Raw genomic sequence first — 72,089 nt, 5'->3', positions numbered from 1 at the left:
CTTGATGCGATAACATCCGAGAAGGCCACCACAAACACTATGAACCTTTTTTTCCTATGAGTGTGCATCTTGTTATCTCCATATTCATGTTTTCAAATGGATGGGCTAATTTCACGCCTGGGCTTCCAAGCAGGTGAATGGAGAATTCTTTGTCACAAACATGTCTTAGCAGGGTGTGGTTCTAGATAGCTTATGGTTTGAATTTCTCAAGGCCGAGCAAGAAAGGGACCCTACAAAGATTCAAAACTTTTTTGGGGAATTGGATGCTACGAATTATTCATTTGTGTTTTTGCCCATTGTTGACAGGTACATAGGTGGCATTTCTAGTGGGCATGAGTAAAAGACTATACATTCTCATTAGTATGTCTTTCTTGTATCCTTTTTCTTTCTCTAGGGATGATTGGGTGTTGTTTGCCCTATTCAACAAATCTCTCAAACAATTGGTACGACTACCGTGGGAGAATCATGGCATCATCTATCTCAATTCAATGGGGATAACCATGCCTAAGCAATATCTTTCCAAAGTGTACAAGTAAGTGGATTTTGATAACAATTTTTTGCTTTCCATTGTGTTTCAAAACTCATTTTAATACTTTACATTATAGGGCTTTGGAAATTTTGGCACCACATTGCTCCAATGCCTCTTTGAGAGCATTCATGGAGAGCCCTAGAAGGAACTTGGATGCACTAGAGACCCCAAAGGTGAATTCACCACATTGTCACTTGCAAAATATCGCACGCATGTGCTATGTTGAAAGTTTTATTCTTTGTTGATAGGTACCACTTCAACCGAATCCGGTCGATTGTGGCTTCTATGCTATGGTTTATATGCGACGTCTCATTGAAGGGGCCTATGGAAAAAGGTCCAAGAGTTGGGTATGTTTCAAAGCACACTATTAATATACACAATTTTTAAAATGCTCTCATTTTAATGCTTGTTTAATTTCTTATTGATTTGTTTCAGTTGACAAAGACATGGTTCAGGCATGTATATGTGGAGAAGTTGAACCATGAGCTTGCAGCATGGACCAAGGATGCTCTCTACCTTTGAGCCATTATTAGCCTTTCATGAGTTTTTTTCTTGTGCCACATTTGAACATTGGTATTCTTGTATCACATCATGTTTTATGATGTAAACATTACTTGGATGGAAATTTATTGGAGTGCTATCTTTAATCCTTCTTTCTCATTGTGATCCGATTTTTTAAACATAGTGTGATTCCATGTCGATGGTGTACTTGTGTGGTGTGATGTGTCTTAACATGTGTCTTGGAATAATGGAGTTTGTGCTTACCATTGTGAAAGTGTAGTAAAGCAAATGTCAATACATAAAGAAAATGTTATTAAGCATGGAACTGTCCTAACAATGTTGAAAAAATGGATCCACATAGAGCAAAATGAATTTGTAATGCAAGCATCATTAATAACGCAAACCTCTTTAGACCTCATTTGTTGATCGCTCTAAGTGCTTACCAATAATCACCCAATCACACATGGGTACACCAATGAGCTATCGTATAATAATCTATAACTGCAATGTTAGAAGACCCCATGATCACTTAGAGGAAGATCAAACCCAAGTGAACAATGATTCACAGTTACAGATCCCCATGTGAAATACTATTATTTCAAAGTAATGTTCAAAAGAATCAAGAGTGAACCGCTTGTGAACCCCATGTGATCCCAAGAAATGAGGCCTAAGGGAAAACCAACTTGATCAATGATTCAAAGTTATGTGATCCCCATGTGATCTACTAGTGATTTGCAAGTAATATTCAAAAGATCCATAAGTGGTTTTCTTGTGAACCCCATGTGATCCCAAGAATTGAGGCCCAATAGCAAACCAAAATACTCAATGATTCATAGTCATGTGAACTACATGTGATTCTCAAGTAATATACAAGAGTTCAAGAGTGATCTTTTTGTGAACCCAATGTGATCCCAAGAATTGAGGCCCAATAACAAGCCCAAGTGATCAATGATTCACAGTGAACTACTGGTTATTGCCAAGTAATATTGAAGAGATCCATGGGTGAGCTACATGTGAACCCCATGTGATCCCAAGAAATTAGACCTAAGGGCACACCCAAGAGATCAATGATTCAAAGTTATGTGATCCCTATGTGATATACTAGTGATTTAAAAGTAATATTCCAGAGGTCAAAAAGTGGTCTTCCTGTGAACCCTGAGTGATCCCAAGAATTGAGGCCCAAGAGCAAACCCCAAGTACTGAGTGATTGACATTCATGTGATCCCCATGTGATCTACTAGTGATTATCAAGTAAAATGCAAGCGATCCATAAGTGATCTTTTTGTGAACCCCATGTGATCCCAAGAATTGGGTACCAAGAGCAAACCCTAGTGATCAATGATTCACAAATATATAATCCCCAAGTGAACTACTAGTTATTAGCAAGGAACATGTAAGAGATCCCAAAGTGAACTCCTTATGACCCCTAGCAATGAGGCCCAAGAGCAAATCAAAGTGATCAATGATTCACATCAATGTGATCCACAAGTGAACTTCAGGTGATAGCCAAGAGATTCAAAAGTGATGTAGATGGTATATGCAAGAGAACTAATTTTGAACTCGTAGTGATTTCTAAAAATAAAAGCAGAGAGGGCACCCAAGTTGCCAAGAATTCACAGTGATGTGGTGCCAAGTAATCAAATGTGTGAACTGCTAGTAATCCAAATGCAATTCCAAGTGAACTCAAAAAGAACCAAAAGTGAAATTAAAGAGATTACAAGGAATGAAACCCGAGAAGGGACCTTGCTATCATTGATACACAGTGTTGTGATCCTCAAGTAATTTGTGAGTGAACCTTGAGTGTTGAAAAAGTGATCCTATATGTGATTATCAAGTGAACACTCGACATGTAAAGGCCCAAAAGATACAAATTTAGAGCATCATGATTGTCTCAAGCATGTAAGTGACTAGAATTACACAATCACAAGCCTCCATTGAGAAGGCATGACATTAAAAAGAACACCCACTTGCTCTTGAGCCAAATCAAAGTGTCTTTCACCGTTCTTCAAATCACCATGGCTGCAAGCCACAATCCTTGCCATAATGTGGGTTGGTATATCACATATCTTTATCATTTTTCTGAGTAAATGTTGCTCGCTTCCTATGGGGGCATGCCTTGATGTTAGGGGCAACAAAGCATGGCATGCAGAGAAAGTGTAATTGATTTGTGGATCCACCATGTAAGTTTTAGTGTAGCAATGTAGACACCATATGTGAGGAGCATTGTCGAACCTTACTCTATGACGGCCATGTTGGTGCTTTCTCCTCAAGATGCCAGTCATTCTTGTCGGCTTGGTGGGTTGAGGTTGGAGGCCTTGTGTCCCCTGAATGAGCTCTTGGCACACACCATGACCAAGGCAAGTTTGGGTGACATGTGCCTGTATTTGTTGAATGCTTCCTCTTGTTGGCATCTCAATATGCTTGGGTGAAAGAGTATTTGCAAGGATCTGGTTGCAAGCTTCGAGTTGTTGTTTGAAGGCCTCATTCCGAGAAGAGCTATTCTCATATAGGCATCCTTCAATTTGTTGAAGAATATGTCAAACATGAAGGAGTACCAGCGGAATTGCGACGCGAGAGAGAGTGCGAGAAGAAGAGCACGACGATATGGTGAACTCGCTCTACTGTGATGTGTAGAGCATAGTGAGTTCTTATTAGGTTTTTACAAAAGAATATGTGTACATACCTGGCGGCCCACCCACTTACCTGGGCGACCACATTGGGCTTTATACCCCAACAACCTCCCACTTAAAGTCCAATGTGGTACTTTAAGTGTGAGAGAAGCTACTATACAAGCTAATATACAAGAGATGTAGAGAAGTGATGTACTACCCTACACCTAACTGCTTGCGAAAATGCGCAAACCTCTCTGAGGGAAGTCCTTTTGTAAGTAGATCAGCAGGATTTTCTGTGGTGTGAACTTTGACAAGCTGAAGTTGCTTATCCTCGAGCATTTCCCTGATGAAATGATACTTCACATCCACATGCTTTGTCTTTGAGTGATAAACTGGATTGCAAGCCAATTGTATAGCACTTTGACTATCACAATATAACACAGGCATCTCTTCTTTGATTCCCAAATCTGTTACTAGTCGATTAAGCCAAATTGATTCTTTGCATGCCTCTGATGCTGCAACATATTCAGCCTCTATAGTAGACTGAGTAACACAATCTTGTAATCTAGAACGCCATGATACTGCTCCACCAGCCAATGTAAATACATACCTTGACGTAGACCTTCGGTTGTCTAAGTCACCTGCATAATCTGAGTCTGTAAAACCCTTTACACTTAGCTCGTGACTCCCATAGCATATACGCATACTCTTTGTAGCTTTCAGGTATCTCAATATTCCTTTCACTGCCTCCCAATGTTTCTTGCCTGGGTTTGACATGTATCGACTTACTACTCCCACTGCAAATGCAATGTCTGGGCGAGTAGCAATCATTGCATACATCAAACTACCCACTGCAGACGCATATGGAATCTTATCCATTTTAGCCTGTTCTTCCTCAGACACAGGACAATCTTGTTTGCTAAGTTTCAGGTATCTCAATATTCCTTTCACTGCCTCCCAATGTTTCTTGCCTGGGTTTGACATGTATCGACTTACTACTCCCACTGCAAATGCAATGTTTGGGCGAGTAGCAATCATTGCATACATCAGTTGAAGGAGTACGAGCGGAGTACGAGCGGACATAGTTCATAGATGGAACAAACCTATCAGGAAGTCGTGTGACATGTCCAGATCTATGCACAATAGGTGGCTCATGCTCAGCCACAACCTGTGGTTCCACTCTATCCTGTCCTTGCTCCTCTTGAGGCCTGACATTTTGTCTTGCACATGCAGGTCCATCTTCTTGGAAGACAAATCTTCTAATCTCCTCAACCCTCTCTGGTTTAGAATGATATTTGTATTCATTAAAGTGAACATCATTGCTGCGGAAAACCTTTCTGGATTCGGGATCCCAAAGTCTGTACCCCATCTCACCAGAATTGCCATAGCCTAGAAAGATGCACTTTCTACTCTTTGGCTCAAGTTTGTTCCTAAATTCCTTTGGAACGTGAATATATGCCTCACAGCCAAAGACTCTGAGATGCTTGTATGAGGGAATTTTGCCTGACCATACCATCTCTAGCACTGAATCCTTCTGCAAAACCTTGCTAGGAGATCTATTTACAAGATGAACAGCTGTTGATAGAGCTTCAGCCCAAAACCCATTTGGCAGTTGTGCATTAGACAACATACTTCTGACCTTCTCTTGTATGGTCCTATTCATCCTCTCAGCAACACCATTTTGAGGAGGATTGTAAGGAGCAGTAAGTTCACGTTTTATACCTTTTGACTCACAAAAGTCCTGAAAGGCCTTTGAAACATACTCTCCACCATTGTCAGTTCGTAAGCATTTAAGCTTCTTGCCACTATGATTCTCCACAAGTGTCACAAACGTTTTGAAAACACTAAACGCTTCATCCTTGTGCTCTTGAGAAAGTAAACCCATACTTTCCTCGTGTAATCATCTATAAATGTCATAAAGTAAGAAGCTCCCCCTAGAGATAGGTTAGGCATAGGTCCACACAAATCACTATGAACAAGTGCCAACTGTGTATCTCTTCTACTTCTTCTATGCTTATGTGGTTGCTGTGTTTGCTTACCATACAGACAATGTTCACAGAATTCAAAATCATTAAATGAAAAGCCAGGAAAATAACCAGAACGAGACAAGATTTCCATTCCCTTCTTGGACATATGTCCTAACCGGCTATACCATAAAGAAACATTCGGTTGCTCGGTTACATTGATTACATTTTTAGAGACATTTGATACATAAATCATGTAAAGTCCTCCAGACTTTACTCCATGTTCTACTGTCATAGAACCCTTGGATATCTTCCACATGTTCTGTCCAAAAGTGGTGACATAGCCAGCATCATCAAGTAAACCTGTGTTGATCAAGCTCTTTGTAATTGCGGGAACATGTCTCACATTCTTCAGCGTGAAAGAAGAGCCATTCTGAAACTTCAATTGAACATCTCCAACACCTAAGATCTCACATGTCTGCCCATTGCCTAGCCGAACATGATCTTTAGTGGTCACATAAGAGATAAACCACTCCTTGTTTGGAGACACATGAAGTGATGCCCCTGAGTCTATAATCCAGTCACTCAGTGCATTTGCATCAGATGCTGTAAGAAGAGCTGAGTCCATTGTATTCTTCAAGAAGTAGATGTCTCCTGACACTAGACTGTCATCCTCTGCAACAGTGTTTGTCACATTTATTTCTTGAATCTTCACTGAGGACTTGTTCTTCTCACCATGGTCTTCATCTTTCTCTTTGCCTTTTTCTGCTTTCCATTCTCTGCAGTCTCTTTTCATGTGACCCTTCTTGCCACAATGGTAGCATTCTATGTCACTCTTGCCTTTAGCACTGCGGGACTTGCTACGAGACTGATTCCTCTTTCCACCTTTGTACTTTTCTTTGGTCCTTCCCCTGACAACTAAGGTTGTTCCTTTGCCTTTGTCCATTGTCTTTCTATTGGTTTCTTCAGTAAGCAGACTTCCTTCTACACCTGCTATGTTCAAACCATCTGGAGGTGCAGAATTACTCAAAGCTGTGCGAAAAGTGTCCCAACTTTCCGGCAATGTGATCAACAGGAACATAGCTCTAACAGGTTCATCAAACTTGACACCTTGAGCTGACTACTGACTATAGATTGTGTTGAATTCATTCAGATGATTGGACATAGGTGTCCCTTCTTTCATCTTCAAGTCAACAAGCTTCTTAAGCCAGTATACCTATGAAGCTGCACTCTGCTTCTCATAAAGATCACTCAGCTTTAACCATGCTTGATAAGCCGACATCTGGTCTGCTACATTGAAGTAAACGCTTTCTGCCAAAGTCAGCATAATGGTAGAAAGTGCCAATTCATCCATTTCGCTCCATTCATCTTCATCCATATCTTCTGGTTTTATCCCCTTGAGCTTTATAGGTTTTATCTGCTTCTTTTGTACCAACACGTGCCAAATCTGCTGCTTCCACAATGGGAAATTGGTTCCATCCAGCTTCTTGATATTGTAAAGAACAGTGTCCTGTGATCCAGCCATAGCTACGCTTCACAGTAGTTTACTTTCCTGGGAAAAATTCGGCAGTGTTTCCCCTGTAAACTGACTTCTGAACCAATATCAACCTGATGAACTAGTGGATGTCGCCTAAAGTCTGTGTGTAGATGCGCCCGTTGTTGGGGTATAGGCGTCTGTGCCTTGCCCGGGTGCCCAGAGTCTGGGCGCCCACTGACTTGTATACCTTATACATAGCATAAGTGTATAGGGGGCTTCTCACTCTTTAGAGTCTCCCCACCCATATCTTTGTCGTGTGTCTCCTTCTCTCTCTCTCTCTCTCTCACTCTCCGTCTATGGTGCTCCCCGATCCCCTTCAATTAGTATCAGAGCTATGGTGACCGCGGAGAGCACGACGGCTTTGAGAGCTTCGAGGCGATAGCTCGCTCGCTCTCGACGGTGGGGTTCGATCGCGGAGTTTCACGGAGAGCGATTTTAGCTTGAGGAGCATTGTCTTTGGAGCTTAGGAGCTTGGTGTGGTCAAGCTTGGTCGAGGAGGCGGTTGCGGCTTCCTTGGTGAGAGGAGCTTTTGAGCTCAGTGGAGCTCGTTAGAGAAGTGCTCGGCGGAGGAGAGCTTGACATTCGAGTGCTTGGATGCTGTTGTGGCAGATCTCTTGCGTTGGAGCTTGCATTGAGAGGACATTGCATCATGCAGAGTGGAGCAGGAGCAGGTTCAAGACTGTGTGCAGATCGTTTTTGCCATTTTCGGGCTCTAAAACGCAGTTTTTTGCATAGCTCCGTCATACAGAGTCAGATCTACATGATCCAGAAGTCTAGGTCAGGTTTTGGCATGCTCCGGACGCGATGGTGATGTCTATTTGCTGAAATTATGCTTTGAATTACAGCAGGTATAGCAGCAGGTTTATTTGTGCACTTTCGGGTCCCAAAAACACTGTTTTTGGTATATCTCACACACACGGAGTATTTTCTGCAGCAACCAGCAAATTCATAGGTGTACACAGGTTTTTGGATAAGCATTTGTGCAGAGAGCCACTCATGCGAGAGTGAGCTATGTTGCCATGGTCTTGGCGGTTTATGTATGCCATATATGGATTTGTGTATTTGTTTATGCCTGAGATTATTTGAGATTTGGCTCAATTTATAGAAGAAACTCTGTTGAATTTTATCCAGGTTCTCGCCATAGCTTCTACGTATCCGTAGGTTGCTCTTTGACAGTTTAGTGGTTGAGTTTACTCCCACTTTGACAGGTGATTTTCAGTCATCATTTGGTTGGAGTTTGGAGTCACTTGTGTAGCAGCAATCATCACTCACATGTATGTCATTTGAGGTGCCGTTGAGTGGTACTCCGGCAAGAGCGGGTATGCTCATATGTATGACTTTGTGAGGTGATTCCGGTCGAGTTTATTCTCGGATTGGCCATTGTGGCATATATTATTGTCTCTTTGAGGTTTACTGTTGAGATTTTGCTCCAGTTACAAAGGAGACTCTGCCAAAATTTTGTCAGATATTTATGTGCGATTGAGTCATATTGACTTGTGATTTTGTGCAAGGTTTTGCATGGTTATTGGTGCAATTTTGCATCAGGTTTTGAGCCATATTTGCAGACTTTTGTTGATGCGATTCGAGCCAGTTTAGGGCTGATTTGGTTGACATTGCGGGAGCTCTATTTTGGAGTGTGTCTCACAGGTTTTACATTGTGTTTCTGGCCATATTTGTAGACAGTTTCCAGGTGTTGTTGGTGAGGTGGTTTTGCTTTCTAGTTTGCTACATTGTGCTCATGGCAGAGACAGGTGATCGATCAGATTGTGACCTCTCACAGATGCGCGTGTTTGATGGGTCAGACTCTGCGGCATGGAGAGAGTGTATGCTTGATGCATTGACACAGCGAGGGTTGCATCGACCATTGAGTGGTGATGCAGGTAGACCTTCAAACATGTCTGACGATCAGTGGCAGGAGCTAGAGGAGATGGCACTATCTACGCTCTCTTTGCACCTTGCGAAATCTGTATATGCTCTTGTTATGTATGAGACTACTTCGAGAGCACTTTGGCGCAGATTACATGATATGTATGATAGATCTGAGTCATCACGAACTCATGTGAGACATTTACATTCACGAGCACGCCGACAGGTGACATATTGGTATTGTGGTCATTCTGGACACGTTAGACGGCGCTATTTTTGTCGTATGCGACATCATAGGAGACATGGAAGTCTCAGAGATGTATGTAGTGATGCCATGGACTCAGTTGCTTTGACAGTTGATGCAGATGTAGTGTCGGAGTATACTAGTGACAGGGATGTCACTTTTACCTCGAGCTATGCACGAGATTCTATACATGTGGATAGTGCACTCCCTTCGCAGTGGTTGCTAGACGCAGATGCTATGTTTCATGTCACGCCGCATCGTGAATGGTTTTGTAGCTATTCTAGCGGGATGCTTGGCAGTGTACGTTTGACCGATGGATCGGTGCATGCGATAGCAGGTGCAGGAGATGTGAGACTGTCATTACCGAGTGGTGCATCTTACTTCTTACGACATGTGCGCTATGTACCAGATTTGACAGTGAGTTTGATCTCGATTGGTCAGCTTAGAGATTGTGGATGTCAGATTTTGCTACGAGAGCGAGATTTTGTGATGCATTTGGGTTCGCTAGTGATTGCGAGAGGTGCCAGGAGTGGTACAGGTTACCCATTGCATGTGGATCACGCGAGAGACGGTGTTGTATCTGTGATCACGCAGCCAGGTAGAGAGCGAGAGAGCAAGTGAGTCTCTTTTGCTTGTGGGTTGTAGGATGCTTTGCATGGAGTGCAGAGTAGTGAGCTCGTTGTGCACACAGTTGGGGCACGACTTGAGCAGTCACACAGAGAGGTGACAGAGTCATACATGCATGCTTTGCTAGTGATTGAGCAAAGCAAAGAGTCATTTGTGTGAGATACTTCTATGCAGGATAGACAGGTAGAGCGGTCTTGCTCTAGTGAGTCACGACAGGAGGACGTTGTGCAAGAGTCTATGCATATGGAGTTAGAGCATGAGAGCTCTAGTGAGTCACAGCAGATTGAGTGGTCATGTTTGCAGTGGATGATTGCAGAGGAGGGTGAGATGTCAGCGATTATGCAGTCATTCCTTTCTATGCTCGACAGTGAGCATGGGGATATAGTTGTGCAGGATATGTCTTCCAGCAGACACCTAGAGCAGCTGGTTTGCTCTGAGGTTGCACGACAGGTTGATGCGTCTTTTGCGGACAATCAGGAGATGCATGTGGCTGACACACCTCGCCAGTCAGAGATGCCTATTGCCAGGGATATATATGTTGATGCATGCTCCGTAGAGCTAGCAGGGCCCGCTAGCATTGCATCGGCATTCGGTGGTCTCATGTATGAGATGTTGATCTTGAGACCAAATATCGCAGCTACAGTGGGAGCATTTGCAGTTGGGGTTGTCAGTCGTTTGTTGACTGATGATGGCATAGTGCACGAGGGAGATATGCAGGTATTGCGTACATACTTGCAGTATGTGTGCGGTACGTCTGGTGGTGTATGGACTTACACGGGAGCAGGACAGTCGGATGCACACGATCACAGCCAGCCAATGGGCATCGGTTGAGAGCGGTTTTCTCTCACCTTTTGTAGTCTTTAGACTAGGTTCCCTTGCTTAAAGGCACAATCGCCTTTAAGTGGGAGGTTGTTGGGGTATAGGCGTCTGTGCCTTGCCCGGCCGCCCAAAGTCTGGGCACCCACTGACTTGTATACCTTATACATAGCATAAGTGTATAGGGGGCTGCTCACTCTTTAGAGTCTCCCCACCCATATCTCTGCCGTATGTCTCCTTCTCTCTCTGTCTCTCACTCTCCGTCTGTGGTGCTCCCCGATCCCCTTCACCCGTGTCGTATGTGACACGCCTCCAAGAACTATGAGCCGTCCTTCGATGTGTAGACAACCACAAATCAACACTCTGGGAGTGTCGATATCCTCAGCACCTACAGTCGTAGGCCGAAAAACCCCAAATTTGAAGAGTCGGATCTGCACCCGCTGAGACCACGTAGTCGAAAATGACCTGCGCAGATCTTTGTCGGAGCCGAACGGTGGCCGAGATGACCTCAGAATGAAATTCTGACAACACCGAGGCCTTCGGGCACCCCCACGAGATTTGGGGCCGTGTCTTCGCTGTCGAATTTCACTCCAATCTGAGCTGGTGACTCTAGCCTCTTGCAGTGCTGCCCCGAGACTCGATCTGAGCTCTGATACCAGTTGAAGGAGTACGAGTGGAAGTGCGACGCGAGAGAGAGTGCGAGAAGAAGAGCACGACGATATGGTGAACTCGCTCTACTGTGATGTGTAGAGCATAGTGAGTTCTTACAAAAGAATATGTGTACATACCTGGCGGCCCGCCCACTTACCTGGGCGACCACATTGGGCTTTATACCCCAACAAAACATCATTGAAGCATATCAACACCTCATGTTGATTGGTAGTGCCACTAGAAAGAACCTCCTCATTAGGATCATTCACAAACATTTGATCCTCATTACTCTTCCACTATCTAATCATTCACAAACATTTGATCCTCAACACTCTCTTGGATCCCTTGGCCATAATCTCTATCCAATCTTGAAAGTATGGCACACAAATGTTTAAAGTGCTTTTCTATGATAAGTCGTGTGGCATAGATGTGTTTACAAAGGCTTGCAAAATCAGGACAATCACAATAGTTGCTTTTCAAGCTTACATGATACCATACTCCTGGAGTGGAACCACTTCGTATTTTAAAATTTAACGTTATCTCATTGATGGTGCACAAAGAGGAAGGATCTTCATCATATAGTTGTAGGATTTTCTCACCCTCCCGTAACCTTGTGGTTTGATGCTTTGACGATCCATATTTGTTAAAGTGTCCCGAGTCCGCTGCAACACACCTTGTACTTATTAGCCACCTATGTGGTGCAAGATCTTATTAAAAAAAGGGCATAGTTACCTATTTCTTGTTTTTGTTTAAAGAACTCCAATAAAGTCCCCCCCCATGCAGGTTCCACTACTTGAGTCACCAACAAGGGCATGGATAAAATCCAAGATCGACCTGTTGATTTGGGAATTCAACAAAGTATATTTTATGTATTGCCACAATATCTTGACCAAGTTTGTTGTATCCACATTCCCATGATTAAACATGCGACCAAACTTTGGCCACTTTTTGCGCCAAGGGCAATTGCTCCCACACCAACCATTCGTCACATATCTTTGCACGCTCGTGAACTCTGAGTAGTTTGAAGGAGCCCTTGAAAAGATTGCTCAAAATCAGTCTCTGTGGCACTATGCCTAAGTGCACACATGGAAGAGTAGAGATGTTCGCGCATTTGATTTGGTACCTAAAGCAAAGCTTCTTTGTTGCATGAGCCCACAAATAGGAATACCAAATGTTAGAGTTCTTACATACCTTTGGAAGAAGGTTCTCCACCCAAGCTTTCTTAGCATGAAACCAACATAGAATGATATGACCAAGAACTTGTTGACGAGAGCCATGGACGTCATAAACCCAACAGTAAGGGTCCTCCTCCACCACCTTATGAATAGCCTCAAGATCCACTGGTGATTTATCAATCACTATTGATGTGGGGCGCACATTACTCATTCTTGCGAAAATTGTCTTTAGGGTTATCTCGATTGTGATTCGTTCTTGGTCAGTTCCTGTGTCGTTGGTGCATAGCATGAGCCATATTGGTAAACCTATACCATTTTGATAAGGCAAAATTGTAGCATACAATGGAAGGCCAAACACGTTTTCCTTGAATGTGCTATCTATTGCCCAAGAGCTGTGTGTAAAAAATCTCATGGCCATGTCTAGCATCCATTCATCTTGAATAACAACAATAAAGGGCCTTTGATTAGGATCTTGTGCAGAGGGAATATACGGCTGGCAATAACACACCTTTCCTCGACTTTGTAAGTTGCAAACCTTGAGCCACATAGCACTCCAATCATCTCTAGAAATCTTTCCTGTGAAGACAAAAGAAACAATGTTATTATGATATCACAATTGCAATAATGCTTAATCTGTAACATAATTTGAGTCACCTTGATTGTGTATTTGATGAGACATCATTGAAGTTTCCCTTTGTATCATAACAAAGCGATAAATTGCTTGGTCAATAGCCGAAGTTTGCTCATACTGCAACTTCTCTTTAGATAAAGACAAATTTGCAACAATTCTTGCTGTACCCACATCAAATAAATCTTCCATGCAACACTCAATAACATTAGGATGTACGGGTAAATGGTACAAATCCTCTCTTGATCCAGGTATATGCCCCTCATGAATAGGGTAAGTGGATATGTGTGCAATCTTTGAGGCATGTCGATATTGAACTCTCACTTGGAAAGGACAACCACATCTCTTAGACCTTCTAAGCCGCTTCACAGTCCCACTTCTACAGACCGTTCTTCCTCTATGACATGCATAGTTAACTGTAGTTGTGCTTCCATTCTGGCTCTAGATGAGCGAACCTTAACTAGCTTCACCTTGTGTTGAACCATAGTCTCAATTAGAGCTTGCTTCACACATAAAATGTCAACACTTTGAGGTTCATGCTTCATGGAATCCTTAATATCTTTGGTGACGCGCATTGATTTGTGCCATTCATCGCCACCATTGGTCTCTTTTTCACACCCACAACTTTCCACAAGGGCTTTCACATATGCTACGGGTATCCCTTGTTGCTTGATGTCCAAATACCATGAGGCCTTCAAGTTTCTAATTGTGTCTTCATAAGTGTGGTGAGAATTATTGCCTTGACAAAAATGACACCGAATGATAATACTCTCCCATTCCTCAATGGGTGAGATTTTCAAATTTGGGGGAGTCACCGTGCACAAACACCAAAAGCCTTCTACATCTGTCCTCAAACATAATCTTTCTTTCATTCTTCTCCACCTTTTTAGGTCAAGCATGCCACTTGGGTCACATGCCGGCAATTCCTTTAGGCTTGGTGAATGTTCTCCTTGAAGTGCAAGCTTCATCAAATTATAACTCAATTGGCAAAAGGAGTAAAAAAACTGAGACACATACTTGTACGGATCAAGCGTGGAGATTCCATGTAGCCCATCTTGTTTCTCCAAGCCAAAAAAAAAGAGGTGTCAAGCGAATCCGTGCATGGACTACAATACACTCTTTCTTCACTATCACTACAATTCTCATCATCTTCGTCACTAGTGGAGAAAGAACTCGAACCACCGTTTGAAAGGGCATCATTCCATTGGAGGTTTCCCCCATCTTGCACTTGAGTCTCAAAATCCATAAAATCCTTATGTGCTTGAGCCAAATTTGGGATAATGGTACAACCCCACCGAAGGTGCTTGGCACTCCAAGTTCACAAAATGTTCACTTGAAGCTTACATAGTTGTTCACAAAGGGATCACATGTGGTTCACTTGTGATTCGCACAGTTTTTCACAATGGGATCACATGTGGTTCACTTGAAGAAGACAATTATGGCTTTAAGTAGTTCACGTGGAGTTCATTGTGGATAGTTCATGGAGAAGCGTGAGAGAAGGGTGGGCTGAGAAAGTGAAGGGGCTAAGTGAATGGGCATAAAGAGACTAGGAGCATTTGAAACCAAATTTTAGGTACCTATTCAAATTAGTAAGTATCCCATGCTTTAAATGCCAATGATGAGGAAATGATGGACCTGCCACTTTTTGCAGGCATGTGATCCCTTGGTGTTCACTTGGTTAAATATCACTTTGAGTTCACTTTTTAGTTCACTCTTGGTTTACTTTGGGTTCACAAAGTGATGAACGTTTGAGATCTTGCCCGCCTCCCAACTCCTCCCTCAACCATCGATCCCACCTCCAAAAGGTGGTGTCAAATAGTCCAGAGGGTAAGGGAGCCAATAAAAAGACTGCTCCCAATATATAGCTTTTGTAGCTTGCGAGGATCACATGATCGGGGAGCTCCGGGTGTCCTATGGTAGCCTCGGGACTATTTGACACCACCTTTTGGAGGTGGGATCGATGGTTGAGGGAGGAGTTGGGAGACGGGCAGGAGGCGGGCAAGATCTGAGCCGTTCATCACTTTGTGAACCCAAAGTAAACCAAAAGTGAACTAAAAAGTGAACTCAAATGAAAGCAAAGCATGTAAACTCAAAATGCAAAGCTAATTCAAAAGTGAACCCCAAGTACATGATGTGACAGCTGAAAATGAAAGATTCTGTCTCATCTCAGGGCCTTCACTTCATGTAATGCATTAGTAGCATTACCATTTTTTACTTTTAGCAAGAGAAGGGGAGTCGTTCTTCAAGCCTGCGACATGATAGAGAGAGAGAGAGAGAGAGAGAGAGAGATTACATTGAAGCCCTTCTTGCACCATCTCCATCATTTGTGAACCGGAAGTAATCCTAGGACTCTAGCGTTCGTCACGCTTGTGTGTGTGTGTGTGAGAGAGAGAGAGAGAGTGTGAGAGAGAGAGAGGCCAAAACGCGGTCCCCACGCACCACAGCCCATTCACTCACTGAGCGCGCTGTCACAAGGCCTACAAGTGGACGGCCCCTCCTCAGCCGATTCCCTCTGGATTCCCTTTTCATTCCTAAACCCCATCGACGGCCCTCAATCGCCTTGAAAGGTTGGCCGTAGATCCCACCTCCAAAAGGTCGTGTCAAATAGTCACGAGGTTCCCTTACCCTAAAAGAATGAGCTTTTAAGTTCACTTGTAGAGGAGAACCTTACCTAAGGTGGTGATCATGCTTAGTTATCAATTATTTGAACTAATAACTAAGCCTCATTCTTGGTAGCATTAAATGAATAGTTATGCCTACCCTTTTTAACAGGCATAGTTGTGAAGTTAAAGGTACAGTCGTTATTCATTTAATGCTCTAACTGCGGGTTGTACTTAGGATTGAAGTAGGAGTAAGGAAGGAAACGTTGGGGTGAAGTTGAGACGATAGTTTTTGATATGTGATGTGTTGGCAAGATCTAACATCATGGGAAGATGTTCGCTTAGGTGGTGGTCACGCAAGGCTTAGTTATCAATTATAGATAACTATGCCAACTATGCACTAGATTCAACATTTTAAACTTTCATAAGTGATATAACTTTGTTTCCCACTCACATGCATGGCATCATCTCCTTCTTTCTCCGTTGAGTCGCCTACCATGAGCTTGTTCGCATGAGAGTTTCCTTCCAATTAATAAAACAGTTAAACATTCAAAAATGATGTCAACTAATGCAGCACGGCAAGATGATAAATGCTACATGGAAACTTAGAAGCCCCTTAAACCTGAGGACAAAATTGGGTCTTTTTTAACCCAACACCGAGGCTACTAAAACTAGTAGATTTCTTTTTCTTACAGCTCAAATCTACATGCTTCAACTGCTTCAATTTCACCATGAGCTTGGCACCTATGACGATGAGGTGCTTCAGAGGAATACGTATGCAAAGTGCGGTACATTGGTTATACAAATGAGCCTAAACAAATTTGGCCCTTTTCTCTAAAACACTATATCTTGCCATCCCCACCTCATAGGGCTTCCCGTGCACCTCTAGTTTGTTTAGCCTAGTCCCCCAAAGAGCATGCTCTGAACGCAAGCTTAAACCCTCCATTTCTATTGGTCTCAATAATGGATTTACTTATCCATTTGCTCTTCGGATTTACTTACCCATCCTTGCCTTGTTATGCTTTAATATAAAAGTGGCCAACACGCTACATCTTTGCCTGAAACTATTGCAGGAGTGCTTGTAGATACTCACTTCTTTCCCATGGTGCTATTGCTTTGCTCATACCGTTCCACCATATGTTCTTGCAAAGGAAGTCCCTCCCAAAAAGACCCTAAACACAAGCCTTAAGACTTAGATCTCACTCTGATTGCCTTGTACTTACCGCCCTCCCCGCTGGGGCTCATGGTTGTATATTTCTTTCTGCTTTCGATATGTGCTCATATTAAAACCATATATTCCATAGCAGGCCATCATGATCCTTCACACAATGATATATTCATAAATGTCATTGCTTCACGTTCATCGCAGAGACAATAAAATCAAATGATGTTTGCCCCATCAAATTGGAGCTATGCAACCGTCCAGATGAAAGAAATGAGAGAATCTTGCAGTTACCACATACAAAGTCAATTATAAAAAGTCAATGAATACAAAAAGTGTGTGGATACATTGCTCAAAGTGTGTGAGGGTGATAACAAAGACAAAAATCACCATCAATATCATCTGCTTAATTGAGAATACATATTTACAAGCATTCACATACCCAGGGCTCATAATAGCATGCAGCCGAAAGTCACAAGAAAGTCACTCTAAATCCTCTGGATATTCGAATCTCACATCTAGAGTTCTTGTCTCTCCATACTTCATATTTCTCAGATTGTGACTATAAGCTTGATACTCGGGCTTTACACGACGCACTGGCACGATCACTGAATAGACAGTCCCGAGATCTGGATCGGCCGACACATTCAGCTGGACTTTCTCCTCCGACTCTATTTCTACAAAATCTGAGAGTGCTCCCACAACATTATCCACAATTCTTCGCTTTGCCTCGTCACTGATTGCACACCTATCAGAAATTAAAATCATTTTGAGCCTCTGCTTGGCTATCTCTGCATTTGAAACACTCTTCGGTTTTGGAGGACAAAGAACTCGCCACGCCTGAACCAGTCGCTCAAAAAAATTGGAGCCTTTGTTGCTTTGTGGATACTGATAAAAATTAACACTCGATACATTGCTGCTGCTTCGACCGGCATGACACTCGATCACTGCTAATTGTCGAGAATAACTATGACAGTGCGATGGTAATGGCACACCACACGCAGTTCTTGAAACCTGCATGAAGCAGAAAAGTGGATCAATCTTATGAACACTCACATGAGTTCGTTCTCTCTCTCTCTCTCTCTCTCTCTCTCTCTCTCTCTCTCTCTCTCTCTCTAACGGGGGCTTGATACCCTTTTGTATTAAGTAATCAAATAACACATTACATTGTCCCGTTACGCACACAAAATATAACCGATCTAATAGTGAGAAAACCCGTCAAATTTCCAACAATCACAAACCTAAGGGGAAAAACTACTAGTGATACACACTTACAAAAGATGGGTGATACTGCAAAAGCTAGGAGCATGGGAGTAAAAGAAGAAAGTAGCAAAGAGCTGAAGCAAAAATAGGCCACCTGTACTTCGTCGAGAAGGCCAAAAACTCCACCAAAGAATCTTTGATATCTAACTCCACGTCTCCAAGGCTATATACAACAACATATCCTAGCAGAAAAATCATCACCACTACAAAAAGACCTTGCACCAAAAATCCGGGAGAGAGAAGGCCTCAAGGCCATCCTTGGCATTCTTCAACGCCCTCTTCCACCTATAAAAAGTAAAGACTAAAGATATGGCAAGTCAAAGAAGAGGCATAGAACTCCAAACCCAAAACCAACTCCATCCTCCAAACCAAGAGAAACCCGTCGCAAGGCACAGAATAGCAAGGACGGACTAAGTGCCGAGGGGGAGAAGAGCCCCATAGGCGCTGGCAACAGAGCCGTAAAACAGTGGAAACAAGTCGAGTGGGCAGACTGCAGGAACCAGTGTAAGAGCTATTGTGGATAAACCATTGTGGCATTCATCATCGTGCAGACATCATAGCAATAGAGAATAGCTAAACTAGATAGAGTGTACTCAATACAATGGTATGGAAACTTGCTTGATTGGTTAGAAGAAGCAGAAGCAGAAGAGAATTTTTAACGTCGTGGGAAACTATCCAGAGAGAGAGAGTGTAACCGGCCTGGACACTCCGAGTCAGAAATCCATTGCAACACATGAACAGAAACTTCATAATCACTGAACTTTGAGAGAGAGAGAGAGAGAGTCGACACAGCCCGGCGGAGTTCCGTGCCCAGAGGTATTGGCCCCAAAGACTAGCGCCCCTTTCGGTATTTCTTTTTATATTAATCTTTGAGCAAAGTACAACTCCCATGGGTGCTTGCTCTAAAACTCTGCGTCCAAATGCTCTACAGAGTGAGCCCCCTTGGTCACTTATGATCAAAATCTGCCAGTAAAATCAGCCAACACAAAAAGCGGAATTCCGTACAACCTGCCACGTCAACAGTTGTCAACGCCAAACGCGGAAATCCGTACTATCTGCTACGTCAGCATGTCAGCGCAGATTCCGCAAATCCGTACAGTCAGCCACGTCAACAGTCCTTGTGAATGTGTGTCCGGGTTGCACTACCACGTCATCAATTTGTGACATACCCCCCTCTTGAAAGAATTGTAATCGCCCTAGATTACGCCTGCAAAACAAACAGAGGCCATAAACTGTCTTCGTAGACATTGACTGTTAGTACCGACGCACTAGACCCGACACATCTAGCACTTGTACAAAGACAAAACAGTCACATCACAGGACATCACATGACAAATCACAGAAAAATTCATTCCAAGTCTTAGACCATGACTACCAGCAACGTATTTAGTAATCGCATGTAGATCCATTCCGGACCTCACTGATGCCCGATTAACTAATCCTTATTGTGATCATGTCTATAGAGATTTATGAGACCGAAATGCTGCAGTCATTTCGTCTTTCGGCTCCTGCACTCAAACAAGTCAAGTGAGAGAGTACAAATCAATTATCTTCAATGTCGAGAATTCCGTTTCATAAAGTCATTCAGCACAATACTGTCAGCACATTAGTATCCCTGAAACCCAAAGGGGACATCAATGACCTTATTCAAAATCGAGGTAATCAAAGGAGCAGAGTGACTCCCCTCTTGTGCAAACCCGTTGCACCAGATTCACCCTTGCTGAGTTCGGGGTTTTATCAGAGTAGACTATGCTAAACCGAATGCTTCAAGGTAAAGTTCCAAAATATGAGGAGTATCTGCTAGGTCCTCCTCCTCCATCCATTTCGCATCTAATGCCGGATAGTTCTTGAATTTAACCAAGAACCGCCGAATCACTTTACCTTTCATCTTTCTTTCCTTGTGTGCCAAAATCTGTTCAAGAACGAGTATCTCCTCGCTTTCTTCCACTTCGGGTTGCTCATTAGGCTCCCCATCAACTGGCACATCACCTTTAAAAGGTTTCAAGAGTCTCACATGGAATGCATTGTGAATCTTCCAAGTATCGAGCAGCTTGAGTCTAAAGTAGACATCATTTATCTTTTCTTTAATCTGGAAAGGGCCATAATACCTCATACTCAGCTTTGGAAAAAGCCGCTCCTTTCCCTTTCGTTTTGTCAGGCGTGCCCTCTCAAAACGTAAGAGCACCCAATCGTCTTCCTTTAATTTCAAATCTCATCAATCTGCTGCCTTCTTATGTCGTTCTTGAGATTTCTCTAAAGCCTCCTGGACCTTGGCAAAAGCAGTGTCCAAGTCCCTTGTGTACTGGTCGGCTTCAAAAATCTTATCCTAGGTCTAAGGAATGTTTTGATCTATCAATTGATTCTCTTTTTCCTTTGTTTCCTTGTGCCTTGGGACCCGCAGGTAGCGTCTTTCGCTTCCCCTATCCATTGGCACGTCGGAGTCCATCATCGAAACCTTAAGACGCACTATGATCTCATTCCTCTTCCTCTAAAATCCTTTGATGAACTTGCATCTGGTTTCCTTAGTGCGTGGGAACCCTCTGATTCTCCAGAATCCTGTGATGAGCTATCACCTGGTTCCCCTGATTCATTCTCTTCATTGGCGGACTCTTGCCTCTTTTTGAGGTGGATACTATCCTGCCCGTCACCTAAGTCAATGAGCCGGCATGCATTCCAAATCGTTGCTTAGTCATGTCCCATAAGTCTATGAACGGAGTCAGACTTCTGGTTTAAAGCATAGTCTTAAATCTCTTTAGCAAACCACAGCAAAACCGCTCAATCTGGTCTTTCAAAGTAACCTTCCGAAACGAAGACACTGGCAAACAAGTATATCCCAAAATCTCTGGTAGTAGTCGTCCAATGTATCTTTCTCAGTCATTTTCAAGTGATGCCAAGTCGTGATGACATATTCATCTACACCGTTCCTTTCAAATAAGGTGCTGCCTGTCGCTTCGTGGAATGTTTTGAGAACCGCTCTCCAAAAAAGGCGACGTCAAACTGACGGCTTGACTCCCTTCCTTGAACTCCTTGGTTTTCGTGTTGATCTGGTGATTATCAAAAGAGGACGAGCTCTCCTCCTTTGAATTACTAGGTGGCCTTCCCTGCTTTCTAGATGTTTTTCAAAAATCTGCTTCAAACAATCTTGTCTTAGGTGCTTAGAAATTGAAGAAGCTTCTTAGCACTCTCGAACACTTCAAAAGGCGTTTTTCCCATGTGTCGTTGTAGGCAAACTCCACCAAGAGCAAATACTTTCCCATTTAGTCTTTTGATCCGAAGAAGAAGACTTCAACAGATTCAAAACCATTGAATTGGCTATTTCAAATTGCCAATCTGCCTACAGGTGGAACGAGGACGAGAACTGCAACCACGTGCCAATGTTCTCCCAGATTGCCGTCCAAAACAACTAGTAGACCGAGCGGGGATCTTTGTCCGAAACAATGGACTCAAACATGCCATATATTCGAACAGTTTCGCCAAAGGAGCGGGCTTAACTGTCTTCTTTATTGCAGTGCAATGAGCTTGCTTACTGAATCCGTTGATGACCGTCCAAAGGCCATCATGCCCACTCTGTGTCTTCAGGAGATCAAAGATAAAATCCATTGCAATGCTTTCCCAAGGACGGGTGTACTGGGTAAAGGCTGTAGTAATCCTTCTGCCTTATGCCTGTCAAACTTGACCTTGTGGCATACGAAACAAACTACTAACAAACTCGTCCGCATCCTTCTTGAGTCTCGGTCTAAAGAAAATAACGCTCCACACCTGTCAAGGTGGTATCAATTCCACGGTGACCCGTAAAAGGTGGACCATGGCACTCAGCCAAAACCTTTTCCCTCAACGGCTGTGTAACACACAACATCGTTTTCTTCATCAAGTAGCCATCTCGTATGGAATATCCTGGTACTATCTCCACGTTCTATATCCGAGTAAACACATCGGGAAAATCCGGATCGGTGGCGTACTGGTCAACCATATCCTCAAAGCTTCTATGGTGGATCGCGGAAATAGCCAAGACAAGGGGCTTCCGAGACAAAGCATCTCCCACTAAGTTTTTCTGTCCCTAAACATGGACAATCTGGAAGTGAAACTGTGATAAGATGTTAGTGCACCGCATCTGCTTTTCCAAAAGCTGCTTCTGTGACAAGAAGTAGTGTAAACTTTGATGACCAGTGAAGACCGTGAAATCAGCTTCAAGTAGGTAATATCGCCACTGAGTAAGAGCATGGATCCCTACCAATAGCTCTTTCTCATAAATCTGTGCTATCAATTCTGGCCTTAAAAACAATCTGCTTTCATAAGCAATCACATGGCCTTGTTGCATTAAGACCGCTCCCAGGCTAAACCACAAGCATCACAATAAACTTCGAATGGCTTTTGCAAGTCTGGCAAAGCCAACACTAGTCTAGTAATCATTTTTTCCTTTAGTGTCTGAAAACACCTCTGTCGATCCCCACAAGAAAGGAACTCCTTTCTGAATCAATATGTGCAAAGGGAAAGCTACCTCTGCAAACTTGTGAATGAACCGCCGGTAGTAAGAACACAAGCCCAAGAAGCTTCTAACTTCATGAACATTCTTCAAGGCAGGCCAATCGCGGATAGTGTCACTCTTGGCCGGATCCATGTGTACCCTTTCTGCTGAAACAATGCGTCCCAAGAAATGTATCTTAGGCAAGAAAAACTCGCTCTTTTTCACATTTATAAGCAATTTGTGTTTCCTCAATGTCTGGAAAACCAACAAATGATTGGTACTCTCTGAAAATCCAAAAAGTTGTCATGAAAGGTGTCTTGTAGACGTCTCCAAAAGCAATTCAGATCTAATGATAATCACTCTTCGTATCAATTCGGCAAGTAGAATTCTGAAGTCTGTCGAGTATATCATCGATCCTCGTAATGTGGAAATCTGTTCTCGTTCATTGCTTCTTTATCTTGGCCTCGGCTAACTGTGCAAGAAGGCCAATTCGGTGGTGTACTACCAGGAATCATGTGATCTTCACGACGTAAAGGAGGCAACTCGCTTTGTACGCCTTCACAGAAACAGTCGGTCCCTATTGCAAAAAATCTTGTCGTTCTTTTTCGAAGTCAACATAATGGACCTTCTATCTCATTCAGTTCTCTCAAGAAAATTGAGTAAAGAAACTGAATTTCATCAAGTACAATCTCTTTGCCCTTCATTTGTCAAAGTCGCTTTCTTAACCCGATAGTCAACCACGGTGTTGTTCTTGTGGTACCAAGGGATTCCTCGGAGGACATCACACCCTTCCAAAGGCATGATATAAAAGTCCTCGTGCCCTGAACACCCCTGACATTGCAAACGAAGTTTGTCAATGATCGTTGTAATGGCAACATCCCGTCCGGATGCCGCTAGAACAGCCTCCGCCTGTGGCCTCAGCCTGTCAGGCGTAATTCCAAGTCGAGCTGCCAATTCAAGTGAAAAGAAGTTGGCCTTGGCTCCTCTATCCAAAAAAAAATGAGGGCTTCCTAATCTTTCACTTTGCCCCAAGTGCGGCAAAGTTTTGTACTTTTGTCCATCTGATTCGGATCGGGCCCCACACAATATGGTACCATTTCTGCTTTCATCTTTCCTTTTCTTCCGCACTTGGTTGCTGCTCTTTATCTTCTGTGGTCCTTTGGTTCATCTTCTTTACTTGGTGAGCCAAAGGTCGTTTTTTGGATCTTTGAGCCCACAAGTGGCAACTTGGCAAGATCGAAGCCATTGCCCACAACCCGAATTGCATGGCGAGGAGCCTCCACGTAACAAGTAAAAACAGCGCTACTTTTTACAGTGGATAGTGGCACCAAGTTAAGCCGCCTAAAGTTCTTCTCTGCACAGTCCTGCTTTGATCGCACGATTGCTGCTGTGATCATAAGTGGCTGACTTGATCACTTGGATGATAGTGGCACCAAGTTAAGCCACCTAGAGTTCTTCTCTGCCCATTCCTTCTCCTTTGATCACACGACGGCTGTTGTGATCATAAGTGGCTGACTTGATCACTTGCGATGAACCTATGCTGAGCCGTCTTGCTGCAACTTTACTGCCCTGCTCTTGATGATGCGCCTCCTGCATGCTGAGAATTAGCACCAGTACTAGAGCGATCAATCCCTTCAGTACCCATACCTTCCCTGTCGTTATGAATATGGTGTTCGACACCGTCCTTTTGCGTCCCCTGTAGCAGCGTCACCCAGACTTGCCACAAAATAAGGCTTCTGCCAATGTTAGGCAGTGCCATCGAAAGTTGTCGCAGTGCCTGAAGAGGCGCGCGCCGATGATGCTATTGCAACACTGCAAGTAGTAGAACCGCAAGGAGCAAGGGTACCGTTGCTCACAAAACAAGCATGCCCTGATGCAGCAAGTAGCGCTCAAGCAAAGGAAGGACCATGATAGGACGGAAGGGAAGCTCTTTGCCCATGCATGCTCATCAAGGGGAACAGAAAGCAGGAAGAGCAGTTGGATGTCCTTGAAGCTTGCAAGCAAAGCTTGCAAAGTGCTATCCGAGAAAAGACGCATCACCAGCGAGGAGGGCGGACACTGTATGATGCCCATGAGAGAAGTCGCCAAGGTGCGAAAGGGAGGAGAACATAGAGCAGGAGGAGGCGGAGGTGGGAGCGGCATTCATTGAAGAAGAGGGAGAGGAAGAAGAGGAATTGGGGATCTGCAAGCTTTATATCCTTCATGGTAAATGAGAATATGGAAAGCAATGACACCAACGAAACGCTCGGAGACGGCAATAGCGGCCAACCGTGGCCATAGAGGAAGTGGGCGACCTGCATCCTGCCACTCATCTGCATGAAAAAAACACGGCTCAACTTTTTACTTGGTAAGCCTAATGAAGGTTTTACTTGGTGAGCCTAATGTCGTTTTTCACTTTGTAGAGCCTGGAGGTGGTCGCTTGGCATGATCGAGGCCATTGCCCTCAATGCTAATTGCACAGCCAACAACCTTGGTAACCTTCAACCTTACTCAGTCGTTTAATTTTCGTCGAAAAGCAACTGCCGCCATGACGATGGGTTGAGAGCTGTTTGAAGGTCTGCAGAGATCTGAAGCCAACATCGGCTATTCTGACAAAGCATCAGCGCAACTCATCATCGACCTCGTTCAGTGCGCATGTGGGAGAGGTGCCACAGCCCCTTGCAGGTGGCCACACCTCTGCCTTCCATCAGTTTTGAACTTCCTCCCTCACAACGAAGTCGATGAAGGAGAAGGAGAAGATGCAAAACATTGATACCCTTTGAGCCTGAGGTACATGAAGATGAATAAGGCTTCCTCTTGCCCTTGTTATGTGGAGATGAAGAGGGCTACCTCGTATCCAATAAAGAAGGAGACGTTCCTAAAGTAAAGATCCGTAAAGAGAACGAACTTTTGCGGGCGTTGCATGCTCACATAGAAGGGCAACAATACCCAGACGAAGGTCCACTCCAACCAAGTCACGGAGATGAAGATGGTGCCCTTCCGACTACGAGAAGAGGAGAAGAAAGTGGGCATGCAGATAAGGAATATCTGCATATTTACAAAGATAGACACAAAGTTGATGCTGTGGAGCAAATGATCTCAATGATTTTGCAGCAAAATGCTAGTTTCTTTTTGTCCAAATGGTAAGGCTTGAATGTGTTGTAGCTCAGCAACATTTTATACTCCCTTTCGTCTTTCTAAATTGCATACCTCGACCTCGTGTGAAGATGAAAGCTAAGATGTTGGTTCGATATTTACTCAATAAGCCTAATGAGGTTTGTTGGCTTCCTGATCCTACAAGCAGATGCTTGGCATGATCTATGCCATTGACCCAGATCCGAACCGCATGGCCCGCTTGGTGTGCTTTTAATACGATTTATTATCATGCAGCAATCGTGTAGCGACGTTAAAATAGCAGTCACTACCCATCATACTTACGCCCTTGTTGCTTTCCTCACCGCAACCTACCTCTATCGTCGGTATCTGCACCCTCGTCGGCATCTGCAGTGTTGCTACTTCCTAATGATCAGGAGCACTTTGAATGCAAGAAACAATGCATCAACATGTAGTGTATGTACTCACTCGAATTGCCAGCCTGTGATACGATTGCACACAAAGTTGTTGGGTGGAAGCTGCATGAGTCTTTGGATGCAATTGAAGGAGCAGGCTGGCAACGGATACTAGAAGCAGTTGATATCTCTTAAAGGCTGCTCTCGGCACTTGGCGTCTATCAAAGACTCTAGGCTACTATTGGCAAATGGCAAGAACGTTGTAGCATGTTGTTGACTGCAATCTGTTGTTGTTGACATTTGTAAATGGCTGTCACATACTGTTGACATCTGCTAACGATTGCATAGCCTTATTGTTGGACTGTACTTAGTCAAAAAATAGATCAGAACAAGCCCACTGTGAGAGCTAGTGAACAGACACGCCAAATTTCCCTGACAAAATTTTAATTGAATACAAGCATCCATAACTCTTTATGTAGTGGATCTTTGATATGAAACATAAAAGTTACATCTACTTCTCTTTACTTGTTAAGCTTAATCAATATTCTACATCTTTTGTATTTGACTTAATGCGTGTTTTGTGCCTGATAGAGAGGACATATACTCACAACATTGGACTTTTCGATTGCACAAGCACGACTCCAGCTCGACAACACTGCAAGGTCTGTTATCTACATCCAATTCCCCATGTCTATGCATTTGCTTGGCGCAACACATAAATGCTACGGGGCAAGGCACGGCTTCCGTTTCTTATAATTTTTGGAGAGACCACAGTGCCAACTCTCCACCATACTATTGTATGGCACTTCTGCATGACGTGCACAATATACTTTGCACTTTCAGTCTGTGACGTTTCATTGCAAGACGATATGTTTAACAATTCACATTGCTTTTTTGAAGCTTGACTCAAATATTGGCCTGTAGATTGGACAATCGAAAAGCACCAATACAGCGTTGCAAGTAAGTAAGGCACTTCATTTCTTGTTGCAGTTCATTGATGCTTTAACCATTTTCTTGTTTCTTTGGAGCCACGTTCGTAATAAAAATAGCGCTGGAGCTAATTTGTCGATAATATTAGCACAAATAGACTCGAGGATAGATGACAGCAAGGACTGCAAGGTATGCTGCTACAACTCTCTCTCTCTCTCTCTCTCTCTCTCTCTCTCTCTCTCTCTCTCTCAGGCAGTTGTTTACTTTAGTGCTTAATTTGTGTATGTCCTATTAGGCTCCATAGATATTCTGTAGCTATGCCCACCAAGCAAGACTAGTTTCAAGAGTTCTTGTCCATCTCTTTCTGTGAGTACAGGTTCTGCTTTTCTGCACTTGTCTGTCCTTTCGGCTTTCCTCCCAACCTGAGAGGAGAAGCAATGGCCACAAGCCATCTCGAGTAAATCTTATTAATCGGGTAATCCTTCAAGTGTTTCGCAAGTCTCGGATCTATGGAGTAGCAGACCTAGATGTGTCAACCTGCAATTGACACTTGTACTCCGTTTTGGCAATATTTTCCACCAAGAATCTGTCCAAATCTTCATTCTTTTCTTCAATTCGTGCACCGGATTTCAACTTTTCTTTTCCCTGCCCATTGAGAGGTGTTATCTTTGTCAGATTCTCCACGAGAACCCATGTGTAATCTGGGATTCTTTATGGCTTATGCCCTGTAAGACAGAGCGATGAAGACGGGAGCACGCCCGATGTGCGATGTATGAAGGGTGGGAGTGGCTAATAATTCCGGGTCGGGACACGAACATTCTTTCTCGAAAGTCTGCGTGTGTTGCAAAAAAGGATCGGATCCTCCGTAGAAGAAGAATCTTTTTGTGCTCTGATACCACTGTAACCGGCTTGGACACTCCAAGCGAGAAACCAATAGCAACACACGAACATAAACTTTGTAATCACTGAACTTTAAGAGAGAGAGAGAGAGAGAGAGAGAGAGAGCTCGGCGGAGTATTGGCCCCAAAGATTGGTGCCCCTTTCAGTATTTCTTTTTATATTAATCTTTGAGCAAAGTACAACTCCCGTGGGTGCTCGCTCTCAGACTCTGCGTTCAGATGCTTTGCAAAATGAGCCCCCTTAGGTCACTTATAAACATTACAAGGGATGCTAATAGCAAAGCCCCAAAAGCTTCAAACTCAAAAGCAATAATCTCTCAAAAGCAACTGGCTCAAAATCTGCAAGTAAAATCAGCCAACGCGAAAAGCGGAATTCCATACAATTCTGCCACGTCAGTCTGTCAACTTAAAAAGCGGGATTTCCGTACAGCCACGTTAGCAGTTGTCAACGCCAAACGTGGAAATCCGTATTGTCTGCCACGTCAGCGTGTCAGTGCAGATTCCACAAATCCATACAATCAACCACGTCAACAGTCCTTGTGAGTGTCCAAGTTGCGGTTTGGTGGCGTTGGCGCAGATTCTGTTTTGGTTAACACCGGAGGATCGGAGGCAAGAGATACAAGCAAGATGGCACAGACAGATTGATCTGGCCTTTCCTCTTCTCAAAGGATCTTCACAACGCAAACTGCTCAGTCTGGCTTCCCTTCTTGATACAGGATGATTACGTACCACAGATCCTATTGGCCAGGACACTTGCAGGTCTATTGGCACTTCTTTCACGACAAGGAGTTGTTTTTTACACTCAGTTCGGGACTTCACGCAGTATCTTCACCCTGTATCGACAGAGTACAGCAGTTTACAACACTGCTCGTAACGGCACTTTTCCATGGAGATCTCTTAGCAATTGGGACACTCCAAACTACTGCTACACTCATGGAGTATTGTCCTTCAGCGGACATGGCAAGAGACATCTTCATCATTTGCCTCACATCTTCGACTTCATGTGGTTTGTTCAACATCCGGTGCTGAGAGGGGGTGTAAATTTGGGTGTTAGATTTACACCACTCTTGCTTCAAAGGTCTAGGGCATGCATGTACGGCCAGTGTGCCTCCAAGCTGGCCACCCTTTGCATATGCATTTAGGCTAGGCTGCATTGTCCGGCCGCCTAGTTCTGGGCCGACCGCCCACCTTGTCCGGCACCCTCATATTTCATTTATTTCTTTTCTTGTTGGGTCGTAGGGGATTTTTCCACGCTTTGCCCTACCTCACGTTGGGCACCTATTTATGGGGCCAGGGGGGGTACCCACTTCCGTCATCTGGTTACTGTGTATCGGATCTCTTGCTATGGTAATGATTTGAACTTAGTGCATCTAGACATCCGTTAAACATCAACGAGACCTGGATGTGATGCTAAGTGAATGAGAACCGAATGTGAACTGAATGAGATTCTAGTGCATCAAGATGTCTATCTAGATGAGATGATTGGATACTGGTGTCGGAGGATGAGATGGCTACACAATGTGTCACAAGACGGGGCACCACGTGCCAACGGAAAAGAACGGACTGAACAGACTTTTAGCACTTCAATAACAACTGAAACTCAAAGAGAGAGAGCAAACGCGACACAGTGGCGGAATCCCACCCCAGAGAGTATTGGCCCCAAAATGTTTACGCCTCTTTCGGTATTTCTTTATATTGCCTCAACTCAATACAATGTCGGTACTCCAATCCCTGCACCTTCACACTGAAGCATGCCAGAGAATGAGCACTCTGCACATATATACTGGCCCTTCTAAGGTGCAGCGGAATGAATGTTGAACTTTACTCAAGATGAGTGCTCCGAACTGTGCTCAAGGTTCCTTTTACTTACGAAGGGAGAGCCTTCTATTCCTTTAGTGAGAGAGGTGCAAGTGATCACAAACAAGTGGATAAACACTGTGAATGAAGGTACTGAAACTGAGAGATAGAGAGAGAAGAGAATACGACACCAGAATGTTGTCAAACCCTCCTCCGAAGGCCCCTCTCTCTATGGCGAGAACGGTCTACTATTGATTGCACAAATCTCTACAATGCTTTGAACTTGCCGACAATGTTGACGACGATGAAGACGACGACGAGACGGGCTGAAATCTGAAAACACTAATGGCTGAATTCTAGAAATCTTTATCTGCTGAATTCTGGCTCTATGTCGATGACGACGATGCGACGACGACGAGTTGAAAATGCAGATGCTGAAATCTGCCGAGATATGACCGTGCGGCGAGGATCTGCTGCGGGAAGGTGAGATCTACGAGGTTTGGGACTTCTTCTGCGGGTTCTAACTGCTGAAAACTGAAAACGCTGGTCTATGGGCTGATTCTGTCGCGAAGATTGGCAAAAACGTTGAGGGTGTCACGCTGATGCAAAACGCTAGGGCTGATTTGGGTTCTGCTGTGGAAATCTGCTAACGTTGGGGCTTCTCTTGTGTCTTGCTGTGGATCTACTGTGCCTTGCTGTGGATCTCCTAATCTGCAATGCAAAAACGCCAACGGCTGAATTTGGATCTCCTTGCAGAAGACGCTAGGTCAACTGCTTGGGGGGTCTTGCTGAGAAGGTGCCTGTTGCATAGTACCCGAAACGGGAAATCGGAATGGGGAACGGGGAACGGCAACATGCATGAAATGCCATTCCATGTTTCGGATACTCACGTTTGAAACACGGAACGGGGATTCGGAACGGGAAATTGGGATGGGAACGGGGAACGGGGACCTGAAAATGGCCATTCCCTGTTACTATGGCCTGTTGAACTGAAGCTCCTGCTGCCTCTTCTGCCAGAAAGTGTTAGCGCTAGGTTTCTATATATACAAACTTAGCAAAATTGCCCTACCTAGTTCCCAACAAAAGTCACTTAAAAATAATAAGTAAAAAATGTCAAAAAATAGGAAAAATAGGTCTATGCACTGTAAAAATGCTCTTGATGGGTTCTGATGGAAATCTAATGATCATGCAGTGTGCAACCGGAGGATATGCATCTACTCTACGTATCTGGTCATGCACGGTCTGCGAACACACTCACAAAAGTGCCGGATCACTTCCTATTCTAGACTGACTTGACTGAACTGAACCCTGGTCATGCTGTAGCTTGTCCACGGACACATAGGGTTGGATGTGTCACGTGACATCCCCTCCTTTTCAAAGTGAGGTATTGGTACTGAACTATATGGCGTCGAGGGAGATCGCCAATAACATCCGGAATCCTGGGAAGGACTCTTCAATGGCCCACTCTGATGCGTGGGTCGTGCGATACTTTAACTTCATAAAGGTCTGCAAAGCTTGCTTCTTTGGGCCGCACCGAAAGCGACACAAAGGCTTCGGGAGCTCCTTCAATGCTCTAATACCAATGTAAGGCGCAGCAGAATGAATGTTGAACTTTGCTCAAGATGAGTGCTCCGAACTGTGCTCAAGGTTTCTTTTACTTACGGAAGGGAGAGCCTTTCGTTCCTTTGGTGAGAGTGCAAGTGATCACAAACAAGTGGATAAACACTGTGAATGAAGGTACTGAGACTGAGAGATAGAGAGAGAAGAGAATACGACACCAGAATGTTGTCAAACCCTCCTCTGAAGGCCCCACTCTCTACAGCGAGAGCGGTCTACTATTGATTGCACAAATCTCTACAATGCTTTGGACTTGCCGACGATGTCGACAACGATGAGGACGGCGACGAGACGGGCTGAAATCTAAAAACGCTAATGGCTGAATTCTGCAAATCTTTATATGCTGAATTCTGACTCTATGTCGATGATGACGATGCGATGAAAATGCAAATGCTGAAATCTGCGTTTTCCGGGCTGAATCTGCAAGCTTCCCGAGATCTGACCGTTCGGCAAGGATCTGCTGCAAGAAGGTGAGATCTGCGAGGTTTGGGACTTCTTCTGCGGGTTCTAACTGCTGAAAACTGAAAACGCTGGTCTATGGGCTGATTCTGTCGCGAAGATTTGCAAAAACGCTGAGGGTGTCAGGCTGATGTAAAAACGCTAGGGCTGATTTGGGCTCTGCTGTGGAAATCTGCTAACATTGGGGCTTCTGCTGTGGATCTGCTGTGCCTTGCTGTGGATCTGCTGATCTGAAATGCAAAAACGCCAAGGGCTGAATTTGGATCTCCTTGCAGAAAACGCTAGGTCAACTGCTTGGGCGGTCTTGCTGAGAAGGTGCCTGTTGAACCGAAGCTCCTGCTGCCTCTTCTGCCAGAAAGTGCTAGCGCTAGGTTTCTAGATATACAAACTTAGCAAAATTGCCCTACCTAGTTCCCAACAAAAGTCACTTAAAAATAATAAGTGAAAAATGTCAAAAAATAGGGAAAATAGGTCTATGCACTGTAAAAATGCTCTTGATGGGTTCTGATGGAAATCTGATGATCATGTTGTGTGCAACCGGAGGATATGCATCTACTCTACGTGTCTGGTCATGCACGGTCTGCGAGCAGACTCACAAAAGTGCCGGATCACTTCCTACTCTAAACTGACTTGACTAAACTAAACCCTCGTCATGCTATAGCTTGTCCACGGACACATAGGGTTGGATGTGTCACGTGACAGCCCTTGGCCTTGAAAAGAAGTTACATGAAAAGCAATCAAACTCAAAAGCATCTGGCACAAAAGCTGGAGCTGAAAATCAGCCACCGTAAATAACGGAAATCCATGCAAGCTGCCACGTCAACAAGCTAGTGCAAAACGCGGAATTCTGTACAATCTGTCACTTCAACAATCAACATAAAATCCGGAAATCCGTGCAACAATTGCCACATCATCGGCTCGCAAATTAGCCTGTGTATGTGTGTGTGCTGGGTCCAACTTTATTTTGATGCCTTTATGTCACTTGGGCCCCATCGGACAGGGTCCCATAAGTTGGTAGGACTTCTTCTTCTTTAAAATAGGCCACTCGACAAGAGTTAGTAAGTCGGTAAAACTTCTCCTGCATCTTCAGCTTCTTCACTTAGGGTTTAGGCCTTTGAGCCGGAATGTGCAGGTTGGCTATGTTTTTCAATGGCTTGACACATCAGCAGTTTGTGAAATCCCCCCTTCTTGAAAGAAAGTAATCGTCCGCGATTATACCATATCTGCAAAACAACTCAAGTTAGCTCAAAAATTTCCGAGTTTCCAAGGGACAATCAATTTCTCAATCCAAATCGGAGCGGGTCGTTGGCTTCCCAAAAGAATCTCATCCAATAAAGAGTCTCATTCCAGATCGAAACTCTTGATATCCTGGGTCGTTGACTTCCCAGAAGTATCTCGTCTAATAAGGAATATGCAATGGTTGGCACATCACAATGCAACACAAATGCTCACATATGCATGTTACAAGACATAGAAACATAAAGTCGCCAATGAACACGCCTCCCGCATAACCTAACAAGGTCCGGGCCGGGAGATATTCAACGACTCCCTCATCACTCCTCCCGCATAACCTAAAAAGGTCCAGGCCGGGAGATATAGAGGCCTCTTATAACCAAGAGCCCCCCAGACCGCAGCCTACGTCGTTTGGAGGTGCTGAAAGTAACCATTGCTCAGACTTCTTAATACTCCTCCCGCATAACCATCCAAGTCCAGGCCGGGAGTAACAACAACAATATTTTTCAAGCACTCGATACTCCCCCGCAAATAACCACAAGGGTCCGGGCCATGAGTATGTGCAAGCATTCTCAAACATCATTTCTCAGTACTCCATCCGGGAGTAAATCACCAATCATTGCAACCAATATTTAAAACCAAAGAACAATTTAAATCGGCACCAAGACAAGTGCAAAACAGATACCATACATTTCAAACAAATTTTGTAACAAACTGATGACGTGGCAGTTTTCGAAAATTGCGCTGGCTGATGACGTGGTAGACTGTACAAATTTCCGTAAATTATGCTCGCAGCTTTTGGCATTGCTTTTTGGACCAAAAGCTTTTGAGTTTGAAAGCTTTTCATGTAAACTGCTTTTTAGGCCAAGGGCCTTTAAATATGAGGCTAGGGCTCATTCTTTGGCATGCTTCCTGGAGAAGGTGCAGAGTCTGGAGTACCGGCTTATATTGAGTTGATGCAATATAAAGAAATACCAAAAGGGGCGCCAAAGTTTGGGGCCAATACTCTCTGGGGTGGAATTCCGCCACTCCGTGTCGCGTGTCGTCTCTCTCTTTTTCAGTTCAATTGTTATTGAAGTGCTAAAAGTCTATTCAATCTGTTCTTTTCTATTGGCACATGGTGCCCGTCTTGTGACAAATTTTCAAACAATACTTTCTCAAACAGAGTTCAAAAGTATCTAACTATAAAACAACTAAAGAGTTCATTCAGGGTTTTGTTGAAGAGTTCATTCAAGGTTTTGTTTGGACAACCTAACTGAGGACGTATAACCGGCCCGTACAACGTAGAGGGCGGTACTATTTCAATTACCTGTTAACTTTACACAGAGCACTGAGAAGGGAAGAGAACACAGTTGCGTCCAATGACTAGAATGCCACTGCGCACACGAGACCGACACCCTGTAGGCCCCAAAGACTGGCGCCCCTTTCGGTATTTCTTTATTCAAATTAAGGTAGACGATCCGACCACTTAGCACAAGCTTTCACAAAGCTGTCCAAACCTGGCGAGGGCTGAAAACGCAGGTTTTCGACCGGATTTCGACAGCATAACGACGCAAAAACCCCTGTAGGTCAAAAACACCTGTCTAGGACGGATTCCCTCGATATCTGGAAGCTTTCTTGTGAGCTGTCACAGAAATTCAGCGGGCTGTAATTCTCTGTTTTTCACTGCCGGGAGCCCAAAAGCCTGTACACGCATCCCAAGGCTCTCACGAGGCTCCCCCGATGTTCCCTTGCAGTTTAGGTGCGAAACCCTAAACCTGCAGAAAAACACAGCAGGCTGTAATTCCCTGTTTCGGATCGTTTTTAGCGGAGCGAACACGCCTACGCGTGTCCCAAGGGCTCCCGCACGCAATGGGACAGTTCCCCTGTGAATTGGACGAGTTTTCACGCGAGAAAACTCTCCAAACTCGCAATCTTTCGTGATGGAACTGTGCGTACCTGTGGGGGATTAGCAATTAGCTAATCCGGTTCCTGTTCAGAAGGCTCTTGCCTTGGCAAACGCGCATAAGCCCCCAGAACTGTACATAGGTCAAATGAGAAGCCCACTAGTGGGGCATAACATACTGTACGTAGGGGAGAAAGAGAGCAGTATGTAGCGTGCGGGGCATCACTCCCGTCACCATACTGTGCATAGAGGGCAAGGTAAGCATTCCATAGCTTCTGTACCTGCTACAATCCACCTGAGGCTGAGAATGGCGTCCCCTTTGTTGATATGCAGCTCATTTTTGCCTCCCAGAGTGGCAGAATCGCTCACAGGCTAACACGTCGCCCAGTTTCCGAGTTTGGGCTTTCCCTGCTAAAAATATCTCAACTAGTGCGTCAGTTGATTTGGCAGCAGAGCAATAAAATGTTCCCCTTGTCATTCCAGAGCTAATGACGCGAACACATTTTCCGATCAAAAATAGCAGTTCCCTAAATTTTAGGAGATGCTTCCATGGCATCCCTATCGGTCTCCTGACCATCATTGAAGACTACCATTTGACCAACATCTACAATGTGGGTTAATTTATTGGCCCCTTTCAACTTATAAAGTTGCAGTGACTTGACGAGTGGCCCAAATTCCAGTTTGGCGCACACGAGCTTCCATACTCATCAGAATTCAGTGCTAAACTGGCCCGGGCAGTCCCTGTCTGACCGACCTAGATCCCCGATGTGAGAAACCCATTTGGCTGCAGCCATTTCACACTGGCCATGCAATGTCCACTTGCACCTTTTCAAGGGTTTTGGGACAAACAAGTAAAAATAAAATAAATATATCTAATACTTATTTACGGAAGGCAACAGGAAAAATACACCTCCTGCTGACACACCCCACCCTTGAAATACTGCAAGCGACCTCGCTTGCATGCCAATAATACATGCAGATATCTCCTGATATCACATATATTCTATGATGGGAATCCAAGATATACATGCTTCCGGAAATGTAGCGTTGGACGATTAAACAATCCCACCAACCTGGCTACGACACATATATCAAGCATAGAAGTCTTCTAGTGTACTCTTGAGCACAAACTTCTCTAGCTAAATTCTGTATGGAAAGAGTAGATACAATTGCTTAACTACTCTCTTGAGCATCATGAACCATGCTCTTGCCTTGCTCCAAAAAGGCTGCATCAAGTCGCTGTGGGTTCCATTTGAAAGGCTTCAAGATACAATTGCAATAGCTGAGGTGAATCAAGCAATTCAGACTCTTCCATCCATTTGGCATCTAATGATGGATAGTTCTTGAACTTCACCAAATAGCGTCTTGCAACTTTTCCTCTAACCTTTCTTTCTTTATGTGCCAATATCTGTTCAGGAACAAGGATTTCATCCAATTCTTCCACTTCGGGTTGTTCCTCATCAAGCATATTCTCTGGCACATCACCAACAAAGGGCCTTAGAAGGCTGACATGAAAAGCATTATGTATTTTCCAGCCTTCTGGTAGCTTTAACCTGTAAGCTACATCGCTGATCTTTTCTGAAATCTGAAAAGGACCATAATATCGCATATTGAGCTTAGGAAACAAGCGTTCCTTGCCTTTCCTTTTCCTTAACCTAGCCTTTTCAAAGCGCAAAAGTACCCAATCACCAAGTGAAAATACAAGTTCACGACGGTGACGATCAGCAGCTTTCTTTTGCTTAGCCTGAGTCTTCTCAAGAGCAATCTTTATCTTCCTGTATGTTTCATCCATATCTTGCACATACTTGTCTGCCTCAAATATCTTATCCTTAGTCTGCAAAATGGGCGGGACTTTCTTCCCTCCTTCCACTATCTCAAATGGTGCCTTACCTGTTGACGTATGCACAGTGTTATTGTAAGCATATTCAACCAATGGAAGATGGTGTTCCCAAGTTGCCTTGTGCTCTGACACATAACATTTGAGCAGGTCCAGGACAGTAGAATTTGCCTCTTCTAACTGTCCATCAATTTGCGGATGAAACGAAGAAGAGAACTTGAGCTAGTGCCCATGTTCTCAAACAATGCCTTCCAGAAAAGACACGTCATACGTGGATCTCTGTCACTGACAATTGACTGAGGCATCCCATGATATTGCTCATGAATATCTTGACCATGTGTTCTGGCTTTATCTTCTTCCTAACAGGAATGAAATGGGCCTGCTTACTGAACCTACAAATGATAGTCCAAATCCCATCATTTCTTGTTTGCGTCCTTGGAAGATCAAAGATAAAGTCCATTGCTATACTTTCCCATGGCCTATCAGGGATCGGCAATGGCTGCAACAATCCCGGTTGCTTTTGTCTGTCAAATTTGACTTTTTGGCATACTAAGCATGATCTTACAAATGTGTCAACATCTTGACGCAAAGCTGGCCAATAGAAGAATGCCTCAACCCCTTTCACTATCGCATCAATTCCACGATGCCCAGCATAAGGTGGAGCATGACTTTCCATCAAAATCTTTGGCCGTAACTGTTTAGTAACGCATAACTTTCCATGCATCATGAGAAAGTCATTCTTAAGCATATAGTGCTCATGATGTTGCCCATCAACAAGCTGGTCATAGATCCTTGCAAAATCTGAATCTTCAGCATATTGTGTCTTCATTTCGTCTAGTTCACAATGGTACGGAATTGACACTGCTGAAATTTGGGGCTTTCGTGACAACGCATCAGCCACCACGTTCTTTTTCCCTTGCACATGCACAATCTGAAAATGGAACATTGACAAGATGTTTGCCCATCGCATGTGCTTCTCAGACAACTTCGTCTGTGTAAGAAAATATCGCAAGGTTTGATGATCCGTTTGGACAACAAAATCAGCCCCTAGCAAATAGTGTTTCCAACTAGTGAGAGCATGAATTACTGCCAGCAATTCTTTCTCATAGACTTGCAAGTTCCTTTCAGTCTTCAAAAGAATTCTGCTCTCATATGCGACTACTCGGCCATTCTGCATTAGAACTGCACCAAGACTATGGCCACACGCATCACATTGAACCACAAAAGGTTTAGAAAGATCTGGCAAAATAATTACCGGATCTGAAGTCACCTTCTCTTTCAAGTGTTTGAACGCTAAAATTTCCTTGGCTGTCCACTTGAAAGTAACTCCTTTTCCTTGCAATGCATGGAGTGGAGAAGCAATCTCAGCAAAATTTCGGATGAACCTCCTGTAATAGGAACATAAGCCTAGAAAGCTTCGAATGTCATGTACGGACTTCAAGTCTGGCCATGACCTAATTGCTTCCACTTTAGCGGGATCCATGCGTACCCCATCCTTTGAAACAATGTGCCCAAGGAAGTGAATCTCTTGCAAAAAGAATTCACTCTTCTTCGCATTAATGAGTAGCCTGTTCTTACGTAACTCATTGAAAACTGCAGTCAAGTGATCCCTATGCTCCTCTTCAGACTTTGAGTAGACAATCATGTCATCAAAGAAGGTACCCACGAAGTTTCTATGTGGTCTAAAAATTCTGTCCATCATTCTATTAAATGTGGCAGGAGCATTTGTGAGACCAAATGGCATGACAAGAAACTCATAGAGACCAAATGTTGTCCTGAACGCAGTCTTATGGACATCTTCTGGTCTAATGCGTATCTGATGATACCCGCTCTTTAGGTCTATTCTTGTAAACAATGACGCTCCCTCAAGCCGATCAAGAATGTCATCTATCCTCGGTATGGGGAACCTGTTCTTGATGGTATTCTTATTCAAGGCGCGATAGTCAATGCACATGCGCCATGAACCATCCTTCTTCTGCACTAAGAGTACAGGCGAACAAAAAGGGGATGAACTGGGCTGAATCAGCCCCTTCTCTAAAAGCTCGTTGACCTGACCCATAATCTCTTTCTACTGGGCTGCACTAACCCTGTATGGTGGTCTATTCGGTGGACTAGAACCTGGCACAAGATCTATAGTATGATCCTCAGGTCTCTCAGGAGGTAACTCCCCTGGCAAAGAGTCCGAAAAACAATCACTGAAACCACTCAAAAAAGTTGACCTGTCTTTATCTAAGGTAGACAAATTAGATACAACTTGAGGTACTTCTTTTGCAAAGATCAAGTACGCAGAAAGATGATTCTTTATTACAGATGAAATAGCAAAAGCAGAAACAACTGGAACAGACTCGCCTTTAAGCTTTACATCAAGGACATGAGTCTTTCCTCTATGTACAAGGGTAATCTTTTTGTTGTAAGTATTCACCATAGCATGCAACCTGTAACACCATGGGATACCCAATAACACATCATAGCCCTCAAGCGGCATAATATGAAATTCTTCCGCATACACATAGCTCTGAATGTGCAGACGAAGCTTTCCCTGAATGGGAGTAACAGGCTCTGAATGTCCTGGGCATGCCAAACCTGCTTCGCCTGTCATACCCATCTCCTCTGCACGAATGCCCAACTTTGATGCCAATTCTGGTGATATGAAATTTGTACGGGCTCCTGGATCAAAGAAAACCAGCATTGTCTGGTCTCTAACTTTGCCCCAAGCTCTGCACAGCTCCGTGGCATCTGTGTTTGGCTGATCTCCAACCAAATCTGGAACAAGTCCTGCACTCAGCTTTGGCTTCTTCCCTTTATGGTCTGACTTGTCATCCTTATCCTGTGACTTCTTCTGTGGGCACTCATTTGCAAAGTGTCCTTCCTGTTCACAAATGTAGCATTTCTTGGCCTCCCTAAGAGCTTTCCTTTCTTGAAAGGTTTTGCCATAAAAATGCCTTTTTTGTCCTTGTCCTCGTTCCGAAGAAGATTTAGATTGCTTCTTGAACGTATCAGCTTCTTCAGTGGAGGGCTTCTTTGTGGGAGGCTCAGAAGGCTTTGCTGCAACATTGCCCTTGGCTGAAAACTGTTTGCCCTGGGACCCTTTCTTGTGGCTATTAAATCCATCGGAATCTCCCTTCGACAGATTGCTGGCCACTCTTGCATTCTCTATCAACTGAAACATATTCATGACAGTAGTCTTTGTGCAGTAGTCCCTAATTTTCTTGGGCAATCCGCAATAGTACTTCTCAATCTGTTCTGACAAAGGCACAAACCTGTAAGAGGTGACTGGCAATAGTGCGGCCCAAAACCGTTTATTGTACTCTTCTAGATCCGCACACTGTTTAGCATTCAACTCGTGCCATTCCGTCATTACATCCACTTCAAAAGTGTTTGTCAACCATGCAGGCGCAAAAAGTTGTTTGAATTGGACCCACGTTGTTGGGGCTTGACCCTGGTTCAACAATGCGGTCCACCATTGGAGCGCATTCCCTTTCAAGAAAGTGGCAGCCTTGCGTATCTTTGAAGATTCCGTGAAGTTTCCTCCAACATAAGCTGCATCGAACTGCTGTATGAAGGTCAAAGCCTTCAATTGGTCCTCAGTTCCTCTGAAAGTTTCAAACTTCACTCCCTGCCCACCTTCCTTGTAATCCTTAGGCTGACTCAAAGGAGCCACATTATCATAAACAGGTGCCTATAGCAGTGGTGCTCCATGAGTGTTCATTCCAGCACTCGCATCAACTGTTTTCCCTGTCATATCTGCATTTTGTACGTATGGCTGCGAAAAACCAGCCATACCAAATTGTGTTCCAGGCACTCGAAACTGGCAGTAGGCACCCTGAAAACCTGGTTGGACACCCATGTTCGCGTACATAGGGTTACCCATGCCTGTTTGCATTGTCCCGAACACATTCCCTAGCATATAACCTGTGGAAGGTCCAGCCATAGCTTGAAACACTGAACCACCTCCAAAATAACCAGGATAAGTATTAGGTAATGGAAGGGTCTGACGCATAGCCTATTCATTGCTCCCTTGACCATTCACAAACGGTTCCTGTCCAGCTAAAGCAAGTTGCTTTGGATCATTGGACACCGCTAGTTGCTCAACCACATGGGCTTTCCCTCGAGCATCATGAGTCCTCTGCGTATTGGAAATCTCCTTTTCCTGCAACGGCTCAATCATGCCTTGTGTAGGAGGCTGAAAACCCTGTGTCGGAGCCTGTAAGAATTCCTGCATCCTTGGGTTGTTAGCCAACTGCTAAAACATGTCCATGCAACAACACAGTTGAGTTCTAAACAACCTGTCCTCTTCTTCAAGAGTTGAAGGAATTTTCTCTGTGCCATGTGAGGAAGATCCCTCTTCAGGTACTTGGTCTCTCTTCTCTGCCATATCGACAAGCTCTGTGTTGCTTTCACCCACAACAATCCACGCTGCACTTTTTGAAGAAAAAGTGACTATCCCGTCGATGGAACCATATAACCGGCCCGTACAACGTAGAGGGCGGTACTATTTCAATTACCTGTTAACTTTACACAGAGCACTGAGAAGGGAAGAGAACACAGTTGCGTCCAGCGACTAGAATGTCACTGCACACACGAGACCGACACCCTGTAGGCCCCAAAGACTGGCGCCCCTTTCGGTATTTCTTTATTCAAATTAAGGTAGACGATCCGACCACTTAGCACAAGCTTTCACAAAGCTGTCCAAACCTGGCGAGGGCTGAAAACGCAGGTTTTCGACCGGATTTCGACAGCATAACGACGCAAAAACCCCTGTAGGTCAAAAACACCTGTCTAGGACGGATTCCCTCGATATCTGGAAGCTTTCTGGTGAGCTGTCACAGAAATTCAGCGGGCTGTAATTCTCTGTTTTTCACTGCCGGGAGCCCAAAAGCCTGTACACGCATCCCAAGGCTCTCACGAGGCTCCCCCGATGTTCCCTTGCAGTTTAGGTGCGAAACCCTAAACCTGCAGAAAAACACAGCAGGCTGTAATTCCCTGTTTCGGATCGTTTTTAGCGGAGCGAACACGCCTACGCGTGTCCCAAGGGCTCCCGCACGCAATGGGACAGTTCCCCTGTGAATTGGACGAGTTTTCACGCGAGAAAACTCTCCAAACTCGCAATCTTTCGTGATGGAACTGTGCGTACCTGTGGGGGATTAGCAATTAGCTAATCCGGTTCCTGTTCAGAAGGCTCTTGCCTTGGCAAACGCGCATAAGCCCCCAGAACTATACATAGGTCAAATGAGAAGCCCACTAGTGGGGCATAACATACTGTACGTAGGGGAGAAAGAGAGCAGTATGTAGCGTGCGGGGCATCACTCCCGTCACCATACTGTGCATAGAGGGCAAGGTAAGCATTCCATAGCTTCTGTACCTGCTACAATCCACCTGAGGCTGAGAATGGCGTCCCCTTTGTTGATATGCAGCTCATTTTTGCCTCCCAGAGTGGCAGAATCGCTCACAGGCTAACACGTCGCCCAGTTTCCGAGTTTGGGCTTTCCCTGCTAAAAATATCTCAACTAGTGCGTCAGTTGATTTGGCAGCAGAGCAATAAAATGTTCCCCTTGTCATTCCAGAGCTAATGACGCGAACACATTTTCCGATCAAAAATAGCAGTTCCCTAAATTTTAGGAGATGCTTCCATGGCATCCCTATCGGTCTCCTGACCATCATTGAAGACTACCATTTGACCAACATCTACAATGTGGGTTAATTTATTGGCCCCTTTCAACTTATAAAGTTGCAGTGACTTGACGAGTGGCCCAAATTCCAGTTTGGCGCACACGAGCTTCCATACTCATCAGAATTCAGTGCTAAACTGGCCCGGGCAGTCCCTGTCTGACCGACCTAGATCCCCGATGTGAGAAACCCATTTGGCTGCAGCCATTTCACACTGGCCATGCAATGTCCACTTGCACCTTTTCAAGGGTTTTGGGACAAACAAGTAAAAATAAAATAAATATATCTAATACTTATTTACGGAAGGCAACAGGAAAAATACACCTCCTGGTGACAGGACAACTGGCTTGCCCTTCTGCATCGCAGTGATGGTTCGCTTCCAAGCCTGTAGAGTCGCATCATTCTAGTCATGCCAAGGCATGCCCAAGAGACGGTCGCAATTGCCCAACTCATAATGTGGAAATCGGCTTTTCCATGATAATCTTGGATAGTCACTGGAAGAGCACCAATGAGCGGTACCACTTTCTGAGTTTGCCCCGTGGCTAGCTCGGCTTCAATTTCTCCACCCTCTGCATCATAATCAAAGTGCATCTGCTTCAAGAAATTTAGATGGATGAAGTTCTGTGTAGCTCCGGGTCAATGAAAATAAGGGCTTTAAAGCTATTGACTTTGTCGTATGCTCGGCACAATTCATTTGTACTCTCAAGGTGTATGCCATAGATATCAAGGACTAGTCCAATAGACGGTCTAACTCTCTCCGCTGGAGGTGGCGTTGGGGTTCTGTCGACCATTGGTGCGGGCGTCGACTCCGCTGGTCTATCAGTGCGATGGGGACAACTAGAATGGTTATGCCATGTTTGAAAGCATCCAAAGCATCAGCCTTCTTGTAGTAAGGTGTCTTGTTGTTGAGACGCCAAACGTGTCACGTGACACATCCAACCCTATGTGTCCGTGAACAAGCTACACCATAACAGGGTTTCCGTCAAGTTCAGTCAGTCTAGATTAGAAGTGATCTGGCACTTTTTGTGAGTCTATTCGTAGACCGTGCATGCCCAATCACTTAGTATAGATGCATATCCTCTGGTTGCACACAGCATGATCATCAGTATTCCCATCAGAATCCATTTGAATCAGTTAGGGGATTTTTCGAGTGCATTTAGTCTATTTTCCCTATTTTTGACATTTTTCACTTATTAATTTAAGTGACTTTCCAACAAAAGTAGGTAGGGCAATTTGGGTAAGAAAATATATAAGCAAACCAAAGTTAGCACTAAATGGCAGAAGAGGCAATAGGAGCTCCACCGCTCAACAAGCACCTTCTCAGCAAGAACCATCAAGAACCCCCCAGCCTTGGCGATTTTTCCATCAACCACCAGCCCTAGCGTTTTTCTCATCGCTAGCACATCCCTTGCCTTGGCGTTTTCAGCATTGGCTTGGCCGCAACATTCCCTTGCACCTAGCGTTTCCAGATCAGCCCAAAATGCAGCACTCCCATCAGCGTTTTTCAGCCCAAAACGCAGCAGACCAAATCAGCGTTTTTCAGCATTAAAACGCAGCAGCAAGCCAGCGTTTTCGTCAGGCAATTTCAGTGTTTTCAGCAGCATAAAAACAGCCTCGAAATCAGCGTTTCAACTCGCAGCAGATTTTCAGCAGATAGCGTTTTTGGACAGCCATCACAAGCTTGCAGATTTCAGCACTTAGGTCATTGTCGCCATCCCCGTTGTCGTCACCAACTTAGCCCCAAGTTGCATCAGTTTCCATGCATCATCATTGTACCACTTTGTGCAATCAATAGTAGACCACTCTCGCCGACGAGAGTGGGGCCTTCGGAGGAGGGTTTTACAACGTCTCTGGTGTCGTATTCCTCTTCTCTCTCTATCTCTCAGTCTCATACACTTGCACGCACAGTGTCCATTCACTTTGTTTGTGATCATAGCATTCTCTCATTAAGAACGGAAGGCTCTCCCTTCCATAAGAACAAAAGGAACCTTGAGCACAATTCGGAGCACTCATCTTGAGCAAAGCGCAAACATTCATTCCGCTGCACCTTACAAAACGAGGCCTTTGCGGTTGATTTTCTCGAGACTCTTGAGAATTTGTTGGTTGTTGCCGAGAGTTGTGGGTAGTGGCTGGAGGTTCTTCTGGGGTAAACTCTAGCTGTCCCTTCATCAATTTGTAGCCGACCGCGGCATGGTCCATAAGCTCTTGGATAGTGGAGACTTACTTGGAGAGAATATTCCTGCAATGGTGATGGTAGTCCAATGGTGTATCGCTCGCATTGGGCCTCCAAGGGAACGAACCTAAAGAAGGACACAGGAAGGTACACGTCGAGAAACCTTTGGTTATAGTCGTAATGGTTTCGGTGGCAAGCATTTTCAAGTTGCCCCACTCTGCCAAAATCCGGACTTCAAAGAGAGAAGTCATGTAACTGCGTGCAAAGACTGTCTTGAAAGCTTGCCAGGTCCTTGGAGCAACGGTTGTGTCGCAATTGAACTCCACCACTGCATAGCATTATCTTTAAGAAATCTTGTTGCTCGAAAAATCTTGAATTCTTCTGTAAAGTTCCCCAGAGCATAGATGTAATCGAATTGTTGTAGGAACTGCAATGCTTTCTTCCTATCTTTCACCCTAGAAAAAGTAAAAAAACTGACTATCATGCCGCCATCCTTAAAATCATTCGGTTGGTTAGTCGCGTATCTCGGGTACGGATAATAAGGGTATCCATATGGACTCCAACCGTTGTAGCCTGGTGGCGGTGGTGGTAGGGGAGGTGGGGGCAACGGCGGTGGCTAAGGCGGTTACACAGGGTCAGGGTCATGGTCATGGTCATGGTCATGGTCATGGTCAGATGGTTGACCATATTCCCAAAGACTCCCCCGATCGGAACACACGGCGAGGAAGGTTGCCGGTTGGAAGCTCTCATACTTTCTGGTGCTAGAGGCGAGGTACCACCTAGGGCATCAGAGAGGGTAACATGTAATTCAAAAACTGTTGAAAACTTTGAAGCATCAAAAGATTCTGGTGAGGATGCCGCGAAAGAATGTCGCGTAGCTCGTCGAGGAGAGAATTGCAAGTATTCTGTTGAATCCATGAACACCGTGTCTTGGGTTCTTTATGGCTTATGCCCTGTAGGACAGAGCGGTGAAGACGAGAGCACGCCCGATGCACGATGAAGGGTAGGAGTGGCTAATAAGTCCGGGTCGGGGCACGAAGATTCTTCAAATAAAATTCCAATAGACTTTGGAAGTGTCGGTTTACTATGTCTGCTCTTTGGTGGGACCGAGTACGCATTGTCGTGGGGATGGTCATGGGCATGGTTTGCTTGATTGAAATGTGGAAAGAAAGGATATGAATTTGATAGTAACAAGATTTAGTAGATCAAGAGATCCGTAGAAAGGTATGCGCGGTTTCGATGTGATTGGTAAATACGTTACAATGATCCTAATTTGTATATGAGACCCTCGACACAAATGTGATTGATTGGTGACTCCTGTCTTTGTAAAAGTGCTAGATTAGTGGAGTCTGGCGCATGAGTACATAGAGTCAGTGTCTCTGAAGAAAGTTTTTGTCCTTTGGCTGTTTTTGCAGGCATAATCGAGGGCAATTACAATACTTTCAAGAAGGAAGGGGAAATGTCACAAAGTGATGACATGGAGTGCCCAACTAGAAGAGAAATGGCCAAGTGGACAAGAGGAACTGAAGTCAGAAGAATGGAACCCCAAAAATATGGCCGAAGGGCCTAAAATTAAAAGGGGTTAGGGATTTTAATTAGTCCTAACCCTACCCAACTTGTGGCGCACCCCTGAAACCCTAGATGTCAAAAGCTTGAACTCTAGATTGCAGTTCCATAAATTGCACCGACATGTTGACGTGGTAGGCTTTACGAAATTCCGGGTCTTACACTGCCAGTGATGACATGGCAGACTATACGGATTTCTGTGTTTTGCACTAGTTTCGGGCAGCTTTACGTAAGCTTTTGTGAGCAAAAGCTTTTGGGGTGCAGTGCTTTTGGATCAAGTGCTTTTGGGGCTCTGATTTTGGACATCCATTGTACTCCTTGGGGTCACTCACTAGGGAGGATCTGGACACAGTCTCTCAGAGAGAGTTGGACCCTCTAGAGTTGTACTTTGTGAACATAATAATAAAGAAAAGGGCGCCACACTCTCAAGTCTCATGTTTTTGCAATTTCTGTTTGTGTTGCTATTGATTTTGTTTGGAGTGTCCAAGCATGTAACAGCATCTAAACCAGAAACTGCAAAAAGAAATCTGCCCCAAGCACCTCTCTCACGTGGCACAATAAGTGACAGAAATCTATGACGCTCTACCATGTACCAACGTACCATGGTCATGTACACAACGTCGTCAACAGGCATGCACAAAAATGCATACACTGCTGCTAGAATACTGGCTGAGAGAGAGAGAGAGAGAGAGAGAGATCCACGAGAAGGGACCCGCGGGCCAGGGGGGGGGGGGGGGGGGGGGGGATATTTAGTGACCCTTGCTAGCTTCTCAGCCCACAATGTGGCCTATGACCTAGGAGCACTCCTTAGAGGAGAAAAAAAAAGGCACAAACTACATGAGAAGGCATCCTAGCCCACCGTCAACACACAAGTGGCCAACTACATTAGCTTAGCAGGCCTCGCAGATACATCTACCTCACTCTCGGCCAGGCACAACCACAAAACAGCACGCACAACCTAACATCTCCTTGGAAATACCAGAGCCATCGCCACACATGTGATGAAACTCAAACACTCATTCAAACTATTCCAAAAGCAATCTCTGCATCAATCATTCAAGCTGTATATGTCCAAAAAGTCAGTGAATTCTTTTCAAGATCAGCTGTCATCATATGAGTAACTGCATGTAGACTTCCCCAATCAAATATGAAATGCCTCGCACATGAGCCACCATAAAGTTACACGAGTGAAGCCATTCATGATTTTCACTCGGTTGAGGAGAAAATAGTACAGATTATGAAACAAAATCCTCAAACATCTTCCAAGAGCATGCGTGCAGACTTTGTTTTACGTAAAGCAAGTGCATCATATCAGCCAAGCACGGAAGCAGAGTCTCTCTCTCTCTCTCTCTCTCTCTCTCTCTCTCTCTCTCTCTCTCTCTCTCTCTCTCTCTCTCTGTGTGTGTGTGTGTGTGTGTGTCGTAACTGTGGAAGAGCATACCTCCCTGCTGCGAAAAGGAGAGATCCCAAGGCGATGAACTGGAGAGAAAGCCGTGCCAGCAATGGAGCCCATGGTAGAGGGCTGGTAATAAGAAATGTACATCGCAGCAGACCATTGACGTCCCCTCTTTACACACCAAATACGTTAGGATGGGCGGCACTCGTAATAAATAATGTTAAGCATGTGTTCCCACTGTTTGCCTTATAGAAAACAAATTGAGAAGCATTAAAATTTGCAAAAGAGAGATTGAATATAGAGACCTTAATAATCGAAATCTATATAGCAAAAGGCTATTGTTTCTTGTTGCTATTTTAGAGAAGCTCAAACCACATGACCACCCTAGAGCAAGAAGCATATCCATGTGATCTCGATAAATTGCAATCATTGTAGCCACCTTCAATATAGATGTTCTTCTACATTATTTCTTATAAAAATTTAGAGCTTGTATTAAATGATTGACTCCACTACTAGTTGCAACATTCTTGTCCTATATGTTTTGGTAGAAACTAGACTTTTACTAGTGTAAATTTTACATGCAAGCCTTTAGATTCACTACAAATGAAGGAGAGTAAAAAGGTGTTGGAGCTCTATTCTTAAGCTTTCCATGGGCATAGTAATATGGATGAATCATGGAGAGAAAATGCTATTCATGTGCGATGTCTCTACTACTCCACGAGAGAGAGAGAGAGAGAGAGAGAGAGAGAGAGAGAGAGAGAGAGAGAGAGAGAGAGAGAGAGAGAGAGAGAGAGAGAGAGAGAGAGAGGGGGGGGGGGGGGGGGGGGGGGACATATGTATTATCATGCTCAAAGTTCCTACAGGACATATGGGACCAAATGAAACATGTTGCGAGCTCTATGTTGAGATGATCAATGACTATCAATGCTTGAACACTGTGGATATGAGTGTGGCACTTGAGAGTCCACAAAGCAGCTGGGAGTAGAGAAGAACCAAGGTGAAGAGGTGGCAACAGGCAGAGTGGGTTTGCAATCTAGTTGCATTCTAACTTATGGATTTTGTTGGACTATTGAGTGTGTGTGTGTGTGTGTGTGTGTGTGTGTGTGTGTGTGTGTGTGAGAGAGAGAGAGAGAGAGAGAGAGAAACAAGATCAATATACAACATAAGATGGTTGACTCTTGGCTCCATTTTCCAAACGTAAAAGTTAGAATGCTATGCATGATAGTTTTTAAAAATACATATAGTCAATTACACTATTTTCATTGTGCTTTCTACATGTAAAGCAATCAAAATCATGCCTATAATGATGCACATATGTTCCAAAATGACTAGACTCTATTTAATCTATGGAAGCTTAGTCTACAAAGACATCTTCTATTCTTCTTGAGCAATATAACATGTCCACATATTGTGTGCCAAGTTGAAAGGTTCTTGTGTGTGCATTTTTGTCACCAAAGATAATAACGCCATCTTTTTTCTTGAAATGCACAATGTTCTCATCTAAATTTACAATGGTTGGTCTCAATCTATGCAAGCATAAAAGTTAGAATCCCATATAACAAGTGGCCACAAAAGTAGGCAGGCCATTCAATGCACTTATGTTTAACCATGTGTATTGTTTGTGCTTATTATATTTGATAATGGAGACAAAGTTGTGTGGCCAGTGTAGTACAGCGTTGCACCAACCGACTAAATATGTCAATCCAACAAACAAGGAAGTTAACCCTAACTTAGAGTGCACAAACTATATATGCACACCACTACACTGGTGGTCTCAAGAGATGCATGGTTATTGTATTGCAAGCTTGACTTACCTACCATTAGACCTACTCAAATGGAACTCTATGCCGACCCTTTCCTACTTGTTCAATGCCCAAATGATCAAATGCTTCACAACAAATGATGCATGTATTCCTTGCATTCACCAAGGAGGCAATGTGTGTGCATACGTGATCAAACAAGCATGCTACTATTCAATGCCTACTCTAACACGCAATTTAGAGCACAATTATTTAATCAAATAGACTCTATTTAATCTATGGAAGCTTAGTCTACAAAGACATCTTCTTTCTTCTTGAGCAATATAACATGTCCACGTATTGTGTGCCAAGTTGAAAGGTTCTTGTGTGTGCATTTTGTCACCCAAGATAAGAACGCCATCGTTTTTCTTGAAATGCACAATATCCTCTTCTAAATTTACAATGGTTGGTCTCAATCTACGCAAGCATAAAACTTAGAATCCCATATAACAAGTGGCCACAAAAGTAGGCATGTCATTCGATGCACTTACTTTTAACCATGTGTATTGTTTGTGCTTATTATATTTGATAATGGAGACAAAGTTGTGTGGCCAGTGTAGTACAGCGTTGCACCAACCGACTAAATATGTCAATCCAACAAACAAGGAAGTTAACCCTAACTTAGAGTGCACAAACTATATATGCACACCACTACACTGGCGGTCTCAAGAGATGCATGGTGGTTGTATTGCAAGCTTGACTATACCTACCATTAGACCTACTCAAATGGAGGTCTATGCCGACCTTTCCTACTTGTGCAATGCCCAAATGACCAAATGCTTCACAACAAATGATGCATGTATTCCTTGCGTTCACCAAGGAGGCAATGTGTGCGCATACGTGATCAAACAAGCGTGCTACCTATTCAATGCCTACTGTAACGGGACTGTAACGTGCAATTTAGAGCACAATTATTTAATCAAATAGCATCACCAAAAAGATTAGGCATTCAAATACACAGGCAAGCTTGATACACTTGCAATAAGAAAAAAGAGAGGGGAGCATTAGTTCTATACAAAATGCTCAGCCATCATGCATAAGGGAGCACGTGGGAGTAAAAGCATACATAGACTAGCTCTATGAAGTGGATATGGAATCTATGGAACTCCTAGGTGTTCTCAAAGCCACCAAGCTTGATGTGACTAACTCTTCGACTTTGGAACCCCCAAAATGAGCTAAAAGTGACCATTTAACATATTGAGCTACCAAATTATAGTCCTCGCATCAAGTCTTTAAGCTTTGTGAGAGTCACATAATTATTGAGAAAATTACTAGGCTTTTTGATCAACTTTTGAGGCTGTCTATACCAAAAAATTGGGTTCTACAAATCCAAAATTACATGGGGATTTAATATATGGGGTGAAATAGTTATAACTACATTAGGCTTGCAAACAAAATGATGAAAATTGATGGCCTTCCTTGGACCGTCATTGTCCCTCTTAGTCCATTTCTTTCATCATCAATATTTTTTGCACCTTTGGCATACCCTCGTGCATACATTTCCTGTGTGCACATACTGTCATACAAACCCCCCCTATTGAGTTGCCCACTGTCCTTGGATGAAAATAGGATGTGGTGATAGAAGATCTTGTCCTTTGCATCTTCAAGCTCGTCATCATGCTATCTTAAAATCTATTGTAGGCTTTGGTTCTTATTGAGGTAATGGAATAGATCGACCTTTGGAGTTGTTGATAGCTTTAGTCTAGTCAACGTCTTCTCCTATCGTGGTGTTTGAAGTTTGGAAGCTATTGTCATGGGTTTTGGAGGGTGCTTTGCAGGTTTATCTAGCCTTGCCATGTGGGCCCCCTTCTCAAAGGCACCCTTTGGTCCTCTTGCTGAGGTTTTGGCCTAGCTTTTTCTATGTCTCCTTGCTCAATTCATTGCATTTGAGTTTGTATCTTGTTGAGAATTTGTCTAGGGACTTGAGCAGGAGGTGCAATCTCCATTTCAAGTGATACCAAACCTTCTTCAATTCTAGGTAAATCAGAACTCTTCTAAGGCTTGCCTTAGAGCTTTGAGGCGATGCATTGGCTTTAAATCCCTACTAAAAGAGCATGAATGCCAAAGTTTTGTAAAAATCATGTATGGACCATCTCTTCTATGGCTAGGAGTTAGTGGCCAGGGAAAGGTTCAATGCAGGTGAAGTGACCTTGAACAATTTTCTCTTGAAAAAAATCATTTGGCTCCTAGGCCATGCCATGCTCTGCTATCGTTAATTAGTACATCAATGGATTCATGAGTACGAATTGTGTGCCTTCCTCAATCATGTGTGTCAGCACCTGTAGGAGATTCATCATTGATTGCACCGCAAATTCAAGGGTTGCACTATACATTCTCATCATATCTTGTGTAGCTTCGAAAAATGACTCTTTTATAAGCATCTTGTTGGATGGGCAGGAGTGTAATTTTGGTAAGTCTTCTACTAGAGGTAATTTCCTCCGTAAACCCTTATATCTTCCCAAGTGTGGTGTCGAGGAGTTGGATAGTATGTGGGGTCCACCTTCTCTTCTTGTGAGTACTCATAATAGATTGTTTAGAAGTCAAGGAATCCCCACAACATTCCATTCTCCACTTTGGTTGCCCATCTTGAAATTTCTTTGTGAACATTTTTGTTGGGTCATCTACTAGTTCAAAGCCACCTCTTGTGGGCATGCGTGCTCCATCTCCTAGTCTTCCCATTCCTTGTTGATCTTCATTCTAAGTATGTCCATGGGTAAGTATAGAACATCATCTTCAAGTTGGTAGATCCATAGGTAGTTCATTGTGTTCACACTAGCTTTGCTACCTCCACCACCCGTCTCTTTTGAGCTGTTAAGAGGGATTCAAGTGCTGTTTTGACAAACTTCCATTGTTGTTAATGCTCCTTTAAACATCCAACTCTTGGATTTAACTCTTTCTTTTCTTGTCTAGCTTGTGCCATTTCTTGTTGCTCCATTGTGAGGGCTTGGGTGGTGGTATTGGTTCGGATGGTCATTTGTTTTTTCATTACTAAGAGGGTAAATTAATGTAAAATACTAAAGGGCTATGTAAACAGTCTATCTACACCCCATAACATACATACATACATACATATATATATATATATATATATATATATATATATATATATATATATATATATATATATAGATAGATAGATATTCCTAAGTAGAGTATTTGTAATCATTAAAAAGGGACAAGTAGTAAGCATGAAGTGTAAGTGTTGAATCAAATGGGTGATGCCTATTGTGACTCTATTTGGTGGTTTTAAATGTTTGGAAGACACCATGACTCTATTTTCTACAAAGTCCTTCCACTACAACAAGCTCAAAAATGTGTGCATTGTAGTGGAGGTACTTCAATGGTGGGCCATGAATCTGTCTACATATCTCAACCTCAAGGAGAGAGCTGAAAGAGCTATATTTTTTCTCAAATTGGGTGAGTGCTAAATGATCAATCGTCAAGGGCTAGAGCATGTCACTTTGACACTCATGGATAGGGCACAATGTGAGGAAGAAATGGAGCACATTGAGGACAATCATCAAAGAAATGAAAGAAATATTATTTTAGCGTGCATTTAAAAAAGAACATTTGGTCCCAAGCAATATGGCCCTCTCACACAAGGGCCATGATATCCTAGATGACATTTCACATGTACAAGCATCCAGGACATTGTCTCTCAACAAAGGAATGTTCAATAAACTTGAGGTGTCTGGCATAATGATGTTTGAAAATCAAACAGACATATTCGGGACTTTAAAACTCTAAAATATATATTAGGAAGTAAACATGAGCAAACACTTTATTCCCTTGCTTATACAATTGCCATCCTAAGATGCTAGTGAATGCTTTAAGGGGAAGAAACTTGAAAAGTTTCAAGGTCATAAGCAACTTCACAAAAAAATTTGCAAATGCAAACAATACATAAAAAAGAAAGTCTATATGGAATGGTTCAATGGTGTATCAAATTGTGACAAGACCTAGACTCCTTGTTGAGTATAAGGAGCACTTTAAATGGAGCTCAATTCTCAAATTAAACTTTGTTGAGTGCACATGTCCTCGTTACATGGCATACCTAAGAATTCTAAACAAGCTAATGATATTTCATGTGACATTGTATGGACAATGGAGCTAGTTGAGTGATGAGAGGAACTAGCTTGTTCTCTCAAGGGGACTCTCTCTAGCATATGGTTCAATAGGGGAGTGATAATGCTTCCAAAGGACAACAAAAAATCCCAACAACATTTGCATGGGTAGATACAAGTCAGATCATTTGATTGCAATGAGCCACATGTCATTTAAAATCTAGAAAGGGTAAATTATGTGACAACATATGTGTGATAGTAGAGTCCAAGCGTACACATGTGGGAGTCTAGTGATAGCATGATCAATCTCTGAGAGAAGACTCATTTGAGTGACAATGTCATAATAACTAATATCTAATTCTCCTAAATGATTTTCTCATGTTAAACTGATCATTTAATATGGAGAAGTACCAGGGGAGAAAAAGCTAGAATATTGGTTAATATGGTAGACCGGTCACAGTAGGGATCCAAAGGAGGGAAAATAGGGATCCAAAGGGGGTCTATTTGCAAAAGAGCAATGTGCAACAATGGGCTTCAAAGACCTAAGGTTCAGCCCATTAAGACTTCCAAAATGCTAAGGTTTCAAAATTAAATAAAATGTTCAATGGTCAAACTCTAGGTAAATTTGGATGCTTGTGGGAAGTCTTCCCACATCCCTATCTAGGAGGGGGCGATCCTTTTATGTAGGGGATGAGAGAGAAACACACATGTGCACTCTTGCAAGCTCCCTTTACACAAAGGGCATAGTCGACACATGTCAGCTCCCTAGCCCAGTTGCCCCCAAGGTGCATTCAAATCCTATTGGATGGGCATAGAGGTGGACCAAAGAGAATTAGGCTAGAGTAAATCTAGTTTAATTCATTTAAAAACACTTGATAAAATAACCAATAGAAATTAAGCTCTCTAGAAGACTATTGGACAGTCTCCCAAGGGGTCCAATGAGCATTCAGCAGCCCAATGGCTTGCCTGATTCCTATTGGCCAAAAGACTCATGGGTCCAATGAGAGTTTAACTGCATTATTTAAATACCTAAAGCTCTCACAAAAGGGGAAAGGGGGACACATGTCACAAGGCTATCCCCTATGCTTCTTAATTGTCATTAGCTAAGCTTTGCAGGGGCCAATAGGATACCAGCATGAGCAAATAGCAAGAGGGGTCGACCAAGAGAGAGAGGGGGCTGATTTTTGCAAGGAACTATCACACACACACTCACACAATCTCATGTGTGAAGTAAAGAAGACTATCTCCTTCTCAAGCTTTAATGGAAAGCTCATCATCTACTCCAAGCTTGCAAGAAGGGAGGCCTACACCAACAACTCTTGGCTTTGTGATGCAAATCCAACCAAGAGCCAAGCTCCAATCCATGCTCATCTCCTCTACCATGCTAATTACTAAGCTATGCTAAGCTATTAAGAGTGATTATGTGAGGAGACATACTTCTTTCTTGTAAGAATACTCCTTCTTCCTCTCGATCTACTCTCATACCCCGCTAGCTCTCACCATCTTCAAAGGTGTGTGAGGTCTTGGGTCTCAGACCGTGAGGGAATTGATGTTGTGTTTTACAAGTGTGAGCTTGGTGCTTGAAGCTTCCATCTTCATTGCGCCAGCAAGTTATTGAAGGAACACAAAGAAGTGTATTGTAAAATGTCTCCCTTGAAGGGGGGACCTGCTCCATGTAAATCCGGTCCTCAACTATTGTCAATATCTTAATTTCTCTCGCTTTTTGAAGTATTGTTCATGCCTATCTAACTAGGTGTTATGCTTTTGTTGCTCTCTCCATCCAAGCACTCTTGCTATGCTCATTAGGAATCTTCCTTAATTAAATGCTCACTATGTCTATGTTATTTTCTGCTACACACAAGTTACTAGACCATTAAATGTTACATTGGTATCAGAGCACAAGGTTTCTCTTTTCTTGCTCAAGAAGAGAGGTCCTCAAGCTAACTATAAATGGTTGGTATTATTAATTGCAATTGAGTAAGTAGGGATTTTTCAGCCTTGCAGTGTGCCTGCTTCGTGCAGATAACGGGGCATCACCGTCCAGAGCTATGGTCTTAATAGTGGAGTCCCATGGGGCTTGCCTACGGCTTAACCACTATTGAGCTAGTAGAAGCATGACAGGAGCCGGTACTATTTTGGTGGTGAAAGAGCCTCTCTTCTATTCCTTGCAATTAATGATATTCGAGCCACAGGTACAGGAGCTTGAGTGCTTTTCTAAAGGGGTAAGAGGATTAGCAACTAGGGCTTGAAGTGCCAAATTATACCTTTAAAAAAATAAATTACACCTAAAAGTTGTTAGAATGGTTGAAAATCGTAAAGAGAGTGAAATTAATGTTGATAGCTTTGATTTTTCTAATGAACATGCTACTAATGATGCCCCTATGCTTGTTAATTACCTTGTTACTAGGCTTCATCAAGCCATGGGCAATCCATCCCTCCAAAGTGAAGTGCAACGACAGGTACGTGCTCATGGGATTCTCCAAACTCCCCACCAAGAAGAGAGAGTACCTAGGAAGCCTCCTTGTGAGACTTCCAAAAGAGGCCTCTCTCCGATAAGGGAAGAAAAAGAGGATCCGTATGAAGGGCTCAAAGATCTACTACTTGACGACGCATCTCCTTCCCAAAGGAGAACTCAAGTTTCAATGGTAGAGCCCCCACCGAAGGAACAAGAAAGAAGTGAGTCTCCTGCCACCTCAACAGAGATGGCTCCACGAAGACGGCGGGAAAAACGCTCTCCAACACCCCCTAACTGAAGAAGACCATTGCACACTTCTCCACACCATAATTCAAAGAAGGACGACAAAAAACAAGAGAAGAAAAAGGTGAGAAAGAGGTCACCCTCTTCTCCATCTTCTTCATCCTCTTCCTCTTATGAAGAAAGTGATGGTGCAGACAAGGAGGAAGAAGGAGAAACAAGGAAAGAAAAAGGCAAGAAAGAGGTCACCCTCTTCTCCATCTCCTCAAATTCTTCCTCTTCTGAAGAAAGTGATGGTGCAGCTTTCGAATCACCAAAAAGAAGAGGCCATAGGAAATCCTATTCCGCGTGAAAAGGTTGTCCAAGCTCAAAAAGTTAAAAGAGGGAGAAAAGAACATCTCTTCCCTTACCTACAATTGCACCTTTGGTGCTACGGACAAAGTCTTGGCCTTCATTCAACAATTCAATGCAGCATTTGAAGATGAGGGCTTCATGGAGTCCTCTAAGCTACACCATGTAGCTATGCATTTTCAAAATTCCACCAGGCAATGGTGGTCTAGCCTACGGGCAAACGATGAAGCTCCATGAACATGGAAAGCTTAAAGAGTTTCCATCATGAAGTAGTTTTTGGCTACTGATGCCGAAGACAAAGTACTCAACAAATGGCGAAGCTTGAAGCCCTCTCCTTACGAATCTATTCACAAATATGTAGACAAGTTTTGGGACTTACATCTCAAAGCCACTATCCTAAAAAAGATGGATTTTGGAGAGCAAAACAACAATTTTGTGCAGGTTTAACTGAAGATATGGCAGAGTATGTCAACTCCCAAAGGCCACGCACCATATCTGCGGTCATACACCTTACCATGGTGGCTTCATGAATCAATTTCCAACGAGGGGCTAAGAGAAATCTTAAGCCCGCGGAGAATAAGGACCATAATAATGTGCCTAAGGGGAAACCACTGTCCAAAAGCCTCCTAAAGGCAATGCCAAAAACAATAAAGCTAAGGAGAAGGGAGTTTATAAAGGCAAAAATAAACTCTCTCCTGAAGAGCTTGAGCGTTATCGTAAAGATAACCGCTGTTTCAAGTGCAGGGAGCAAGGGCATGCTTATCGTGCTTGTCCCCACAAAAATACACGAAATGAGCCTCCTAGAGCTACCTTGGTCGAAATCCAAGAAGAGGATGCTCACCACAAAGGATCTCCTCTATGCCATGCTTGGGGAAAGAGTTGGCCACCAATCTAGGCATCCAAGCCTATGAGCTGGGAGATGTCCTACCCGCCAATGGTGCTTTCAAGGGGCAAGAAGCTTCAGTCACTCCCTTAATTGGGAAATTGAGGCTCCATGTCCAAAGCCATGTGGACAAGGAGGACTTCTTTATCCCCTCCTCAAGCACAAGGATGTAATCCTAGGGGCACCATGGTTTGATCGCAGGGCTGCCAATGTTAAATTCCCTAAAAGGAAAATCTACTTTAGGTTCAGGGAAAAAGATATGTACATAGATGCTAAGGAGTGGGGTAACACCATACCCATTGTACATACACAAGCTTTCAATAAGTCAATAAAGAGCTCTATTTATGTGTACATAATTTTTGTTAAAGATTCTCAAAATGAACCTGATGCTTTAGCAAAAGAAAATATAAAAATCACAAGGAATTAGAGTTATCCAAATTTCTCAAGGGATATCAAGATGCTTTTTATTGACAACATCCCTTTTGAACTAGCTCCTAAATGAGGCAATGATTACCATGCAATTGAACTTCTTCCAGGAAGTTCACCGCCTAATAAACCTCCTTATAGAGTTTCTCAAGCTCAACAAGAGGAGATTATGAAGCAAGTGCATGAGTTAGTTGAGAAAGGCATGGTTATACCTAGCTCATCTCCATTTTGTTCACCCGTGTTATTAGTGCAAAAGAAAGACGGCACATATCGTATTTGTGTTGACTATAGATCACTAAATAGGATCACTATCAAGAATAGGTTTCCTGTTCCACGGGTAGAATACCTATTCGATAAGCTGCAAGGGTCGACCTACTTCAATAGGATTGACATAAAAAGTGGCTACCATCAAATAAGGATAGTTAATCAAGACATTGTAAAGACTGCATTTTGCACAACGTTTGGTCTTTACAAATACATTGTCATGCCTTTTGGCTAATGCACCAACCACATTTAACTGCTTGATGGAGAAGCTATTCTTCAGGCCTCACCGAACCTTTATTGGAGTGTTCTTTGATGATATCATCATCTACTCTAATTCACTAGACGAACACAAGCAACACCTCCAAGTGATGTTTCAAGTCTTATGAGAGAATAAACTTTATATTAATCAAAAGAAAAGTGAGCTTTTCTTACAAGATATTCAGTATTTAGGCCACATTATCTCTCAAGATGGCATCCAAATGGATCCATCAAAGCTAGAGGTAATAAAAGGATGGCCTAATCCAAGGAATCTACATGAACTAGGTATGTGTGCATACTATAGACGCTTCATAGAAAAGTTCTCACAAATCGCGGGACCATTACATGACCTAACAAAGAAAAATGTTAGGTATACATGGTATGCCAAGGAGAACAATGCTTTTGAAAGGCTTAAAGAAAAGCTTATCTCTCAACCTGTGCTTACACTGCCGCATCTCTTGAAGCCATTTGAGGTCCAATGCGACGCTTGTGGTGATTGCTCTGGAGCTGTTTTGCTCCAAGAAGGGCATGCTGTAGCCTATGAAATTCCAAGGCTCGACTCTATTGAGCAAGCTCTAGGCATATATGAAAAGGAACTCCTCGCAGTTCTACATGCCTTAGACTCGTGGAAGCACTATTTATTGGGGACTCCTTTTATTCTGCGGACAGATCACCAAAGCCTTAAGTACTTCATGACGTAGACCAAGCTCTCTGACAAACAAATGAGATGGACAAATTTCCTTTTGAAATTTTATTTTCATATTGCTTACATTGCTGGCAAGCATAATCAAGTAGCCGATGCACTCTCAAGACGGCCGAGAGTGAATGTGGTTTCCATAGCAGCTCACAATGATCTATGTTCTATGATAGATGAGTACGCTATTGAACCTGATTTTAGAGATGTGATTTCAGCCCTTGCACTAGGGAAGAAAGAGGAACCATTTACCTTACAAGATGGTTATCTTCTCTATGGCAATAGACTATGCGTTACTAACTCACTACATGAGAAAGTAATGTATGAATCTCATGCTCCTCCTTATGCGGGGCATTGAGAGATTCAGTCTACCATAAAAGGGATAGAAACATATTTCTATTGCTCTTCCATGAAAGGAAACATACAAGAGTATGTTTCTAAAAGTGTGGTATGCCAAAAAAGAAAGTTTGATAGAGGGAAGCAACCTGGATTGCTTCAACCTTTGCCAATCCCTAATTCACCATGGGAGAGCATATCCATGGATACTATCTTTGGATTTCCTAAGTCTATCCATGGGAATATGGACGATAGTAGACATGTTTAGCAAACAAGCTCATTTTATAAATGTTAAAAGACTATCAAAGCCCATCAAATGGCAACCCTCTTCATATCACAAATCTTCAAGTACCATGGCTTGCCAATGTCCATAGTGTCGGATAGAGATCCTAGAATGACCAATAATTTCTGGAAGGGTCTCTTTGAGAATTTAGGGACAAGGCTAAATTTCTCTTTGGCCTATCACCCTCAAGCGGATGGCCAAAGTGAAATAGCTAACCTAACAATTCTTGATCTACTAAAAGCCTACGTAATGGAAGTAGAGCAAAGGTCCCAATGGGAGAAGTACTTACCCTTAGTGGAGTATGCCTACAATAATACTGTTCATACCTCCACGAGAAAAGCACCTTGCAAGGTAATGGAGGGAAGATCTAAAAGTCTCCTACTACTTAAGGTACATGGGAAGATCTTCGCTACAGATGAGTATAGCCGAGACCTACAAGAATCTTTCCAAAAGATTAAGGATGCTATCTCTATCTCACAACAAAGGCAAAAGGCTACAACTGATAAGCACAGAAGAGCCCAAGCCTTTAAAGAAAATGATTGGGTCTTGCTTAAATTTCCCAAGGCTTGAATAAGGCACATGTCAGGAAAGAATCCTATGGGACACCAAAAGTACTATGCTAAGTTAGCAAAAGAATACTATGGTCCCTTCGAGATTCTTAGACCAATCAATGAGATGGCCTATCAACTCAAGCTGCCCAGTCATTGGCTCATACACAATGCTTTCCATGTGAGTCTACTAAAGCCTTACAAAGGAGAGCCACCTCAAGAACCAACTATTGAAGACCCACCGGAGGTCGAGGACCAAGAAGAGGTGCTACAGCCCGAGTCCATTCTCTGACATGAAGACAAGGTATTGAGAGGCGGTAAGATTATCCGACGGTATCTTATTAAGTTTAAGAACTATCCTTTTAAAGATGCTAGATGGATGCAAGGCATACAATTAAAGGATAACCTAAACCTTGTCAATGCTTACAATGCTTCCCTAGAGTAAGCAAATGTAAAAATGTTTAAAATGAACAAAATTTTTGTCTTATAAGAGTCTCTTTTTCTTTATTGTGCACAAATGTCAAGAAGTATGCATGTTTAGGATCAAGTTTGCAAAGAAGATGTCTTCTAAACACCAAGTAGAGCTTGTCACTCTACTATGGAAGATTGATAGGACTAATGCGCAGACATGCTTGCGGCAACTTAGGCTCTCAAGCGCCAAATGGATTAGTCATCCATTCTCGAATGATGTTGTAGGGTAAAATAGGGATCCTCTACCTGCTAGAAAAAAGACTAATAACTAGGCTTTATCTTCTCTACCTCATAGTCGAGGACGACTATGATTTCAAGAGAGAGATAATGTCAAAATAACTAATATCTAAATCTCCTAAATGATTTTCTCATGTTAAACTGATCATGTAATATGGGGAAGTATCAGGGGAAAAAAACTAGAATATTGATTAAGCTGGCAGACCGGTCACAGTAGGGATCTAGAGGAGGGAAAATAGGGATCCAAAGGGGGGCCATCTGCAAAAGAGCAATGTGCAACAATGGGCTTCAAAGACCTTAAGGTTCAGCTCATTAAGAATTCCAAAATGCTAAGGTTCCAAAATAAAATAAAATGTTCAATGGTCAAACTCTAGGTAAATTTAGATGCTTGTGGGAAGACTCAAAAGTCTTCCCACATTCCTGTCTAGGAGGGGGCGAGCCTTTTATGTAGGGGATGAGAGAGAAACACACACACACACACACACACACACACACACACACACACACACACACACACACTTGCAAGCTCCCTTTACAAAAAGGGCATAGTGGACACATGTCAGTTCCCTAGCCCAGTTGCCCCCAAGGTGCACTCAAATCCTATTGGATGGGCACAGAGGTGGACCAATGAGAATTAGGCTAGAGTAAATCTAGTTTAATTCATTTCAAAACACTTGATAAAATAACCAATAGAAATTAAGCTCTATAGAAGACTATTGGACAGCCTCCCAAGGGGTCCAATGAGCATTTAGCAGCCCAATGGCTTGCCTGATTCCTATTGGCCAGAAGACTAAGGGGTCCAATGAGAGTTTAACTGCATTATTTAAATACCTAAAGCTCTCACAAAAGGGGAAATGGGGACACATATCACAAGGCTATCACTTATGCTTCTTAATTGTCATTGGCTAAGCTTTGCAAGGGCCAATAGGATGCCACCATGAGCAAATAGCAAGAGGGGTCGACCGAGAGAGAGAGAGAGAGAGAGAGAGAGAGAGAGAGAGAGAGAGAGAGAGAGAGAGAGAGAGAGAGAGAGAGAGGGAGAGAGAGAGGGAGAGAGAGAGAGGGCTGATTTTTGCAAGGCATTATCACACACACACTCACGCAATCTCATGTGTGAAGTAAAGAAGAATATCTCCCTTTCAAGCTTTAATGGAAAGCTCATCATCTACTCCAAGCTTGTGAGAAGGGAGGCCTACACCAACAACGCTTGGCTTTGTGATGCAAATCCAACCAAGAGCCAAGCTCCAATCCATGCTCATCTCCTCTACCATGCTAATTACTAAGATATGCTAAGCTAACAAGAGTGATTATGTGAGGAGACATACTTCTTTCTCATAAGAATACTCCTCCTTCCTCTCGATCTACTCACACCCCGCTAGCTCTCACCATCTTAGAAGGTGTGTGAGGTCTTGGGTTTGAGACCATGAGGGAATTGATGTTGTGTTTTACAAGTGTGAGCTTGGTGCTTAAAGCTTCCATATTCATTACACCAGCAAGTTATTGAAGGAACACAAAGAATTGTATTGTAAAATGTATCCCTTGATGGGGGAAACCTATGATACAAAGCCTTTTGGAGGGGGGACATGCTCCATGTAAATCCGGTCCTCAACTGTTGTCAATAGCTTAATTTCTCTCTCTTTTTGAAGTATTGTTCATGCCTATCTAACTAGGTGTTATGCTTTTGTTGCTCTCTCCATCCAAGCACTCTTGCTATGCTCATTAGGAATGTATCCTCACTATGTCTATGTTATTTTCCACTACGCACAAGTTACTAGACCATTAAATGTTACAAACAAAGAAGTTGAGCCATTCAAGCAAGACATTCATAGATATACTAAACAAATGGTTGATTTGGTTGGGAGAGAATGCATAGTAAGCGGTATATACACTCTTGGGGAGTTCATACATTAATAATTATGGTAAGAAGTAGATGATTAGGCATCACTCGGCTTTCAATTTGTCTCATTAATGTATATATCATTTTCACATACATCATATTTTTGGATGAATATGAATCTCTTATGCTTTGGATCAATAAAGCCATGGAAAGTTCATGAGACCATGCAAGGATGGCCCAGTTCAAGAATACATAGCACAATTAGGTCCAAAGGGATGCTTTACTCATAGAATGTTTAAAATAGGGACGTGTATATGGCATGTTGGTGGAAAATCCAAATTAACACTTTGCATGAAGTATTCAAATTGTAGAAAGAGATTGAAAATCTGGTGTAATTTGTAAGGCAACAAATTGTTTAAGTAGTGAATGAACACCAAATACAAGGAATCCTTACATGTAATGGTCAAGAGGTAATGCAACATTAGATAGCTGATCGTAGGTAGTGTGGCTTTAAGTGGGCTCTTGAAGGTTGATTGTATACATTGCTATCAATGGCAATACTTAAATATTTTGGTTTCATTTGATTGTAAATTTCCCCATAGTAATGAGAAACCATAATTTAAACTCATTCTAATGTTTTCATACTCTCCCTCTCTCTCTCATGTGTCCACTCACCTTATCACACAATCCCTCTCTACTATGATCCCCATAATCCATGGAGAAACCTAGAGCAAAGGTCCCTTGTCCCAACAATCATAACCAAGGTGATGATTACATCAACCTTGACAACATCTGCAAGGACCTTAGGGCAATCTGCACCAAATAACCTAACCATTCCTAATAGACTTTATGAGAAAATGTGCCAAAAGATATTGAGAGGATGCAACAACGTCTAGAGCAAGAGAAAATGGATAAGGATGCTAGAAGAGTGGAGGATAGGTTAGAGGATGACACTCTTTTCATGATCTTATAAACGACAAAAGAATAGTACATATGGGCTTCATGTAATAGACTTGAGGAGAAGAGGAAGGAGTAGAAGAAGAGCATTGAGTGGATGAGGAGAGAAAGAGGAAGGACGAAGAATCTCATAGAGTAGAGGAGGAAGCAAGAAGAGCAAAGACTAGAGGAGAAGAGGAAGAAGTTGTAGAGGATGCACAAAAACAAAGGGAGGAGAGAGGGAGAAAAGAGGACCACTTTGCACTAAAGGTTACAGAGAGAAATGAAAAGGTCCTAGCATAAGGCTAAAACTTAGATGCCAAATTGATTTTTTAAAACAATATTAGATAAAATAGCTATAAAATGCAAGAGATGAAGGAATTGGCATGGGTCCATGTGGCGATATAGAATTAAGATCACTGAGCAGAGGACGAGAGAAAGAAGGAGGAGGAGGAAGAGCATGGAGTAGAGGAGGAGTGAAAAAAGAGCAAAGAGTAGAGGAGACGATGAAGAAGGAGCAAAGGATGCACAACAATAACAAAGGAGGGAGGAGTGAAGAAGAGGGCTAATAGGCAATAAAGGGCACAAAGAGGAAAGAAAATCTCCTTACATAAGGCTACAACCTAGAGGCCATATTGATTGGATTGTTTCAAATACATTAGCTATAGAATACAAGAATGAGAGGAATTGGAACAATGTGGAATTACTAAGGACATCCACAAGATGCTTGTAGAAGCTAGTCATATTTCTAGTAAGAGGGTGAGAAGGATCCATGAGTGAGCAAAATGTTAAAGGTATGGCCATCCAGCTATGTGTTTTCATGGGCTTTACCATGGGTGAGAAGGATCCATGAGTGAGCAAAATGTTAAAGGTATGGCCATCCAGCTATGTGTTTTCATGGGCTTTACCATGGCAAAGGAAGGAGGGATAAGGAGCTTGGTTTCACCACCCAACCATAAAGGGCTAAAGAGTACTCCAAACACCACACAAGACATGTGTCATATGATAGATGAGGATAACACCTCAATGTGTTGTTGCATAGTGGTGGCCTACCCATCCACACAAGCTCAACTGCCCATAGATACTTTGACTTTGTTTGAACCTTAAACACACTAGGCATCCACTCTCTAGGAGCATGGTCTTGGTATGGTTTTGTCAATCTCTACCACCACCAAGGGTGGTCCATGGGCATATTGTGCAAAAGTGCCCTTTGGGAGTACATGATTGTAGCCAACCACAAGTGCATGGATGGAAGCATAAAGAGAATTCAATGAGTATTTCCAATAATGGCACATCCTACATGTACACAAGAATATGCAAAAATGAAAATATACTATATGATGAATATCAATGCCATAGCCAGTGGCCACCCTTGATGAAAAATGAACTGCCAACCAGAAGGACAAACCCTCTACCACAAGGAAGACCCCCTCCATACTAGATCTAAGGTGCCTAAAAACATGACCCATCATACCTACAATTCGCAAAATGGGGGGAGTTTGAGAGCTCCATCATCGATGCCAAGGAGCCTTCACCAAAAGGAAACAAGAGAGGAGACTATGACTTCAAGCGGAAGATATCCCATGGTGTTGACGGCAGGGTCAATAGCACGACATAACTCAACAAAGCCTTATTTTTTGAGAGTTATGGAATGCTGAGGATTATGGTTATAAACATCATTTGTAATCAATAGGTAGTCTAGTTGTAGAAGCCGGGGTGCAATGTCACTTCCAAATTGTAAATACAAAGCCATTTGACCCCTCAGACTCTATTCTTGGTTAACCTAAGGTAACCTTCATAATCGAGTTTTAAGTTGCCGTCGACTATGTGTGAGAGAGAAAGAGAGAGAGTGTGAGCTTCATCCTGGTGCGACTCCCAGCTCGTTCATCACATTGTAGATCCAACTTCACCATCGTGCTAGCCCCAACAAGATCTATGCGACAATGCCAAGCATTCCTCGCGGAATGGAGCAAACACGCTCGTGCATCTACGAGCTATTTGCGGCTGTAAGTATATCAAATGATGTCTGTTTTTTGTGTGCAGGTAGTCATTAGAATAGTGGCGACATAAGCTATGCATAGGTACTCATAGATTTCAGTTTCAAGGACTTTCAGAATTTGCCTCTGTCTTTATATGTGTTTTTCGCAGATGGGTTTAGAGCTAGGGTTTTGAGTGTAGAGGCTTAGGGACATGTGTATCCTAGTGAGGGGATAATGTTCCTTGAGTTTCATACGATTTTGGTATGGTTTAGTGAGTTTCCTTCCGTTTGTGTGTATGTGGCTTTGGTGGTGTAGTTGAGAGCAATTAGATTCTAGGTTGTGGTTTAGTTGGCCTTCTAGAGTGTTGTATGTGTAGGATGGTCTCAGCTTGACAAGCTAAAGAAATTTCCTCCGTGTGCCTATCATTCCATCTGTGTCCTCGATTGACATTATGTTGATCTAGGTTGTGTTGCATGCACTTTATGGGTGGTGTGAGTCACTCCCGCAACATGGCACCATTGCCGCGGATACAAGGACTTAGGTAGGTATTCCTACTAACACTCGTGTGATGGTTGCTTGCTTTAGTTTTGGCTAAAGAAAGCATTTTTCTTAAGTGGGTCCAGAAGGGGTTATTCCGAGATCAAGTGGATAGCCAAGAAGCGTGTGTCTTGCCGAGGTTCTACGACTAGGTAGATTTAAATAGGATTTGTAGATTACAGTAGTTGTTGTGGTGGTCGAGTGGTTTGTGAGGTAATAAAAGATTTTGCTAGTCCGTGAGTGGCATTGAAGCGTTTTTCTACTTATACATGCAAAACCCCATATGATTTGTAGGAGTAGCTTTAGATGAGTAATCTGATTCTGATCTAGAGTCATTCATCATTGATCTAGAGTCATTCATCATTGATCTCTTTGCTAAGTGCTTGTTTGCATTCATGATCTTTGAAAAGTTCGCTTTTGAGGAAAAAAAAGCAATAAACAGCTTTATGTGGATAGTTTTTCATGGTTGATTGGTGTTGAGCATATAAAAGAGCATGTGCAAGGGTTTTGTGAACAAAAACTGAAATTCTGTAAACTTGGACATTATACGTGTATAATGTCTCAAGGGGCATCTGGAGACCAAATTTGAAAAAATTGATTGTACCAGTGTATTCAGAAGGGGGGTTTTACCCTAAGTACACATTGAGACTAGAGTTTTGACCAACTCTTGATACCCAAAAGACAAAAGACAGAGTGTCTGAAACGAAAAATAGAAAAAATCATGATTTTGAGCACATTTTTGCATGAAAATTGGTAGAAGTGCTTGAAAACCAGTGCTAGATACTTGGAGATGCTTGTGAATGAATTCTGTCCAAAAATTCATCAGCAGACATCATACACGTATGATGTCTGAGGGGTGATTCTAGCAGCAATTTTAAACTTTTGACATTATACCCATCTTTTGCATGTTGTGTTGAGCACATACACCAAATCTCATTTCACTTGGGCTTATAGATTGAGAGTTAAGGGGATTTTACTCTTTCGGGGGATTTCCTTGTGAAAAGTGATGATTTTGTGCATTTTTGAGTTCCAAAATTTGTTGTCAACACATAATCTTGATCTACACACTAAGGGGCACCTCTGGTAGAAACATAACTAAAATTTGAGCAAAAGACATCATATGCGTATGATGTCTTAGAGGCCAGATCTGAGGTCAAAATTTGGAATTGAGTGCACCTTTGTGATCTACAGAATTTAGGAAGCATATAGGACAAATTTCATCAAATTTGGATCACACTTAGGCTTGTAAAAACCAAAAGACGCATCTAGGCAAGTAAATGCTTGTATTGGCCATAACTTGCTCAAAAACTGTCAAAACTCAATTCTGAAACTTTCTGTGAGTTGCCAGTGTAGTGAGGAACCTATGGAGTAAAACTCACTTCATTGTGATGAGTTAGACATCATACATGTATGATGTCTAAAGGGCACTTTTAAAGACCAAAATTAAAATTGAGCATACCAGGGTGTTAAGTACCACAAGACAAGCTAACAGACCAAATTTTGTCAAAATCTGAGCACATATACATCATACGGGTATGATGTCTCAAGGCCAGATCTGAAAGTCAAGTTTCACTTTTGACCACATAGGGGGTTAGGAAATGATGTTTTAAGCTTGTTTGCAAAATTTCATGTCATTCTGAGCCAAAAGACTTTATATGCGTATAATGTCTCATAGGCCAGATATGGGTCAAAACAGACATTTGAGTATACCTCAGTGTTCTAGAGCATAAAAGAAGTCCCTAGCCAAAATTTCATTGAATGTGGAGCTCATTTGAGCTTGTAAAGGCCAGAAGACAGATCTGGACAGAGTCAGGCTTGAACTGATCATAACTTGCAAAAAATTGGTTCAAATTCAATTTTGAAAGTTGCTGAGAGTTGCCCCAGTGATAAAGATCCTCTGGAGTAAAAATCACTTAATTTGGCCACAATAGACATTATACGCGTATGATGTCTCTAGCCCTAATTTGGAGGTGAAAACTCATATTGAGCTCTAGAAGTGTTAAGCACTGTAAAGTAAGCCTAGTGACCAAGTTGCAACAAATTTGGGTCACATTTGGTCAAGATACAAGCAAAAATCCTTGGTCTGAAACTGTTTTGAGTGTTGTTTCAAGTGTAGTTCACCAAAACTGCTCTAACTTTTGATTAGACAAGTTAGAAGCAATGAAATGCCAATCCATGCATAATAGGATTACATTACAAGGCCTGCATAGACGTATTTGTTAATTTCCCAAGCACAACACATACCCTTGGTGATACCCTGTCGTGAAGGATGACTCCAAACAGGAGGAGGGGGGGGAGGCATTCTAAATGTGAATCTAATATATGAATATTAGAGGGCAATGTTTTGTGAGTTGTATTAAATTTTTGCGTTTGATTGTGACAACTTTTGACAAAATTTAGAGTATATGCCCTCATAGTAGAGTTATAAGAGAAGTATAGGGACAAAAGCCATATATGAGCCCCTAGGGACATGTGTACACTGTACGTAACGTTTATAATTCTATTAACTTGATTTTAATTTTTGAGTTGAGTAGATTTTTGGTTTTATTTAGTTGTTTTTTGAGATTTTCTTGAGAAAAATAGAAAAAAAATCCATAATCCAGGTGAAGAAAAGACTGAAGAGATGTCGAGCCGTACAAAGCAAAGAAGGTCCAAGAAAATGATGACACTTCATGAAGCATGTCTCAAACGCCATATGCACAACGGTCAGAGGTAAGAAAAGAATGTTGATTAGCCTTCAACAACAATATGAGGCCAAACATGACTGAGAATGGTCATAAAACTCTGGGATGGACTACAAGGACAAAGAAAGCTGGTGATACGACTAAACAAAAGCACCCATCAAGTGTAAAGTTGCCATCAGACACTTCATGCGACTACAAGGCCATATACATGGAGTAGATCTTTATACTGTAATCTTCTATCTTGTATGCGACTTAATGAAGCCTAACAACAAAAGGGACTAACAACACTGACAAGAACAGAGGGTGCCAGAGATGCCTATAAGTCATTTTTGAGACTGAAGTCCAAAAATTACCAAATACAAGTCCAAATCAAGCTAAAATCTTCCAGGAGGCTATGCATAGAGAGTACAAGCTAAGGGTTCACCCAAAAAAAAAGAGAGGGTATAACCCCTAGCGAGCCAAAGATGCGATTTTTTCAAATTTGAAGCCATGAAAGCCATCTACATACCCTGTACATCATGTATATGAGTTTTGGAGACAAATGGACAATGATAGCTCATAGATGATCATCTATCGCGAATGATGGCATATAAAGCCCTTTTGAAGGAAGTTACTAACTTGGGGAATTAACTGGGGGTTGTCAGCTTTAGTTAAGTCATGTATCAAGTAGAAGTAGTATAATAATTTACACACAAAGTTAACAGTTGCAAATGCAACTTTGATCACATTGATGCAGGAACAAAGGAGTCACCAATGAAGAAGAGAAAACACAAGTGGTTGACAAAACAACATATCTTGTCCTTGATGAGGCAAATCAAATGCTAGACATGGGTTTTGAACCTCAAATCAAAAAAATTATCTACCAGCTTCGGCCTGACAGACAGACTTTGTATCTAATGCATTGGCCTAAACAAGTTGAAGGTTTAGCCATCCATTTTATATAGAATCCTTACAAGATATGAAAGCCAATCACTTAATTCTACAGATTGTAGAAGCTATTTCTGAGAATCACAAATGCTCAGAATTGATAGATTTGCTGGAGCAAGTGATGGATATAAAGTTCGTCATCAATTATGTTTTTCTTGAATCATGTGAAGTCCGTGTACATTAGATTGGACAAACAAAACAATCTCGTGCAAAGGCTGCAACCTATACTTTCTTTACATCAGCAAAACAACAACAAAGACCGCACGAACATCGACAACCAGGTCATGTCAGGGACGACAAGAACGCGGAGAGGGGAGTTGTTGAAATTAGGGTTGCAGAGAAACGCACATAGCTTGGAGAAGACAAAGGAAGCTCAAGGCACACAACTGAGAGTGCTTAGTGTGCAATGGAAAGATAGATAGCCCTAGAGTGATGGGCGTATATGCAATGCACGGGGGAAAAAACCTCCTAGAGAGGGAAAAAATGCCCGTCGGTCCTAGTGTGTTCACACACATCACTACCACATGTATATGGTAACAAATCCCCCTTGGAGTGATGCGATGAATGAGAGCTGGCACATGAGTAATGGGAAGTGCCATGCCATGAGGACATGATCAATCCACAAAGGGGAGTAAGCCCAAAGCTTTGCGAAAAGCTTCGAGCTTCTCACGAGATAATTCCTTTGTGAAAAGATCTGCAAGGTTGTCCTGTGTTGGTACATAAGCCAAGCTGATCTCTCCTGATGAGTGCCTCTCTTTGACATAGTGGTAATGCACCTCAATGTGCTTTATGCGAGCATGAAAAACTGGGTTCCTTGCAACTGCCAATGCCCTCTAACTGTCAGTGTAGATAGTGTTGGTAGTGTCCTTTGCAACAGCCAAATCAAGGCGTCTGAGCCATACACACTCAACCGCAGCTATGAAGAATATCCTGTATTCAGCCTCACAACTAGAAGTGGTCACTGCAAGTTGCTTCTTGCTCAACCATGATATACATGAACTGCCAAGCATGAAACAAAAACCACTTGTGGACACTTGCGTGTCAAAACAACCAGCCCAATCTGAGTCCGAAAAAGCATGTAAGTCTGGCGGCAATGATCCCCCCTTGGGATAAAACAAGCCAAGATGTAAAGTGTCACTAAGGTAGCAAAAATTCCTCTTGATATTTGGCCTCATGTTGCATACATAAATGAGGCAGCCAGCAACAGTTTGGTAAAGACTGACATCAGCAGGATTTCCAGCATCATGTAGACTCAACTTCAAACCTGTTTCCATGGGAGTGGCAATAGGTTTGCAATTCTCAAGTCCAAACTTACATATCAATGTCTCTATGTAACTTTTCTGACACAAGGCAATACCACCATCACATTGCTTAAACTGTATGCCCAAATAATGATGCAACAACCCCAAATCTTTCATCTTGAAAGTAGCATTTAAATCAGTCTTAAATTCAGCAATATGTGCCTCATTGGGACCAGTGATCAGCAAATCATCTACATCCCCAATGAGAAGTACATCACCCTCACGCTTTACATACAATGTGCTTTCTGTTGGACTCTGTTGGACTGTTACAAAAACCTCGTTTGACCAATGAGTGTCAACTTTCTCATACCAAGCATGAGGAGATTGCTTCAACCCATACAAAGCCTTCTTACATTTACACACTTTGTCCTCTAGTCCTTTCTTGACAAAACCGCAAGGCTGCGTTACATAAACTTCCTCAAATATGTCACCATTCATGAAAGCAGTAACAATGTCTGATTGATGTACATCCCAACCAAAATGAGATGTCAATGCACTTAGAAAACATACAGTAGTCATATGACAAGTGGGAGTCTCTTCATAACCTTTTTGTTGTGCATAACTTATTGCAACAAGTCGAGCCTTATGGAGATCGATCTCACCATCCGGCTTGCATTTCAACTTGTAAACCCACTTTGTACCAATGGCCTTTTTGCTAGGAGGCAAATCACATAAAGTCCATGTGTCATTTTCTATAAGTGCATTATATTCTGATTGCATGGCAGCCATTCAATTTTTTGAATTCCGTGCTTCATCAAAAGATAGAGGTTCCTCAACATCATGTAAGCTAGACACAGCCAAAGCATAACAAGGTGATGTATAAGCTGCATGGCCAGCAGAGCCTGAACGAGTACGACCAGACAAAGGTGCATCTAATTTACTGTCATGCAATGTATGCACGAGCTATTTTGGCATACCTCTAGCCTGCTCATTTTCAACCCTTTCCTCATCAAGTACATCATGTACATATGCATCAGTAATAGGCTGATCTG

At 42.9% G+C, this 72,089-nt stretch overlaps 1 protein-coding gene and 2 pseudogenes across 1 annotated transcript; all 3 read right to left on the bottom strand.

The window, feature by feature from the left end:
• Positions 1-11,647: 11,647 nt before the first annotated feature.
• On the bottom strand, positions 11,648-13,725 carry LOC147431728 (uncharacterized; annotated as a pseudogene).
• A 37-nt stretch (positions 13,726-13,762) lies between these two features.
• On the bottom strand, positions 13,763-14,396 carry LOC147431727 (uncharacterized; annotated as a pseudogene).
• A 2,902-nt stretch (positions 14,397-17,298) lies between these two features.
• Positions 17,299-47,787, bottom strand: LOC147431726 (cell division topological specificity factor homolog, chloroplastic-like). The gene is made up of 2 exons (XM_086494233.1): positions 47,633-47,787; positions 17,299-17,926 (listed from the first exon to the last, which is right to left on the bottom strand). The coding sequence occupies exons 1-2, from the start codon at positions 47,732-47,734 to the stop codon at positions 17,396-17,398; spliced, it is 633 nt and encodes a 210-aa protein (XP_086350359.1). The 5' UTR covers positions 47,735-47,787; the 3' UTR covers positions 17,299-17,395.
• Positions 47,788-72,089: the final 24,302 nt, after the last annotated feature.

This window comes from Adiantum capillus-veneris, chromosome 21 (genome assembly GCF_014529385.1).
Source record: "Adiantum capillus-veneris isolate H3 chromosome 21, ASM1452938v2, whole genome shotgun sequence".
Classification (NCBI taxonomy): Eukaryota; Viridiplantae; Streptophyta; class Polypodiopsida; order Polypodiales; family Pteridaceae; genus Adiantum; species Adiantum capillus-veneris.
Note: the sequence above shows the minus strand (reverse complement) of the source record. Positions and strands in the feature narration are given on the sequence as shown.

Coding starts and splice junctions, on each gene's coding strand:
- LOC147431726 (XM_086494233.1), bottom strand. CDS start 47,734: ATGTACATTTCTTATTACCAGCCCTCTACCATGGGCTCCATTGCTGGC. Junction 17,927..47,632: donor CTCCTTTTCGCAGCAGGGAG/GTATGCTCTTCC, acceptor TGCTTCATGCAG/GTTTCAAGAACTGCGTGTGG.